At 47.1% G+C, this 60,269-nt stretch overlaps 1 protein-coding gene across 1 annotated transcript; it reads right to left on the bottom strand.

Annotated features, from left to right (window-relative positions):
- Nucleotides 1-14,691: 14,691 nt before the first annotated feature.
- On the bottom strand, nucleotides 14,692-59,907 carry LOC118218890. Its single transcript, XM_035401617.1, has 20 exons — nucleotides 59,878-59,907; nucleotides 51,751-51,968; nucleotides 42,564-42,622; nucleotides 42,179-42,242; nucleotides 41,912-42,066; nucleotides 41,448-41,506; nucleotides 40,453-40,546; nucleotides 38,847-39,113; nucleotides 37,576-37,902; nucleotides 30,609-30,860; nucleotides 29,035-29,382; nucleotides 28,632-28,753; nucleotides 28,016-28,235; nucleotides 23,109-23,246; nucleotides 22,513-22,703; nucleotides 21,056-21,207; nucleotides 20,409-20,666; nucleotides 18,414-18,567; nucleotides 15,644-15,752; nucleotides 14,692-14,826 (listed from the first exon to the last, which is right to left on the bottom strand). Exons 2-20 carry the CDS (start codon nucleotides 51,939-51,941, stop codon nucleotides 14,708-14,710), a joined length of 3,279 nt encoding a protein of 1,092 aa, XP_035257508.1. The 5' UTR covers nucleotides 51,942-51,968; nucleotides 59,878-59,907; the 3' UTR covers nucleotides 14,692-14,707.
- Nucleotides 59,908-60,269: the final 362 nt, after the last annotated feature.

Below are 60,269 nucleotides of genomic sequence, written 5' to 3'. Positions count from 1 at the left end.
ACAATCTTTGGTCCGAAACGTTCAACTGAACCCCAAGACAACAACAAAGGAACTGGTGAAGGAGTTGGAAGCATCAGGTACCAAAGTATCTACATCCACCATTAAGAGAATCCTACATCACCATGGCCTGAAAGGCTGCTGTACAAGGAAGAAGCCCCTACTCCAAGGCCGGCATAAAAAATCCAGAATGAAGTTTGCAGGTGATCTCCAGGATGAAGACGTAGCCTTTTGGAGGAGCGCTCTCTGGTCACATGAAACAAAAGTTGAACTGTTTGGCCATAACAGTCAGCACTATGTATGGAGGAGAAAGGGAGGCTCTTAATCCGAAGAACACCATCCCAACTGTGAAGTATGGGGATGGCAGCATCATGTTGTGCGGGTGTTTTGCTGGAAATGGGACTGGTGCACTTAAGAAAATGAATGGCATCATGAGGAAGGAGGATTATCTAGAAATACTGAAGCAAGACCTCAAGACATCAGCTAGAAAGTTAAAACTAGGTCAGAACTTGGTCTACCAGCAGAACAATGATCCTAAGCATACCTCCAAAGTTGTAACAAAATGGCTTAAAGACAACAAAGTGAAAGTATTAGAGTGGTCATCACAAAGTCACAAAAATGTCTCTTAGCGATTATTTTGAAATGACCTCTTATGGAAATAAAGTAGATACCCTAATTGACTTGTGAAAAATTGAGTTTGAATGTCTTTAGCCGAGGTGCATGTAAACTTTTGGCCTCAACTGTAGCCTACAAGTTAAACTGTATATATAGATGTGGTGGGGGGGGGCGTGGTTTGTGCGTTGGCTGCAGAGAGAGAGTGGGCGGGGCGGCTCTCGGACTCTGCGCCACAGCTGTTAGAGGTTGCTAATCAGCACCGCTCTTTAAATGTTTAATTGTTTAACAGTGTGCTGATTACCTTGACAGTGAGCCTGGGTGTTTTAAAAAGCGTTTGCCGAGGCAGACAGGCTGGCTGGTGACGGAGGAAGTACGGCAGTACAGCGATTGTATTGTAAAAACCCCATGTAACCGGGTGAACTAAAAGCCATGTGTTCGGCTACAAATAAAAAAGAAGTGATAACTTCGAACTCGTCTCTCTCTCTATACGTGAGCGGTGGCACTCACTTTGCCACAGTGGTGGCCCGTACGGGGAGGAGAGTCTGGTGTCGAGAGAAGAATGCAGAAACGGTTCGAAGTAGAGTCTGGGATGGATCCTAACCTGAACCGGAGAGAGGTAGCACAGCCTCTCGTAGCGCTGGCGCGGATGCTAGAGGGGATGGCTCAGATGCAGGAAAGGCAGGCAGCGGCGCACACTGAGCAGATGGAGGCGCTGTGTGCACAAGCCTCCCTCCAGACGCAGGCGCTGCGACAGCTGGCCGCCGCCGGCGAAGCCAGCTCCTGGGACCGCCAGTCCCGTCCCCAACTCCGGATCCAGCTCCACAAAAATGACCGCCGAGGATGATGTCCAGGCGTTCATAGAAAGTTTTGAGGTGGCAGAGGAGGCGTGCCAGTGGCCCTTGGTGGAGTGGGAGGTACGTCTCCTGCCCCTCTCAACTGATGATGCTCAACAGGCGGCGCATGGGCTGCCTCCCGGCGCCCGGGCCGATTACAACTCCGTCAAGAGGGCGGTTCTGGACCGGCTGGGCTGCAGCCCAGAGGATCAGAGGCGCCAGTTCCGGGAGGCAAACTTGAGGGCGGGAGACCGGCCCTTCGCCTACATGCAACGCCTGACCAACATGGCCGGCATTGGCTACAGCCAGAAATCCAGTCCACGGGGGGGGTCATGGAGCAGGTCGTCCTGGAGCGGTTCGTGGAGGGGCTGCCGGAAGGGACGGCCAACTGGGTTCGGTGCCATCGACCAACCAATTTAGACGGGGCAGTCACGCTGGCGGAGGACCACCTGGCGCTTTACCCTGGCTCCCAGCAGCAAGAGCTGCCGGAACCGGCTCCCCGGAGGAGACCCCCTCTTCGTGCTGGCCCTTCTCCTCTTCCCCGTGCCTCGACCCCTCCCCTCCCTCATCCTAATTTCCCCTCCGCTTATTTTCCCTCTACAGACCCAGGCTCAGTGGCAGGGGGCTCCGCCTCACTGAGGGCTCCTCAGGCGCTCGGACCGGGGTGTTGGCGGTGCGGGCAGCCGGGTCATCTGCACCGCGACTGTCCGATCATGGAAGTGGGGCAGCTGGTCCGGGTGATCGGACCGCCCACTTCCGCTCCCGATCCAGAGGGAGCGTACTGCATCCCGGTAAGGGTGCAAGGGAGTGAACACCGGGCGCTGTTGGACTCGGGGGCTGTGCAGTCCATGATACAACAAAGCCTGGTTCGATCCGAGGCATTGGTAAAGGCGTCCTGGGTTTCCGTTCGGTGTGTGCATGGGGATGTGCACGAGTATCCTGTAGTACCCGTGGAAATTCGTTACCAGGGAAAAACGCATATTCTGAAGGCTGCGGTTAGCTCCCGGCTCTCGCACCCCCTAATTTTGGGCACTGATTGGGCGGGGTTTCGAAAGATTTCTGGGAACCTGTTTGGGGTGTGACCACGACTGATAGGCACGTGTGACGTCTGTCCGACACGGCCGAGGGGGGGGCAGACCCAGGTGAGTCTCAGGTTGAGACTCCCCGGGTCCCGGTGTTCCACCCCATGGAGGATTTCCCACTCGAGCAGTCTCGGGACGACACCTTACGCTTTGCCTATGATCAAGTGATGCGCATTGACGGTCAGCAGGGGCGCCCCGACGCAGTACTCTCTCACCCTTATTTTTCTATCATTAGGGACAGGTTGTATGGAGTGTGTCATGACGCTCAGACCGGTAAAGAAACGACCCAATTGTTGGTACCAAAAAGCCGCCGGGAAATGGTTTTCCAGGCGGCTCATTACAACCCCATGGCGGGACACTTAGGGTATGATAAGACACTACACCGTATAATGGCTCGGTTTTATTGGCCGGGCATTTGGGCGGACGTACGCCGGTGGTGTGCGTCCTGTCTTGAATGTCAATTAGTGAACGCCCCAGCCACCCCAAAAGCGCCGTTGCGCCCCCTACCCTTAATAGAGGTCCCATTTGATAGAGTCGCTGTGGACCTCATCGGCCCATTTGAACGGAGCACCCAGGGATACCGTTTCGTATTGGTCTTAGTGGATTATGCGACCCGGTATCCCGAAGCAATGCCGTTGCGCAATATTTCAGCTAAACGTGTTGCACAGGCTCTGTTTCAGATTATCTCCCGCGTCGGAATCCCGAAAGAGGTTCTAACTGACCGGGGCGCTTCATTTATGTCACGCACACTAAACGAGCTGTACGGCTTATTGGGCGTCCGGCCTATCAGAACCAGCGTGTACCATCCCCAAACGGACGGGCTCGTTGAGCGTTTAATAGAACTTTGAAGTCCATGATTCGGAAGTTCGTTCACAACGATAGCCGGAATTGGGATATATGGGTAGTCCCTCTATTATTTGCAGTGCGGGAGGTTCCCCAGGCCTCCACGGGATTTTCTCCCTTTGAGTTATTATTCGGTAGAAAGCCTCGGGGGATATTGGACCTAGTTAAAGAAAGCTGGGAGGACGGTCCAAGCCCCAGTAAAAGTGAGGTACAACACGTTATGGACCTGCAAGCAAAACTCCATACACCCCTAATTTCTCTCTTTACCCTGCAGACTGATGCCTCGGACAGAGGGCTGGAGGCCGTTTTGACCCAGCAGGTGGAGGGAGTCGATTGCCCGGTGCTGTACATCAGCCGGAAATTATCACAGCGGGAGGCGAGGTACAGCACAATTGAAAAGGAGCGCCTCACCATCCGGTGGGCGGTCGGTCACCCATTCACCCTCTGTTCGGACCACGCTCCCCTCCAGTGGCTCCACCGCATGAAGGATGCCAACGAGTGAATCACCCGTTGGTATCTGGCTCTGCAGCCCTTTAATTTCAAGGTGGTTCGTAGGCCGGGAGCACAGATGGTGGTGGCGAACTTCCTTTCTCGGGGGGGGGGGGGGGGGGGGGGGGTCGGTCATCGGCCAGATGGCTCCCCGGCCTAAGTCGGGCGGTGGGGGTATGTGGTAGGGGGGGGCGTGGTTTGTGCGTTGGCTGCAGAGAGAGAGTGGGCGGGGCGGCTCTCGGACTCTGCGCCACAGCTGTTAGAGGTTGCTAATCAGCACCGCTCTTTAAATGTTTAATTGTTTAACGATGTGCTGATTACCTTGACAGCGAGGCTGGGTGTTTTAAAAGGCGTTCGCCGAGGCAGACAGGCTGGCTGGTGACGGAGGAAGTACGGCAGTACGGCGATTGTATTGTAAAAACCCCATGTAACCGGGTGAACGAAAAGCCGTGTGTTCGGCTACAAATAAAAAAAGAAGTGATTACTTCGAACTCGTCTCTCTCTCTATACGCGAGCGGTGGTACTCACCTTGCCACAGTACAACGGATAGTTGGAGTTTGGGTTGCTTGCAGCAGTAGCTTAGGTGGTTGAATTTCATGATGGGAGACGACAAAGACAGTGATAACGTTGTCGTAAATATTGTCTCCCCCCAGTATTACCCCATAACGCGGCAGTTTTTCTTTGGAATCCTGTAGAGTAGTAATCCTTCCTCGACTCAGTGCACACACTGACGCTGCAAACAAATAAGGTTCCCTTTCTTAAATTATTTGTACATGTCCGGTTTGTGGTCCCGGCCAGACAATTGAATGAGTAATTGATTGAATAAATTTGTAGTTTGTAATGAATTTGCTTGTCTGCTACTCTCTGATCTGACATCGGTTTCAAGGGGGTTTCCTGGAGTTGTTGGCGGTTTCCAGGGGATTCTCCCTGGCTAAGGTGGATGACAGACAACAGGAGCAGAGTTAACACCATCCTACAGCCATCCTGCTTGTCTCTTAGGAGTGATGATTCATATTGGCGTGTAAGCACACACACATTACAGCGTTCCTGCTCTGAACATGGACTCAGGCTGGTTGATCTGAATGTACAGAGTAAACAGGCACATGCTGACTTGTGCATCACATCTCATGTAGAAAAACTATGCTCAAATTGGTTTAAGGCCACGTCTGAAGGGTTTATCTATGCTTCCTGTACTTATGGGGGGCACTCGGTGCTGTGTGGTCTTCACTCATAAACCGGTTGGATTTTATTCATATTTTAATAATCTGACTTTTTATCCTACGAGCAGGCATATCATAAGCTCCCCAGAAACCTGATGCTAAAGGCATTGTTCAGTTCTGTTGTGCAGAGTGACCGCACATGACTATTGTAGCACCCACAATTATAATATGGAGCTTATTTTCATATACACAATTTCTAGATCTTATTCAGATTCCTTCTCACATACAGCAAGTAATCTAGCAGACTTGCAAAGTGAGACACGCTGATCATGGAGGAAAATCATGAAACTCCACAACAGAGCCCATAACAATGCCTCTACATGCACAAGATGTCTTCCAGTGTGGAGAGTATGTATAATGTTCTTCAAATGTTTTCAGAAATCGCATGGCACTTTCTAAAATGGCCTTAACTTGATGCACTTAAAACTAGTTTTTCCTATACATATAAAGGTTATAGATAAATACTTGTGACCTTTGTGAGAGAAATTACTTGCACGTGGAAAATACAGTGGATTTCATATAAGCCGTCTCTACTGAACTTGACTTGACTTTATTGTCCCTGTAGAGAAATGTGGATTGCAGCACTATGTTATGTTAAAGGGCATCACAGACGCAGACAATAGAAAGTTATAAACATTGCAAATGTCACGGTAGTAGTAGCACAGGAGTATACAATATGCAGGGATGCTACACAGGCAGCCCAGTGTGACACAGACAGCTGGAGCAGCCAGATCAGCTGGTATTAGGCATGGCTGGTGCCTGATGGCTCTCTGGTGTCTGAGTGAGTTCCAGTTTTATTTTTGGAAGTAGAAATATATAACTTGACATAACTGTGAGACAATATTTTACAGTAAGATAAGATTGCTATTAAGCTACTTGAACCAATTCATATGCAGATGAAGACACTTTATTGCAAAAGCAACTGTCAAACTGAGAAACATTAGCCATAATCTGAATGCTGACTTCAGTGACTATTGAGCATGTGGCTCCATCTAGTGGTGGTTTCTTTAATAGGTTTTATAAAAGGTCAAGTTTTGAATGCCTTCACATTATGGTAGGCCTACCATCAAATGTATATCACGTTAAATGTCATTAAATTTTTTTAAAGATTATTACTATTATTATTATTATTAGTAGTATCAATCAAATTCAATCAAATTTTATTTGTATAGCGTATTTTACAACAGTTGTCACAATACACTTTACAGAAAACCCGTAGCCTAAACCCCCACAGGAGCAAGCCTAAGGCAACAGTGGCAAGGAAAAACTCCTTGTGGCAGATGGGGAGAAACCTTGGAAGGAACCAGGCTCAAGGGGGAAACCCATCCTCCTCTGGTCGGCTCAGGGTGCCGACTGGTGACCAGCATGTCAGCCAGTTTATGCACAAGATATGATATGTGATGTGGCTCAGGTGATGGGTGGGGCCGGGTGGCGGTGATGGGGAACAGCAGGTAGCGGCAGATGTGGGCAGGGTGGAGGCAATGACGAAGGAGGGGCAGGACCGCAGAGGTGGGGGAGACCAGACGACTCTCAAAGCACTCTCGAGGGTTGGGGCAAGAGCCCCGCCGGCAGCGTGGGGAAGAGGGTGGAAACGGCAATTAGGGAATTTGCAATATAGCAGACAGTGAGTAAAGTGGCAGTGGTATGTATTGGGGGGGACCCCGCCAGGAGTAGAATATGGCTGCATATCTACTAGGACAGGGATGGAGAGCCCATGCAGTCATGAGGGGTAGACAACCATACCCGCCTATCAAGAGCCAGCCCATGTAAAGTCGGGTCACAGCTGATTGACAGGTGACAGTAAGGAAAGGATTGCCACCTACAAAGCTCTATGACTACAGGCTTCTCGCACCCTGTCTCCAGACTACAACTGATTGTAAGCCTGAGCATAGAGGTACGTTTTTAATCTAGAATCTAGTAGTAGTATTAGTAGTAGTAGTAATAACATAAGAAAAAAGTTGAATTGAGTCTATATTTTCCAGAAAAAATGAGCTCAATTAGATTACACACAACTCAAATGGGTGCCACCCATAGATCGTGTAACAAGACCAGGTTAAAACCTAGTGGACCGAACCGGCCAACGTCACAGACATGTACGGTGTAACTTTATCACTCAGTCAGTCACAGACATTCGCCTTTGTAGGATTGGCCCCGCTGTTGTGGTCCAGCCAACAAGACCAGGTTAAAACCAAGTATATGGCCGGACCGAACCGTCCGACGTCACAGACAAGGGCGGTGTAACTTCTTCATTCACTCAGTCAGTCAGTCACAGACATTCGTGTTTGTAAAAAATAGGTCAGTTCTAAAGGCACCCCGAGAAGGCCGTGAGTCTCTGTAATTGTTGGTAGTGAGATCCAATCAAATCCCCGTTCACTACCAAGAATCTTCCAATGAATTGTAGGGTATAGCCAATCAGAGCGCGTATGTCTACCAAGACCAATCGCTTGCTCGAGTCTCTCGGGCTGAGAGACGCGCAAATATTGAATGAGGTAAATCGCTGTTTTATTTTCCTGCGTCGGTAGGTAAAGATAACCGCAAATCTAACTGAATCATAACTGGGAAAAAGTTACGACAAGCTATGGATAAGTATGGTAACGTTACCAAATGTGAAGAAATATTAATTTTTGCAGTGTTACCTTAGTCACGTGACTTCTTCCTCTTTTTACGTCAAAAGGCTCAAAGTAGTCTAGTCCAACATTGCTGAATGGTGGAAGATCAGCTCTTAGTCTCTCCTCGGGAAGATCTGCCATCTTTTGCTCCCCCATCTTGCCTCTTATGCGTCTGCACACAACACATCTGGATATTACCCTACGAGCAGCGGAGTTGGCATTAACAATCCAGTACTTTTGACGGAGTTGTGAGAGGATGTGATTTCTGCCGCCGTGCCCAAGGTGTTCATGTATATGACGAAGCACAAGAGTGGAAATGTGATGATCCTTTAGCAGAATCATTGGTCGCTTGGCCTCATCAGGCATTGCTGACTTGTTCAATCTCCCTCCTACTCATAAAACTCCATCCTCTAGCACTGGATCAAGCTTGTAGATGCTACTTTGTCTGTTGAAGGCCTTTCCAGTAGAGGATGTTTTCTCTAACTTTTCCATTTCATCTGAATATCTCTGTCTTTGGCAGAACACAATGATGGCCCTTTCTGCTTTCAACAGATCATCCAAACTTATTGACTGTCTTCCAAGTGTAGTCTTAAAAGCTTGTATTTGGTCACACATCATTTTGCTCTGGGCTCTTGTTTGAGACTTTGTGTCATGACTAGACTTGATTTCTTTTCTTTTCACTCTGAGAGTGACTGAAGAATGTCTTCTAATTTTAAATACCATGCCACTGCTCTCTTTAATTTGTGCCAACTAGAAAAGTGTTCCAGTAGCTTGTTTGTTGGGTTTTCCTTTTCTTTGTCTTTGATGACAACACTGAACACAGCGGTGCTCCTTTTCACCTCTGGATCATCCTGAGAGAGTGAGAGGGACTCCATGGGGATTTGAGGCCATTCCTCTTCTGTCCTCCACAGAAACTCTGGTCCCTGGATCCATTCCTTGCACTTGACCAATGTGCTTGCACTCACACATCTTGATGCCATGTCAGCTGGATTCAGTTTGGTTCTGATGTACCTCCATTGTGATACATCTGTGTTGTCCCTTATGAGAGAGATTCTGTTGGCCACAAAAGTGTGAAATTTTGTTTGCTCATTTGCTATGTACTTCAAAACAGATTGCCCGTCGGTCCAAAAGTTTGACTGACTGAGCTTTAACTCCACCTCCTTTCTCAGCATCTTGTCATCTTTAACAGCCAGCACTGCTGCTGCCAGTTCCATGTGAGGGATGGTCATCTGTTTTAGAGGAGCCACTCTTGCTTTACCAAGCATGAAGGATACATGTACCATATGATTGTCTGCAGTCAATCTGAGGTAACTTACTGTGCCGTACTCATGATCGCTGGCATCGGAAAAGTGATGTAGCTCAGTTTGTCTGAGTGGTCTAAATCCAGATGGTTTCACGCAACGAGCCACTTGGATGATCAAGATCAAGATGATCGATCCATCTTCTCCATTTGTCAGATGCAGCTTGAGGTATTCTGCTGTCCCAGTCGTGTTTGCTCCTGCAGAGCTCCTGAAGAAGCAACTTTACAGGTAGAGTGAGAGGGCACAAGAAACCAAGTGGGTCATATATTGATCTCACTATGGATAGCATGTTTCTTCGAGTGTGAGGTTTATCTTTCACAATGATGTTGAACATGTCATCCTCAACACTCCATAATAATCCAAGTGCTCTTTCTATTGACAGTTTGTCTCTGTCTAGGCCCCCTCATGGGCTCTGTCCTCCTTTGGAATATGCGCAAGTACAGTTCGGCTGTTGCTCATCCATTTGGTCAGACGGAATCCTCCTTTTTGGCAGAGAGATGTAAGCTCTTTGACCAGCTCCACTGCTTCCTGTTCAGATGGGAGGGACTTCAAGCAATCATCAACATAAAAATTGTTCTCAATAGTGCTTATTACCTTGGGATGAAACATGCTCTTGTTGTCTCTAGCTGTCTGCATTAATGCAAAGTTTGCACAACTTGGAGACGATACCGCTCCAAAAATGTGCACCAACATGCGGTGCTCAGCTGGAGGCTTACTGACATCATCACTAAGTCACCACAGAAATCTTAAGAAGTCAACATCAGATTTTGACACTCTGACCTGATGAAACATTGTCTGAATATCTGTCATCACTGCAACAGGCTCTTGTCGGAATATCGTAAGAACACCAAAAAGAGAGCTTGTCAGATCTGGACCTTGCAAGAGTTCAGAATTTAAAGATGTGCCACGAAAAGTTGCACCACAATCAAAGACAACCCTTATGGTACATTTCTTGGGGTGGTATACACCGTGGTGTGGGATGTAGCAGACTTTACCATCAGATCTTTTCAATTCATCCTGTGGCACCACCTCTGCATGTCCTTTGTTGATGACTTCTGTGAGGAATTCTGTGTATTCAGTTTTGATTCATTCATTCTTTTGGAACTTCTTTTTTAGACTAGAAAGACGCTGCTCTGCCACCTGGTGGTTATCTGGCATAACTAAGTCTTTTCTCCTAAAGGGTAAGTTCAAAGTATAATGTCCATCTAGCAAATTGACTGAGTTTTCTGCTATAGTCATGAATCTCTTGTCCTCCAGGGACATTTCAACTTTGTCCTGTGAGCATTCATGGTTATACTGCTGCAACAACAGCTCTTCCAGGTTTGTAACAGAAGTTCTGTTTGCCGTGACTTTAGGACAGCTATTCAGGCAATTTCCATTTAGAGGACCATTGACAACCCAGCCCAATATGGTTTTAACTGCGTATGGCCCATCTCTTTGACTGTTGACTACTTCCCATGGTTCTAGAGCCTTTGGAACATTGCTGCCAATCAACAACTCCACGTCGGCTTTGATTCTAAGAATGTTCACCTCACTAAGGTAAGGAAATCTAGAGAGATCATCATTGGTGGGAATGCTATATGTGTCTACTGGCATGCTTCTCTGAGTGTATACCTCTGGTAATGCAATGAAGTTGTTTTCATCTACAGCAGAGACCTCTAACCCTGTGATGACGTCTGAGCTCACAGGCTTCTCCTGGGACATAGTTCAGAACAAGATGTTGGTTTTTCTCCCTGTGATGTTCAATTTACTAATGAGGCTCTTTGTGCAGAAGGTTGCAGAACTACCAGGGTCAAGAAATGCATACGTATGTATTACTTTGCTTCCTTTTGAGTGTTTTACCTGAACTGGCACAATGGAAAGCATGCACTCTGTGCTACTCTCTTTGTCACCAGCCCCAGAATGCTCTCCAGCTCTGAGCAACACCTGCGCACTACTCACATGGGCTTTCACTGACTGTTCTGCCTTGATATGTAGTACACTAGGATGGTTTTTCTTGCATATAGAGATGCCCCGTGCAGTCTTTGCTCACATGCCCAGCCTTCATTAAACATCCAAAACAGACTCCATTCTGTCTTAGGAATGTGATCTTTTCCCTGTGTACTTTATTTCCAGATTCAGAGCATGATTTCAGTTCATGGTCCCCTTTGCAGAACAGGCATGAGATATTTGGGCCTCTAGGTTCCTGGTTTGATTTCACATTAACATTGGTGGCAAAGGTTCCTTTTGATTTGGGCCTCACTGTTGTTTACTTTGCGTCCTCAGATTTGATAGTAGGCCAACCAAGGGCTTTCTCCATATAGACACAAGAAATTCTGTATTCATTTCCAAAGTGCTCCTTCAATAATGTCTTTGCTTTATGATAACCTCTGTTTGGATTCATATGTTGACAGCTTCTAGCAAGCTCCTGACCATGTCCTCTGGTGTATTGAATAAGAAAATGTAACTGGTCTTGGTTATCATCTGTTTTTCTTTCAATCATGTGTTCAAAACAATGGATGAAAGATTTATACTGCAGAATGTCTCCATCAAAAACTGAGAGGTTTCCTTTTGGTAAAGTAGAAGGAATCTGTTGTTTTACAAGAATGTTTGTCAATTCATTCTGCTTTTTAAGTATGCTAGAAAGATTTACAGACTCCTGATGGGGGCTTATTAGAAGAGTGCTTTTCTGCTTTTGTCCCTTGCCTGAGATGCATGTTCAGTGGCCAGTGTGAAAGTACTCTGGAGAGTGCTATGCTGAGACTGTGGTTGGGCAGTGCTGCTAGTATGAGCAGAAGGCTTAGAGGTATCTGCACTAAGCAAGACAGGAAACTGTACTTGAACACCCTGTTTAGGCCGTATATCTGGTCCACTTATGCCAACCAACGGTGATGGTTTCTCCAGTGTTGCATCATAATATGCATTCATTACATCTGATTGTATTTCATTTGCTGTACAAGTCCCATCAACAGAAGTTTCGGCATTTTTGAGGTAGTTAATTTTCGCTGTGTTGGCTGCCAATTTAGTTTGAATCTCTAGCGTCTCTCTTCTTTTCCCAATTTCTTCCTTTTGCAGATCAAGTTGCTCTTGCTGTTTTTCTAGAGCGTGCTTCTCTTGCAACGTAGCAGTCTTGGCCAACAGAGCTGCAGACAACAACAGTTGTCTGACGCGGGTTGTAATGAAATTAAAAATGCATTATTGTTGTTGTTCTTGTTGAATTTATTTACAAAATAAATGAACATAAAACTACAATAATAAACTTGAAATTAAAGTCCATTTAAAGTTTTCCAGATTCCACAGGTCCACTTTGGTTGTGCAAAACACGGTCAAATTCCATTATAAATTTATAATTGATAAATTGCATTATAATTTCAATTTAAATGTAGAACAGAATGAATAAACTTCATAATATCTTTTTGGGGTTCTTATTATAAACCAACATAAATTAATGGCTCCTGCAATTATTATTATTATTATTAGTAGTAGTAGTAGTAGTAGTAGTAATAATAAAAAATTCAGAAAAAAGTTGAATTGTCCAGAAAAAATGAGCTCAATTAGATTACACATAACCACCCATAGACCGTGTAACAAGACCGGTTAAAACCTAGTGGACCGAACCGGCCGACGTCACAGACATGCGCAGTGTAACTTTATCACTCAGTCAGTCAGTCACAGACATTCGTGTTTGTAGGGCTGGCCCCGTTGTTGCGGTCCGGCCAAAAATAGGTCAGTTCTAAAGGCACTCCGAGAAAGCCGTGAGTCTCTGTAATTGTTGGTAGTGAGATCCAATCTAATCCCCGTTCGCTACCAAGAATCTACCAATGAATTGAAGGGGATAGCCAATCAGAGCGCGTATGTCTACCAAGACCAATCGCTTGCTCGAGTCTCTCTGAGAGACGCGCAAATATTGAATGAGGTAAATCGCTGTTTTATTTTCCTGCGTCGGTAGGTAAAGATAACCGCAAATCTAACTGAATCATAACTGGGAAAAAGTTACGACAAGCTATGGATAAGTATGGTAACGTTACCAAATGTAAAGAAATATTAATTTTTACAGTGTTACCTTAGTTAAATCAGCTTCAAACAAGATAGCCAACTAACGTTCACCGGTTCAAATTACGGTAGACGATCTGGTAAATGGACTGCATTTATATAGCGCTTTTATCCAAAGCGCTTTACAATTGATGCCTCTCATTCGCCAGAGCAGTTAGGGGTTAGGGGTTAGGTGTCTTGCTCAAGGACACTTCGACATGCCCAGGGCGGGGTTTGAACCAGCAACCCTCCGACTGCCAGACAATCGGTTTTACCTCCTGAGCTATGTCGCTATGATCTAATCTGAGGAACTGTTCTTAATTTACATCAGACGCAACAAGGTAAATATATTTTTAACCTTTAAGTGGATTTTCTCTGGCATTATAAATAGCTTGTTTTATATGAGTTTAATATATTAATTCAGCAGTTTTTATGCCTTTCATTTATCTGAATGATCCTTTGTAACTAGCTATCTGGATTGAACTCTGGCCATTTATAGCTAATCAAATAACCTTGCTCACACTGTAAGAAAAAGAAAATGTCCTAGAAATAACCTATAGCTAGCTACATTTTTATTTTTCTTTCTTCATTGGGATGGCAAGTATGCCATCCTGCCACGTTACACCTTGGCGGGGCGGCATGCCCCATACCTATACAGCACCGACAGTTTGGCACTTTTCAGGGTTCCCCACAAAAATAGCCACAACAGCCATAGACACTCAACCCTTAAAAACATTAATTTCTGTACATTCTGACCCCATTTCAACAGACGGAATTCATAAACAACTTCAAACGTCCACACAATAAAGCCCCAAACTAAGGGGATTTGTGTTTTCTCCTTCTTCTCCTCCTCCTTCCTGCCGGCTAGCCCACAAAATGTCTCCCCATTGGACATTTTACCAACACCAGCCAATCCTTCACCTACACGATCCAATCAAAATCTCAAATACACACGCAAAATAGAAAATGTTTTAGAGTAAAAATATGTCTGTCTATCTCAACAGCTAGTTCCTTTATGGCTGAGTGGTCAATGTCATGGTCTATAGAGGGCAGGATCCCTGGTTCAAGCCCCACTAAAAGCAAGTTTCTGAACTGTGCTTTTTTTTCTCACTAATATTTGTCTATTACTTATCAACAATTGCTTTTGCACCAAATCTACCTGGCATTCACCAAACGTATACACTGCATTATGATGTACCATCTGCACATTCACATTCACTGGCTACAATATCTTCTGTAAAACCACGGACAAGTTTGACCAAAAAATTTCACGCATTGAACAGCTATGTCATGGCGACACACTGCCAAAGTTACAGAGTATAAAGGTTGGAACACAAACAGAGAGTCAGAGGGGAGGACACCAAAATCAGATGCCCTCCTTATCTCTAGATTGCAGTGTTTGAAACAGTGCCTGTTTGTACACAGTTACAGAGAGAGAATAATGACTCAGTGCTGTTTGTACAGTTACACAGAGAGAATAAGAACACAGGGCTGTCTGTACACAGTAGCACAGAGAGAATACGGACACAGTGCTGCCTGTACACAGTTACACAGGGAGAATAAGGACACAGCTGTCTGTACACAGTTACACAGGGAGAATAAGGACACAAAGCTGTCTATACACAGTTACATAGGGAGAATAAGGACACAGTGCTGTTTGTACAGTAGCACAGAGAGGACGGACTAAACAGTGCAGGTATACACACTTTATTGATGTCTGGGGTTGCGCTGTGTTATAGCGTGTGCTGCACGCACACCCAGTGCTGTTAGAAAAAAGAGGCCAATCAATCCTCCGGCCACTGATAGCATGATCTGGGCTCCAGGCCCTGCAAGGAGTGAGAAAAGCAACCAATCACACAACACATTCTAATTCATTCTACTACAACCACACAACACATTCTAATTAATTCTACTACAACCACACAACACATTCTAATTCGTTCTACTACAATCACACAACACATTCTAATTCAGCCTGGAACAGAGTAAACAACAATCAGTCACACAACACATTCTAATTCGTTCTACTACAATCACACAACACATTCTAATTCAGCCTGGAACAGAGTAAACAACAATCAGTCACACAACACATTCTAATTCAGTCTAGAACAGTCTAAACAACAATCAGTCACACAACACATTCCAATTCAGTCTAGCTCAGTCTAAACAACAATCAATCACAACACAGAATCTACCAGCTCACACATTCACACACACGCTCACAGTCAATCATTAACTCACACAATCACGCATTAACGCACACACTGACGCACACACACACGTACACTCACGCACACACACACTCACACACACACATACATTCTCACAAACATACACTCACAAACACACACACACATTCTCACAAACACACACACACACACTCTCTCTCATACACACATTCACACACACACTAACACTCACACTCTCTCTCACACACACACACATTCACACTCTCTCTCTCACACACACACTCACACTCTCTCTCACACACACAGACGCACACACACACTAACACACACTCTCTCACATACACACACACTCTCTCACACACACACTCCCACTCACACTCTCTCTCTCTCACACACACACACACACACACACACAGCAGTATACTCCATTTGTCAATAGCATTCCACTTACAGTTTGTCAGTTTCCTCTTTGCTGCAGAGATGGGTCCTGCTGAAAGAATAGCTGTGAGTTTGTCCGGTAGATCTCTTCTCACCTTTTGGTTTTGCCTGGGAGAGCAGTTCTATACAGATACATACAGGGGGAATGTCTAACCAGCATGCAAACAAACGTGTAGGATGATTGCTGAAATATTCTCCACATTCTCTAACATTCAAGATCTGTAAACCTTGTGCTAACTGAATATTTAATATTTAAATTATGCAACACGCAGAAAGTAGAAGTGGAAGAACTAGTGTGAGGTGGGTTTGTTCCCATTCTCCAGAAAAGAGCCTATGAGAACTCACTGAGAAAACTAAATAAAGTGAAAGGACTGAATTGTGTGCATCAGAAAAACAGTGAGCAATATAAATATCTAGATAATAAAAATAAATATTGAACTGAGAAGAATGACTGAAAAATACCTGTTATTTGGTCACCACATATTGTACACTCAAAACGAGTTGGCTTATGCAATGATGGTGGTTTTAGTGAGAACATGTATTATACGGTCTTTTTAAATTGAGGTCTATCCATTCATGTATTGACTGTTTATCAATGATCGTAACATTACATGACATTACATTTATTTGGCAGATGCTTTTATCCAAAGCAACGTTCAATAAGTGCATACCCAAGGTTTTATTAATATTGTGTAATGTAAACACATGCATGGTCAGTAAAGGGGTGTGTCCTGACAGATTGGGGCTCAGATGAGGCCTGTCACATCCCTGGCAGTGAACACAGGAAGCTCTCAGGCCAGGCTGCTGGCTGACCTGTCTCAAATACACCCATCGTTATCAGCCCTCTTACTCAAAACCCAGCCTGAGGAGGAGGTGGCTGGGTCCCTCTTACTCAAAGCCCAGCCTGAGGATGAGGCGGCTCAGTCCCTCTTATTCAAAGCCCAGCCTGAGGATGAGGCGGCTGGGTCCCTCTTACTCAAAGCCCAGCCTGAGGATGAGGCGGCTGGGTCCCTCTTACTCAAAGCCCAGCATGGCTTCCCGGGAATTTACCATGGTGCAGTTTGTGGCAGCAGGGAGTTACCATTGTGTACACTCCTGGGGGGAAAAAATGGGGCCAAGCCCAAAATGGCAACATATTAAGCTTTTAATGGTCTTAACAACAAAACATTGGTCAGAAAATTAGCAAGAATTAAACAAATGCACTCCTGAGACCTCCTGTGCCACCATTTGCTTGTTTACTTTTGCTGCAGTGAACTGTTTGGGGAAAAGCTAGAAACAGGGAAATTCACTTATATATTCTTCTTGTACGCAAAAATCATGATAATGATTCAAATGTTTGATGTAAAATTCAAACTAACACATGTCTGCGTGTACAAAAGTTTCCAAAAATATCTACTGGGATGTTTTTTTTTTTCCTCTTAAAAGATTAGTCATTATTTGGTTATCTGCCACACCTGATGCAGCCCATCAAGGGCCTGATAACAAGCTCATAAATGGAACCAGGATTGATAGTGCAGGGAGAGATCTACAGTATGCAGTGTTGTGAGTCCCACAGTAAAGGGGCGAGAACATCTGCTCCAAAAAAAGCAAAATATCACGCAGGGGTTGCTGTCAGGGCAACTGTAGCTATTCTGAAATTTACAAGACCCTAAAGGCAGAGGAAATCCCTATTTCTCTATCAGCTATTAAGAGAATAGGTCAACGCTTTGAAACAACAGGTAATGTTGCCAGAAAGAAAGGATCTGGAAGGCCCAAAGCCTCATCATGCAGGGATGACCACCTGCTGAAATTTACAGTTCTCAAAGACAGGAATAAAAGCCTACAAAAACTGTCATCAGAATTCAAGACCTCAGAAAACAAGACTCTTTCGAGAAGAACAATAACCAGAAGGTTATCTAATGCAGGTTGTGTGTCTAGAAGATGTGTTAAAAAGCCATTGCTGTCTCAGAAAAACATCAAAGACAGAATTAAGTTTTTGGCAGAATATGGAAAGTTTGATTTAGAATGGTTCAGCAGAGTTGTGTGGAGTGATGAATCATGTTTTGAGTTGCATGGTGATGCTCCAGAGAGGTGTCTTCAAAGATCTGGTGAGAAATACAATAGTGAATGCATCTCTACCACAGTTAAGCATGGAGGAAGAGGTGTCATGGTGTTCGGGAGCCTTTTCAGCTGCTGGTACTGGTGAGCTGCTTCACTGTGAAAAGTCAATTAACGCTTTGGAATACAGGAGAATATTGCAGAAAGGCTTGCTTCCCTCAATTGAAAAGTTGTTTTCTAAAGAGGAACGATCAGATGTTATTTTTCAATAAGACAATGCTCCTGCCCACACTGCAAAGACCACCAAAAAGTGGCTTGAGAACAAGTCCATCAGGCTCATGTTTTGGCCTGGTCAGAGTCCAAATTTGAACCCTATAGAGAATATTTGGTCTCACATTAAAACACAAACTAACCGGGAAACAGTTTTCCACTACACATCAACTGTTTGAAGCCCTCAACATTGAATGGAACAACATTGACTCTTCTTTCTGTAAAAAGCTGTCTGCAAGTTTACCCACAAGGCTTAAACATTTAAAGAAATCAAAGGGAAAAGCTATCTTATAATAAGTTACTTTATCCATTTGTTTCATTCTTGCTAATTTCCTGACCAATGATTTGTTGTTAAGACCATTAAAAGATTACTATTTTGCCATTTTGGGCTTGGCCCATTTGTTTTGCCCAGGAGTGTACAGATCGCAGTGGTGGGGAGTTACCATTGTGTACAGTTTGCAGTGGTGGGGAGTTACCATTGTGCAGTTCTCATCTTGGCTGCATATTCTGCTCAGGCAGTGAAGGTAGATGTGGGAGTGGTCAGACATGGTGAACATCTGAACGGAGAACCTCTTCCTTTGAGGGGAACTGCTCCGGAGGTACCAGCGGAAGGTTCTGTCGTTTGGGCAGCTGAAAGGATAATGGGCTGTGTGCCTAATTAAAGCCTTTCACACACATCCAAGCGTCCTGTATTACTGTCATTTACCTCCACCCCCTTTTGAACAAAATCCCCCATCACACTCATTGAAATTTATTAGGAGCACAATGCACATACTCTAATGAAAATATAGCGTCAAAAAACAATTAACGGGCCAAGAGCCAGTAGCCTAATGAAAGTCTTTCTCTCAGTCTTTCTACATATGACGACAAAATATTTAGAATATGGCCCAATGTGTGAATACCAGCCAAAACGTGAGGCTATCATGCTCATTAGCACTCTGGCACCACTTTCGGAATCTGGGGTTGAAACACTATTGTTTGTGAATCAGAATTTCATTTTGAGGATTGTATCAGTTACAGTGCACCTATGAGACAAATTTACGTAGTCTTCTGTATATTGTGTCTCGGATCATAGGTTCATGTTTCATGAATACAGGCCTAGTGTCTGGGTGGTATTAAAATGCAATAAGAGCAATACTACTAATGTAATTAGTGTTTCCCATACGACCTTCAGTTTAATACTTCGTGTAGGATTATGCATACCACATTTTGCTCTGAAGTGTATCTTTTATCGTTTCATATTTGGAGCATTCTAGCATGACCATATATTTGGATTGGGCCAACTCTGGTTCAGGGCTAGAATCATGATGTAGGTGCCAATGTAAATTCTGTGTTTCATCACAGAAAGTCACACCATTTGGCAAGTTCATACCATCCCATGGCTTTTTTTCCCCCCCACACACAGCAAGTTTATACATTTTTTATACAAGTTATTCAAGACCATATGCACAACATGTTGTATACCAAACCTTCAATATGGAATATGTGCGGACCCAAATGGCAAGTTTGTTCTTTTTGAGGAGTGGGATCTATGGGCAATGGTCTCGTGCCTCTAGGTCAAACAGGACAGGATTGTTTAACACTTTGATTGTTTAGTGTTTATTTATGGGGCGACATAGCTCAGTAGGTAAGAGCGTTTGTCTGGCAGTCGGAAGGTTTCTGGTTCGATCCCCTGCCCTGGGCTTGTCGAAGTGTCCCTGAGCAAGACACCTAACCCCTAATTGCTCCCAACGAGCAAGTCGGAGCAAGTCAGATAATAAGCCATAGCCATCGCCCTAATAAGCCATCTACCACTGCGAAAAGTTTATTAAAATGCAAAATTTCCCAAACACAGAAAGAGAATAAGAAAACCAGATATTGCTACCAAAATATAATATGAAGAATAAAAATGACAATTAAAAAAAAAAAAAAATTATTATTATTTTTTTAATCCATTAAATTACCCAGGTTCATGTTAGTGGTATAAAGAGTGCAATCCTAATGTTATCTGTAATAGGGCTATTCAACTGGCAGCCTGGGCATCAAATGCAACCTACCACTGATGCACTCTTGGGCCTCCAAAATAAAGCCTTTTTATAAGGCATCTACTTGTTATCACACATGTACAATACAATCTTATTCATACACTGTTTTAAAAGTACATGTTAATGAGACAAATACTACACATGTACATGTCAGCAGAGCTTGAGGCACTGGAAATGAATTAATTATGATAACAATGAGGCAGCATCAAGCTAACAATCAAATCACAGACAAAACGTAAAGGAAAAGAGAGAGAACACACCGCCTCACCCCCCTCTCAGGAGCAGAGAACTCATCACCCTGAGGAACAGAGGACTCACCCCCAAGGGAGCAGAGAACTCACCACCCTGAGGAACAGATAAATAATCCCCACCCCCTCAAGAACACAGAACTCAACCCCACCTCCACACCCCCCCCCCCTCCTCCGCCCTCAATATGAGAGAACTCACCCCCCCTTCAGGAAAAAAGCCTTCTTCTCCTCTTGTGGGTCTGCGGTCTGTGTGGCCCAGCAGGACTCCAGCTGTAGGCTCATCTTGTAGGCCAGGCTGTTCTCACAGTGCAGGGTCACCTGGATGTACAGCTGCTCTGCAGAAGGGAGCTCCACAGGGCCAGTGTAGTTGTATGCGTAAGATGAGTCACTGTACAAGGCCATGCTGATCTCCAGGAGGCGGGATGAATTCACCTGCACCACACTGTGAGAGCTAACCCTGCAGAGGAGCAGAGCAGAACACACAGCAAACACATCATCAATGTCCACATCCACTAGATTTCCTAGAAAAGCACATTTGTTTTTTTTAAATAGCAATGTGCTAAAAAATAAACCACAGTACCAGCACATGAAATGTATGACCAACAATGTGTGATGGAATAACAGGCAAACAAACAGGCTGGATTACGACACACCAATAAAGAACCGCACATGCCATTAGATTAGCCTTAGTGCTAACAAAGACTAAGGCATTTTCATTGAGCTCAGGCTCTGTTACAGCTGTACATGCATAACTACTGAAAATGCTAGTTTGAGGCTTAATGTCCTTCATGCTACTGCCGTGGGTGCTGATTGGATGGCTGAATGAGAGAGGGATGTGTTTCTCACCAGTCCAGACCAGGCTTCATGCGGGCTGTGCTGGTCTGGAGCAGCGGGTAGGCACAGGTCCACAGCACCTTCAGGTCCCTCCGTGTGATGGATCTCCTGCTGCTGAGCGTCACAGTCAGCGCGTTCCTCAACTCCACATGCGTCCTGTTAATCTAAATGAGCAGAAAGCGTGTTACACACCCAAGGCATTACACACTCATAATACCCAGTGTGATGTGTTACACACACAAGGCATTACACTCATAATACCCAGTGTAATATGTTACACACACAAGGCATTACACACTCATAATACCCAATGTGATGTGTTACACACTGCTAAGCAGGAACTTAGTGAGGACCTTGGGACAGGTAGAGGTAGTGAGGGGTGCTGAATGGAAAGATGGGACAGGTAGAGGTAGTGAGGGGTGCTGAATGGAAAGATGGGACAGGTAGAGGTAGTGAGGGGTGCAGAATGGAGAGATGGAACAGGTAGAGGTAGTGAGGGGTGCTGAATGGAGAGATGGGACAGGTAGAGGTAGTGAGGGGTGCAGAATGGAGAGATGGGACAGGTAGAGGTAGTGAGGGGTGCTGAATGGAGAGATGGGACAGGTAGAGGTAGGGAGGGGGTACTAAATTGAGAGATGGGACAGGTAGAGGTAGTGAGGGGTGCTGAATGGAGAGATGGGACAGGTAGAGGTAGTGAGGGGTGCTGAATGGAGAGATGGGACAGGTAGAGGTAGTGAGGGGTGCTGAATGAGAGATGGGACAGGTAGAGGTAGTGAGGAGTGCTGAATGAAGAGATGGGACAGGTAGAGATAGTGAGGGGTGCTGAATGGAGAGATGGGACAGGTAGAGGTAGTGAGGGGTGCTGAATGGAGAGATGGGACAGGTAGAGGTAGTGAGGGGTGCTGAATGGAGAGATGGGACAGGTAGAGGTAGTGAGGGGTGCTGAATGGAGAGATGGGACAGGTAGAGGTAGTGAGGGGTGCTGAATGAGAGATGGGACAGGTAGAGGTAGTGAGGCGGTGCTAAATGGAGAGATGGGACAGGTAGAGGTAGTGAGGGGTGCTGAATGAGAGATGGGACAGGTAGAGGTAGTGAGGCGGTGCTAAATGAGAGATGGGACAGGTAGAGGTAGTGAGGGGTGCTGAATGAGAGATGGGACAGGTAGAGGTAGTGAGGGGTGCTGAATGAGAGATGGGACATGTAGAGGTAGTGAGGGGTGCTGAATGGAGAGATGGGACAGGTAGAGGTAGTGAGGGGTGCTGAATGAGAGATGGGACAGGTAGAGGTAGTGAGGGGTGCTGAATGGAGAGGTCTGCTAGAGTAAAGGGTGTTATCATTGTCTGAAGGGAGGAAGAAGCAGTAGCACTTGCAGCTTGCTATGCCAGGTTTAGTGAATCAGTTTTGTGATGGTGTGCATTCCCAGAATGCACCAGCTGTGTACATGACCTGGATCTTGTGCCGGTACTCACAAGCGTTTGGCCTCCACACTGGGAGGGGGCGCCAGTTATCCTGTAATAATAAAACTTGTCCGTCTCGTTGATGGAGCAGCGACCATCATTGAGGACAACAGTCACATTCCCGCCAAAGTAGTGGATGAGGAAAGGCTTGGAGATGCCCCCAGATACATGGTCCTTCAGGCATAGCGTGAACATCCCCTTCTCTGTTAAGACATGATGTTCTTTAGTCACATTATGTAGACGTAGTTTTGATTAGCCTTTGGTTCATTACTTACAAAAGTGCATGAAATGCTAGGCTATGCCAACGCTGCCATTTTACAAGTAATACAGAAACAGACACAGCAAACTGCAGCAAACCACACAGAGTGTGTGTATGTGTGTAAGAGCAGCAGGTGTGTGAGTGTGTGTGTGTGTGAGTTTGTGTGTGTGTGTATGTGTGTGTATGTAAGAGCAGCATTATACTCTGTATGAGAGTATAATGTGTGTGTGTATGTGTGTGAGTGCGAGTGTGTGTGTGTGTGTGTGTGTGAGTGAGTGTGAGTTTGTGTGTGTGTGTATGTGTGAGTGTGTGTGTGCGTGCCTGTGTGAGTGTGTGTGTGCGTGTATACCGTGGCAGGCAGGGCTGAGGATGGGGCTCAGGCTGTAGTACCCCGGCTCACACACGCAGGTGAATGAGTCCAGGGTGTTGATGCAGACGGAGTTGGAGCTGCACTTGTTCAGAGCAGGGGAGTCACACTCATCTGGGTCTGTGGTTTACACAGTATACTGTCAGTCACACAGAGAACACAAGTACACAAGTACGCAGTATACTGCTGCTCCACTCAGTCACACAGAGAACACAGTATGTGAATGCTGGGCGTTGCTATAGCCTCTGGGCACCAGACTCACTGTCATGAGGTGAGAGAAGACCTCGTCTCCCACAGTTTACTGAGCCTGGGATACCCTGCTTTCCCCTCAATGTGGCAATGACTCCCTCCTCAGGAGAAACCAGTTGAGCCTCCTCAGCATGACTGGATTGTTATATGGCAGCAGTGTTTAGGAGTTTGTCACCATTATATAGAAGATGATATACTTTATTGAACCCCATGGGGTAATTTTTCCTCTGCATTTGACCCATCCTTAGTTACTTGGGATCAGTGGGCAGCTGCCTCTCTGTGCTGCACCTGGGGACTAACTCCAGTTCTGATGCCTTGGTCAAGGGCACCTGCAGGAGCGCACCTAACATGCATGTCTTTGAGTGTGGGAGGAAACCGGAGTACCCGGAGTAAACCCACGCGAACACGAGGAGAACATGCAAACTCCGCACAGAAAGACCCCAACCCGAGATTCAAACCCACGACCTTCCTGCTGTGAGGCGACAGCGCTAACCACTTGCTGTGAGGCGACAGCGCTAACCACTTGCTGTGAGGCGCCAGTGCTAACCACTATGCCACCGTGCCCGCCCTACCACAATGTTGCATCGCATGAGCTGTCTGTCTATCTGTCCATCTGTCTCTCATTTACATTTCAGGCATTTCACAGACACTCTACAACCTTGAACCAACAGCCTTGGAGCAAAATGTTATACTGCACTGCCATCAACACTTACACACACACATGCACAAACACACACAAATGCATGTATGCATGAACACGCACACGCACTTATGGCAGTCCATCGATGACAATGATGACGTTGCTCCAAATTAATTTGTTGGGGGTTTATTGGGGTGTATTACGCCTGTGCATAGCCATGTGGCTGTGCAGGCTAATGCGTGATCCGCAAGTCTTGCCACATGAGGGGCGGGGGTATACGGCACAGGAAAGGGGGGACCCTGCAGCACGTTGATGCCTCTGTGCACACCAGTGCATTCTCCTCTCTGTAGCCTGCTCCTGAAGGAGAGTGATTCCCTGGTGGCAGGTGGAGCTCCAGGTGTGGCGATCAGCAGCCGAGGACTCTAGTACTGGTGGTTTGATGTTGCACTTCTTCAGGGGTTTTTAGGTGATCTTTGTAGCGATTTTTTTGGCCCCCAGCAGACCTATGACCATCCAAGAGCTGGTCATAGAGGATCTGTCTAGGTAGCCGGTGGGCAGGCATGCGGATCACATGCCTGACCCAACACAGATGTCTTTGCGCAAGGAACACGGCGATGCTGGGTGTATGAGTCCGGGCATGGATTGCCACATAGGGCACCCTGTCTTCCCAGGACACACCCAGGATCCTTTGGAGGCAGCGGATGTGGAAGGCCTCTAGAGTTCGTAGGTGCCTCTGGTAGGGGGTCCAGGGTTCCGAACCATAAAGCAGTGTGGAGAGGCAAACTGCCTTGTACACAGCTGCTTTGGTGGAGATGGTTAGGTTCCTGTTCTGGAAGACCCTGGACTTGAGCCTGCCGAAGGCAGCAGAGGCAGACCAATACGAACCTGGGTGTCGTCGTCGATGTTGCAGGAGGGGGACAGAATGCTACCGAGGTAGGTGAAATGTAGGACGATGGCAAGAGGATGACTATCAAGGGTTAAGGTAGGCGCATGTGGTTGGGGGATGGACTCTTGCACGACTATCTGTGTTTTCCTGATGTTGATCTGGAGACTAATGGCGCTGTATATGGAAGCAACCACATTTAATGCACGCTGTAGGGATTCTGGTGAGTGGGCGAGGAGAGCACAGTCATCAGCGTACTGTAGCTCCAGGATGTGTTGGGTGGTGGTTTTGGTGAAGACTTGAAGTCGCCGGATATTAAAAAGATTTCCATCCAGTCTGTACTGTATCTGTACCCCATCTGTGGGATCCAGGGATTTGTGAGACAGCAGGGTGATGGTGGAGAGGAACATGTTGAAAATAGTTGGGGCTAGAGCACACCCTTGCTTGACCCCCACATCCACAGGGGATTGGGGATTGCTGACCACCGATGCTCACACAGGTTTGCATCCCATCATGGAGCTGCCATACGATGTTCCTGAACTTTGGTGGAACCCCCAGCTTCCCAAGTACTTCCCACAGCAATTCCCAGTTTACAGTGTTGAAGGCCTTGGACAGATCAATGAACGCTAGTTACAAGTCTTTGCGGTGTTCTCTGAATTTTTCCTGTACCTGTCTAGCAACAAAGATCATGTCCGCAGTGCTTCGATCATGCCTAAAGCCACGCTGGGATTCGGGTAGATGTCTTCAGTTACATGGGTTGCTAGGCAGAGTAGCATGATCCGTGCTAGCACCTTCCCGGCCACTGATAGGAGGGAGATAGCTCTGCTGTTACCACAGTCTGCTTTGTCACCCTTGTTCATAAAGATTGTGATGATGTTAGCATCCTTCCAATCTTGCAGGATGACTTCAGATGACCAGATGGCAGTGATCAGTTGGTGTATTCTACAGGTCAGGAGGTATCCCCCATGTTTTAGTATTTATGCCGGGATTCCGTCAAGGCCCAGGCTCTTGTGTTTCCTGAGGCTCATAGTGGCTTTGTGTACCTCTGAGAAACTGGGGGGGGGGGGGGGGTCCAAATGGTTGACAGGGGGCAGGCAGGGGAGGTCGTACAGTAGTACGTAGGGTGCTCCAGGTAGAGCTGATGTTGGGATCTGCTGGTGTTTCGGGGATCCTAGATCCTAGTTGGTTTGCAATCTGTTCCCTGAGCTGGTTGATTTAGTGCGTGGACTTCAGTGCATCACAGTTGAGCTTCCTGCATGGTGGTGTTTTCCTCGGTTGAGGGCGGATTTCCAGGTTGAGTTTGGCTCTGATCAAGCGATGGTCTGTCCAACAGTTGGCTCCACGCATGGCCCTGGTGACTCGCATCTCCTTCCTGTCAGCTTGGTGGACAATGATGTAGTCCAGGAGATGCCAGTGTTTAGAGCGGGGGTGTTGCCAGGAGGTCTTGAATTTGTTCTTGAGTTGGAACAAGGTGTTTGTAATGACTAGTTGATGCTCAGAGCAGAGAGTAAGGAGGCGAAGATCGTTGTCATTAAGCCAACACCGTGCTGTCCGAGCACATCCTTCCATAATCCACTGTCAGAGCCCACTCTTGCGTTCAAATCGCCTAGGAGAATGAGCTTGTCAGTGGATGCTGTTTTATTTATGGCGGAGTGCAGGGAGGCGTAGAAGAGTTCCTTGCACTCAGGGTCAGCAACCAGTGTTGGGGCGTATGTGCTGATGAGGGTGGCATAGCGATTGTTTATGAGGGGAATCCGCCAGTCTTTCACTGATGCCAACTGGGGATTCTGGGATCTTCTGAAGTAGGCTTGTCCTCGCAGCAAAACCTACACTATGGAGGCGACAGGAGCCTTCCGGAAGCCCCTTCCAGAAGATAGTGCAGCCTTCTCCCATCTCTGTTATAGAGTCCTCGCCATGGAAGCGGGTTTCGCTGAGGGCCACAATGTCGATGTTGTACCTCTTCAGCTCGTGCGCAGCCAGCACTGTTCTTCTTCGGGGACAACAGGAATCATCACGTACATCCAGGAGAGTTCGGTTATTCCAGGTCGCAATTGTGATTTTTATGTGCGTTCTTTTTTTTTGTGTTAATTTTCGACCGGATGAGGGCTCACCCGGTAGCTGCAGTAGGCTGCCCGGGTTGAAGAGGAACAGACCTTTTATAGGCCACATTTTCTAAGCCCTTCCCTCTCAGGGTGAGCAGGGCGGGGCTGCTCAGTCACATGAGCTGCCGGAGAGGCATGCTGTTCCATCCCGAGCCTCGGCGACCATCTTTCCCATGCCGCCTGCGTGCAGGGTTAGACTAGATACTCCCAGTCACATCCTGACCTGTATCCACTGCCCTTCCCCATCGCCGCAGGACTTAGGGGGTGGGGGTTGGGGTGGGAATGGGGTAGGGTATTTGGAGCAGGCTTGCGCAATTAATAGATTAGAGTGAAGGTAGTTGTGCGCAGTCTCTACCCTCACTGTCTTGGATCCACCCTATGTTTTCCAGTGGCATGAAGAGCTCATGACGACCTTCTGTAGAGGGGAGTTGCAGAAGACTGCCAGAACACCGGTCTGTTGGTGACTGCCTAATGCAGGTTTTCTCCACAGATTTATCATTAGGGGTTTACTCCCGTAGCCACAGCATGTGCAAGTGCACCCATTGGGCATTGGGGCAGTGGATGGTGGCAGTCAGGACATGTCCACACGCCGGTGGGCCTGTGCTGCCTACCTCTGGGGTCCACTGCAGCTCTGAGGCCCCCTACTGTCTGGCCCGAGGCTGCAAAGCACGCGGTTACCATGGACTGTCAACGAGGAGGCACAGTAGAGGTCTGGGTGATGGAGAGGCTATGTACTGACAAGGAAAGACTTCCGCACTCTGCTTTTCCAAAACTCAGTTGAGTTAGTCAGCGGCAGTGCCTGGGAGCAAGAAGCAAGCAAGCAGACAAGCATGCAGCTACGCTAGCTCAGGGGGGCTGCACTAGGCGCATCACACCACCCCTGTGGACCACGTCCACCAGTCCGCACACGCGCACGCACAGTCTCAAGGGTTTTATTTCACTGGGAACAGAACAGCTAATATTCCTCTGTCAGCTACCTATCACACACAGATCCCCCAGCATGTCTCGCACCTACCGTCCCAGTAGATGCTGTCGTCTGTGAGGGTGATGTGGGCGTGGCCGAGAGAGATAATATGCTGCAGCTGCTCCTCAGGGCGGAGGATCACTACCCCATCCTGGCTGGAAACATCAAAGCTTTCAAAAGTGATCTTGGTTTTTGTTTTCCTCTCGCTGTCTTCAAACGAGATCAGCTGCACCTCCGCTTTTGGCCAGAACTTACTCAGTAAGTTCTGCAGCTGGTAAAAAGGAAATGGAAACCAAAAAAAAAAAAAATTGTAAAGCTGGTCCATCGTGCAGTTGGCACAGGCTGACTGCAGGTGCCCAGGTGACTAACAGAGGCCTGTCCCAAGTGAAGAAGTGAGAGGAGGATAGTCTCGCTTGTACAAACCACAGCAGGGGTGCACAAGGGCCCGTCCATTTCAGGATTTTTGGCAAACTTTAACCTGATCAAATCTTAATCTGAGATTTGTAAAAACACCAGCAGTGATTATCAAAAGTGATTGTTTTCAATTTTGTTGAAGGTGATAAAAGTTCAACTAAAATAATGCTATGAAAACATGTACTACACAACGCTATAAACAGAACGGTGGGATAAGCGGCAATGACTGCTAGGACCCGGGAACAGGACCCACCTTGCTTTTAATAATGCCCTCCAGCAGGACTCGAGCTTCTGCCCTCGGATCCTCCAGTGATGGCGGCATTGTCCATGGCACAACAAGGAACATTTCATGGCTGGGGAGATGAACCTGCAGTCCTACAGTTGGGGGGTTAGGGGCACAAAAACTGATGTAAAAATGTGTCTGAATGAAAGCTTTCTGCAACCAGCCCATGATACCAGCCTTCAGGACACAGACCTACCGTGGGCCTGACCAGAGTCCATGGTTATGAATAAATGTCAAATTTTTGCACCTGTGTATGCAACCACATATGCAAGCCTTTAATAATTCAGGCCAACTTCAAAACAAAGAGGCGGTCTGTCAGTACCAGACTGCATCAACACTGACCGAGTCAGTACCAGCCTGCTTTAACACTGACCGAGGCGATCTGTTGTTTGGTCTGCAGAGTCAACGACTCTGGGTAGCAGGATGTCTCCAGGGGCATCGTTGGGGGCACTGCCGGGGACTTCCCCTGGGATGAAGTAGAGCACAGCTGGAGCTCCACGCTCGCCACCCTCACACTCTGGCACCACCTCCAGGTTATACGGGGAGCCAGGCCTCAGGCCCGGCAGAGGCAGGGGGGGGCCTGCCTGCCTCCCCTTCCGGACGCTCAGGCCGCCCCTCTCAGAGAGGCGGTACAAGAAGGCCACGCCCACCCCAGACCTGCCGCTCCACAGGGCTATCGAGTCCTTCTGCCTAAATCGGAGATCCAACACTTCACCAGGGCCTGTGGGCAGAGCAAACCAGGAAACATTCATCAGGGCCTCCCCAACACTTCCCCAGAGCTCCTTCCTAAATGACTTTGGGCTTATCCTGGCCTAATGCAAGCTTGGAGTTGGTTGCTAAAGGGCGCAGAACGGTGTGGGGTGGAATTTGATGGTGCCTCACCGAAGACAAAGGGCATGTGGAAAGACCAAAATATTTTTCCAACCTGCAGTTTACCAACAACAAAATCTGGAGAAATGGAGAAAAAAATGCAAGTTCAACAAAATGTTCAGTTTTCATCTAGAACAGTTCATGAGCAATAAACATTTTACATTATTTAAACATACATTGCGCCAAATTCCAAAAATATTTGAGACAAGCATTAATGAGTTTGAAATAGACAATTCTTCTGTTCTTCTGTGAGACTGACAATTTGACATCTCTCTCCAATAAGAGTCAACAAGTGTTTGATCAATAGATAATTAAGGCCACCATAGAAGTGCATTCACCCACAAGTGTAGGTTTTCCACCCATTCAACCTACTGATGTGGTGTGGCTATCTGTCACACCACTATCTGTCATTTGCACCTCTGAACTGGTAAAGCAGAGGAAGTCAGCTGGACCATAATTATCACCTGTCAAATCACTGGATTCCGATGCCCATCAGATCTCTATTATCACCTGTCGAATCACTGGATTCCGATGTCCATCAACCACTATTATCACCTGTCAAATCACTGGATTCAGATGTCCATCAGACCCCTATTATCACCTGTCAAATCACTGGATTCAGATGATCATCCTCTACATAAAGTTGACTGTTTGTAGCCCATTTTTTAACAGACCTCTCCCCCTCACAGCCAGGTCCCTCCCCCACACAGCCAGGCCTCTCCCCCACACAGCCCGACCCCTCCCCAAAACAGCAAGGCCACTCCCCCAAACAATCAGTCCCCTCCTCCACACAGCCAAGCCCCTCCCCCACACATGCAGGCCCCTCCCCCACACAGCCAGACCCCTCCCCCACACAGTCAATCCCCTCCCCCACACAGTCAATCCCCTCTGCAAAACAGCCAGGCCCCTCCCCCACACAGCCAGGCCTCTCCCCCAAACAGCCAGGCCCCTTCCCCACACAGCCAGGCCCCTCCCCCACACAGCCAGGCCTCTCTCCCACACAGCCAGGCCCCTTCCCCACACAGCCAGGCCCCTCCCCAATACAGACAGCCTCGCCCCCCAACGCTATTGGCCCACCTGTTTTTGTCTGGATGGTGCCAACGCTCATGACCGTGCTGTCCCCACACAGGGCTTCCACCCTGCAGCTGTACTGGTGGCAGGGAAGCAGGCCTGCCACTGTGTGCCAGGTGAGGAGCGTGGAGCTCTGGAGCTCCCCCTGGTGGTACACCTTAAAGCTGGAGATGGAGGAGATGTTCTGCACAGACCAGCTCACCGTATAGTTGTGGGAGCCAAAGGAGGACTGGTGTAGGTTTATGATTTCAGAGTTTGCTAGGGGACAAAAAAATAAACAAAACTCTTTCATCAGGCAAAGCTTTCAAACAGTAATATCCAAGACAATATTAGCATTCCCCTGTTAGATGTGTTGGAAGTGATGAAGTCGATTCACTGTTCAAAATTAGAGGAGAGATTGACACACAAACTTTTAATTCAGCACATTCCATCATGTGCCAGGTCATGTGCCAGGGACACACTTAAAAACTCTCTTCTGGCTGGACTACCGGCATCTGCCACCAGACCCCTGCAACTCATTCAGAATGCTGCGGCTCGTCTGGTCTTCAACCTCCCCAGACACTCCCACGTCACTCCCCTGCTCACTACCCTCCACTGGCTGCCTGTTATAGCTCGCATCAAATTTAAAACATTGGTTCTAGCATACCAGGCAGTCAAGGGATCAGCCCCAGCATACCTCCACAAGATATTCAAACCCTACATGCCAGCTAGATCCCTCCGTTCTGCTACCTCAGGACGCCTAGCACCTTCCCCTCTTCGCACCTGCACTTCCAGAACACGTCTCCTGTCTGTTCTGGCCCCACGATGGTGGAATGACCTCCCTGTGGAGGTCAGAACAGCTGAGACACTGACCCATTTCAAACGACTGAAGACTCACCTCTTCAGGCTGCACCTCTCCCCATCCCTCCCTACCCCCCTGTAAATGACTGTAAGCTTAGGGTTGTAACTAGGCAGCTGTTTCGTAGGTGACTTAGGTGCATTAACTGTCTTAATGACTACTTGTATTTTTTCCATAGACTGCGTTGTTGTCGTTCTCGTTGTTAGTGTTAATCAGTTTAACCTTCAGGGTCCAAGTTGAACTATGCGGTTGTTCCCTGCACTTGGACCGGTACTTCTCTCTAGGGGTTTCGTCATACTTGTTCCTGGTTATGGTTATACACTTTGTTGTACGTCGCTCTGGATAAGAGCGTCTGCCAAATGCCTGTAATGTAATGTAATGTAATGTAAAAACAAAATCACATGATTTCCTTTGGCAGGAGCTTGGTAATCCTGCACTGACAGCAACATCTAGTGAAAAATCCAAGAAACCTACAAGTACATTAATTAAGCTGACAGGAAAACCATAGAGGTTTTTTCCACTAGCCTCTGCCTTGGGGCTATATAAAAGAATGCATCAATGTAGGACTGCACCATACATCTAACTGCAGTTTTTAAAGCGTATTAAGACTAACTGCGGGATTGTAGTGTATAGGTCTCTTTTTCTTTATTCTGTTCGCTCCGGCATTATTTACTCAGCAAGTGCTGAATGTGCTGTGGCATCTGCAGCTTCCCATGCCGGGGTACCCGGTCTCTGGACCGGACATTTAAGCATTCTATAGGTAGATATATAATGTATATATTCTATAGGCATATGTGGCAGCCTTGCCGTGTGGAGATAGGCTTGCTTCCTTGCTTAGCAATGTCCGTGAGTAAGTCAAACCTATGCTGATTTGGAATCAGGAGATGAATCATCAAAATGTGTGTATTTAAAATATGTTGCAAACCACCACTCCAATCCCGCACAGTTCAGTTAAGCTGTGCCATTGTTGTGAATGATGGACTTGTGTGTTATCTTTCTTTCTTTTCCAGGGGAGCAACAGAGAGATTTTACTTTAGTGAACGGGGATCACTGGTATTGTATGATCTTCTTCGGTTTAATTTTGTTTAATAAAACATGATACTGTTGTCATAATTTATCAGTTGTAGCATAGATCATTTAAGCTAGCCAGCTACAGGTTTAATAGGAAATTAAAACTGGCCAATAATGTAGCTGCACCACACCCACTGATAGTATATTCAGTATAACCCGCTGTGTTGGCAGGTGTGTTATGCACTTTACGCTGTGCACTGCTCGTCTCTGGTCCCGAAAATACCAACAGTTATAAGCCGCACCCGGTGCACCATGTCATATCATAATAGCAAACTAAAACTGCACCACAACTACAGGAAAGGTCAATGCAACAAGAGAGACACCAGTTTTTCCAGTGTGAAACAGTGGCTATGATCTGCTGGCCTAAAATGTTGTGTATCTGCAAAAAAAAGCTTTTGCTGCACACTATTAACAAGAAAAGACTCCAGTGGGCCAAGCACCATCAATACTGGACCAAGAAAGTTTGGTAAAAGGCATGCATATATATATATATATATATATATACACAGTATATACAGCATATTTACTTGGCTCTGCAAATCTAAGCCTAACTTGCTCCTCCTTTGCCATATTTCTTACAACTTTAGTGCCAAATTCACTTACACTACAAGCCAAATGGTATTAGGCTACCTGTGGTTTAAAAAAAACGCATCGATAAGATTTCAGTCAATTTAACAATTTTACTCCTCTGCCTCCAAAAAGATTAGATAGACCTCCAATAATTTCTTTAACGGTAATTAAAGCCAAAGGAGGTTATTTTGAGAAAAGTTGTGTTTTAAAAGTTGTTTTAAGTAAAACTCATTGTTGTGCATCTGATTGTGTCGTCGCTTCTGCCGTCCCCCGCGATTCAGATAAGCGTATCATAACTTAATTTGTTTCTGCTGTTGCTAGTTAGCGAACATAGTTGTGTGTAATTTAGGTAGCCTAATCTTTTTAAAACTTGTCTCAACTGTTGCTAGTCAGCAAGCTTAGTTGGGCGTTAGCTGAGAATATCTGTAGTTGACTTGCTGTTGTTAGTTAGTTAAAGGCGTTAGTGAAACTGTGTGTGGGGATTGGTGTTTAACTGCCCCGTATTGTTGAGCTAATTTCGAGGAGCTTCACCTGGTGCTTATCTGCTCTAATGAAGCTAATGCAAACACGTAATTGTCACCCAGTATTTATAGCTCCAGTGGAGGTTGCCATAGGCAGCCTCGTCATCAGTTTATCATGTTTTTAAACCCCATTCCCTTGTGCGTGCTGCCTCGCCCCAAATGGTCTGTTCACCGCAGGCGTAATTTAACCAACTTGATCTACCCACCCTTATCCACACCTCAGGAATTCACTGTCACAGGTGGATTATGGAACTGCCAGTCAGCCGTCCAGAAAGCTGACTTCATTACTGCCTTTGCCAAGACGAAGTCTCTTGACTTCCTGGCTCTCACGGAAACCTGGATCACTCCCGATAACACCGCCACCCCAGCTGCACTGTCTGCGGGATACTCCTTCTCGCACACCCCCAGGGCCTCTGGCCGAGGCGGGGGTACCGGTCTACTCATTTCCTTGTCCTGGAAGTTCTGTGTCCTCCCCAGTCCTAACCCTACTTTCTCCTCCTTTGAATTTCACGCGATTACTGTTACTCATCCCTCTACATTTCACGTTATTGTTCTGTACCGCCCTCCAGGTCCACTCGGCTCATTTCTGGACGAGCTGGACACTCTCCTGAGCTCTCTCCCTGAGGATGGCACTCCTGCTATTCTACTGGGAGACTTCAACCTCCCACCAGAAACCTCCCAACTGTCCAGGGTTGCCTCACTCCTGCAGTCTTTCGCCCTATCCCTGTCCTCCTCCCCCCCCACACACAAGGCTGGTAACCAATTAGACCTTGTATTCACCAGAGGCTGCTCCATTCCCCAACTTGCAGTGACTCCCCTCCATGTCTCAGACCACTTCTTTCTTTCTTTCTCCCTCTCCTATTTACTCCCCCTCAATTCATCCAATAGCTCACCCACAGTAACTTTCAGGAGAAATCTCCCTACTCTGTCACAATCCTCCCTCGTCTCCACTGCTCTGTCCACACTTCCCCCTCCTGCGTCTTTCTCTAACCTGCCAGTTGACCTTGCCACCTCCACCCTCAACTCCTGCCTCTCTCAGTCCCTCGACTCACTTTGTCCTCTTGTCTCCAAACCAGCACGCTCCTCACCCCCCTGCCCATGGCTGACCGAGTCACTACGCTCCAGCAGAACATCACTGCGGGCTGCAGAGAGAAAGTGGAGAAAATCCCGATCCTCTGATGACCTGACTGCATACCATACCCTGCTGGCGACTTTTACATCTGCCCTCACGTCTGCAAAAGCCTCTTTTTTCCAATCCAAGATCAGCGCATGTGTCTCTAATCCACGTAAACTATTCTCCACCTTCTCTTCCCTCCTCATTCCTCCTCCACCCCCACCTCGCTCTTCCCTCTCCGCAGATGACTTTCTGGCCGCCTTTGAAGGAAAGGTGGCTACAATCCGGAACTCCTTCACCCATCCAGTGAGCCCCCCAACCCCCCAGGACAACCCCACAGCCACACTGACCTCCTTTGAAATGTTGGAGGACTCCGATGTATTACAACTGATCACCTCTCATCGCGCAACCACCTGTCCACTTGACCCCATCCCATCTAAAGTTCTCCAATCTATCTCCAGCGAGCTCCTTCCCTATCTGTCTTCCATTATTAATTCCTCTCTCTCCTCTGGTCATGTTCCCTCTGTTTTTAAGACGGCTCGTGTTACCCCACTACTCAAAAAACCCACCTTAGACCCCTCCGATGTAGCAAATTATCGACCCGTATCCCTTCTACCCTTTCTGTCCAAAACCCTCGAACGAGCAGTTCTTAAACAATTAACCTCTTTTCTCCATCAGAACAACCTGCTAGACCCTCTCCAGTCTGGCTTCCGATCTGGGCACTCAACAGAGACTGCACTCCTAGCTGTGACGGAGGCACTTGCCACTGCAAGAGCCTCACGCCTTTCCTCTGTCCTGATCCTTCTTGACCTGTCTGCAGCTTTTGACACGGTCAACCATAAAATACTCCTCTCCACCTTGGCTGGGATGGGAATTGCCGGGACTGCCCTGTCTTGGTTCGCTTCCTATCTTGCAGATAGGACCTACCAGGTCACCTGGAAGGGGTCTGCCTCTGCTTCTCATCCACTTGTTACGGGAGTGCCGCAGGGATCTGTACTGGGTCCTCTGCTGTTCTCCTTATACACCAGATCTCTTGGTTCAGTCATTAATTCACATGGTTTTTCCTATCATTGTTATGCAGATGACACACAACTCTTCTTTTCTTTCCCCCCCTCGGCCACACTGGTCAATGATAAGATCTCTTCCTGCCTGGCTGACATCTCCACCTGGATGGCCAGCCACCATCTGAAGCTCAACCTCAACAAAACTGAGCTGCTCTTCTTCCCGCACAAGACCTCCTTGCTTCGTGAACTCTCAATCACGGTTGATGGCACCACAGTGACTGCCTCTCACTCTGCCAAGAGCTTGGGGGTGGTCCTGGATGACCAACTGGACCTCAAGGAGCACATCAAGGCAACATCAAGGTCCTGCAGATTCCTCCTATACAACATCAGGAGGATTCGACCATACCTGACGACGCACTCCACCCAGCTGCTCGTCCAGGCTACGGTGACCTCTCGCCTTGATTACTGCAACTCTCTCCTTGCAAACCTGCCAGCTTGCGCCATACAGCCACTACAGATGATCCAGAATGCCGCTGCCCGGCTCATCTACAACCTCCCCAAATTCTCCCACGTCACTCCTCTGCTGCGATCACTTCACTGGCTACTGGTCGCTGCCAGGATCCGATTCAAAGCCCTGACCCTTGCCTACACTGCCGCCAACAGGACAGCCCCCATCTACTTGCAGGACATGACTCAATTCTATGTGCCTGCTCGACCACTCCGCTCTGCAGCAGCAGGGCGTCTTGTAACCCCTCCCACCCGCCCAAAGGGATCACAGAGCTTCTCCACCCTAGCTCCCCAGTGGTGGAACGAACTCCCCGTCCCTCTCCGAACCTCCCCCTCACTATCCATCTTCCGCCGTGGCCTGAAGACTCATCTCTTCAGACTATACCTAGAATAACCACCACCAAGCTGTGTATATATATTAAAAAAAAAAAAAAAAAAAAAACCTTTTTTCCTTGTCACTTGTTATATGTTGCCCCATCCCTGCACTTCTTGGTAAATTGTATTTGTCCTAATACTCTAGCTTAATCTTCTGCCTAGTTTGGCTTTGCAGATGTTAGACCAGGATAGTGTTCATTGTTCTCAGCTAGAAATAGCTGTACAAAATAAGTAATTGTACCTTACTGAACCCGTGTTCAGCAGTTGTCTACGATCATGAAAATGCACTTCTTGTACGTCGCTTTGGATAAAAGCGTCTGCCAAATGAATGTAATGTAATGTAATGTAATGTGTTATTGTAGGTAGAAATTGAAAAATGTCTGTACTTTGGTTCGTTATTCAATAAATGTCCATAAATTAACTGAATTCCGCCCTACCTAAAGTTTTTTCTAAAAATTATTATTATTATTTTTTAAACCTGCAGATGGCCTAATACTTTTGGCCTGAACTGTATTGTACACCACACAACCAATACATGGCCAAAAGTATGTGGACACCTGACATTCAACATTTTATCCAAAATAATTTATGTTAATATGGAGTTGGCCCACCCTTTGTTGCTATAACAACTTCCACTCTTCTGGGAAGGCCCTATTCAAGATATCGGAGCACTGCTGCAGGGATTTGCACTGATTGGGCCATTAGGTCTGGCTCACAGTTGGCTTTCCAATCCCAAAGGTGTTGGATGGACTTGCAGTCAGGTTTATGTGCAGGCCAGTCAAGTTCATCCACACCATTCTCAAACCGTTGGGAAAGCATAGAATCATCCAGAATGTGATTGTATGCTGTAGCATTAAGATTTGCCATCACTGGGCCTAGCCCAAACCATGAAGAACAGTCACAGAACAAGGGGTGTCCAGATACTTTTGGTCATATGGTGTGGGTGCCAGACACAGGCGCTCTGTAGCTATACCAGAGTTTCCATCGCTGAGGACCATCCTGCTGAGGCGGGACTGGCCCGTAGACTGGCCCACAGACTGGCCCGTAGACTGGCACACCACCTGAAGCCCCAGCTGCACCCTGCTACAGGGAGGCAAGCTGCCCACGGTGAACACCGGGCTGCCCAGTGTGTGTCTGAAGCTCCTCTCCTCCAGGACGTGGCCAGAGCCGTCCACGTGGAAGACCGTGAGCAGGAAGGCGGTGAGGCCCGAGGCGGGGTCGCTCGGGGGGCAGTCCCATCCCACGGTCACGCTGTTGCTGTCCCAAGCGGTCACCCTGAAGTTCCTGGGCACGTCGGGATCTGGGCATTCACACAGGGAACTTAACACGGCACTCTGAGCACGCACCAGCACAGCCAAGCTTTACAATGTGATCATTCACACAAACAGGCTAACCCATGAGCCTATGCATGTTCAGCTACAGTAATTGCACAATGCTAATGAACCTGCTGGTGCTCAAATGGCAATAGGGCAGTTCACAGAAGTGAGCTACTTATCAGACCTCAAGGGAGTCAGCAAATTAGATAGATACAGTGCTCAGTAGAAAAATATCCTACTGGATCAGCATTATGTGACCCTTAGGTTCTCCATAATACAATGTGATCAAGTTTTGTATCGTTACAGTAGAAACCTGATAACATGGGAAACAAGTTGGTGTCTTTGGTGGTGGAGTGCCGACTAAAGATCTTGATACAAACGGGTCAGTGGCCAGCCAGATACCAAGGCTAACCCGGTGTGATAAGCTTACAGAGATAGCACAAGCAGGATCATTGATCTGTACTGTTTGGTCTGGATTGTGTCTTTATTTCATGACTTGGTGTTTTGCTTTGATCTTTTTGTATATATGGGGAAAGGTGCAATGGTTCAGGGAGACTCGTCTAAACTCGTCTCCTGCGCATATGCAAATGTGTATAGCCATTTCACCACTCACATTTTGCACCATTGTATATCGTTATTATTACTGGACACACTGAACAATAAACTGCATTCATTTTAACCTGCCATTCTTCGTTGACTCTTACCACTGTACACCTAGCAGTTTAAGGCCCTAACATACACATAGAACTGAGGAAACTCTTACCGGTCAGCGCGGTGACCGTGAGGCACAGGACTGTGGGGGGGGGGGGCAGACGCACTCTTACCGGTCAGCGCGGTGAGGCACAGGACTGGGGGAGGGGGCAGACGCACTCTTACCGGTGAGCACGGTGAGGCACAGGACTGTGGGGGGGGGCAGACGCACTCTTACCGGTCAGTGCGGTGAGGCACAGGACCGCGGGGCCGAGCGCCATCTCCACACACGCCACGTAGCTCCGGCAGCCGTCCAGGCCAGCGAATCGGTAGTGCCACCTGCGCGTGGTCTCATTGCACAGGACCGCCAGGCCGTCCAGGTCCGGCCGGTACAGCGCCACTCTGTGCAGGGGGTCGGGGGGGACATGGTGGCTCCCTCGCCAGGAGACCAATAGCGTGGAGGCACCCCGAGACTCCGCCCTCAGTGGAAAGCGGTGGGTGTGGCCTGGGGAGAGCAGGGTGTGCTTGAGAAACTGGCATTGTAACCCAGGAGGTCATTTATGCCAAGCTGCACTGTTGATGGAGCCTTCAAAGACACCAGTTTCCATAGATAAGCTACTGTTAATGGAGAACAGTAAGCCAACATCTAATCTATTAAGCCATAAAAAGATTGTGTTAGTAAAAAGCTAGAATTCTGGAAACCTGAAATGAGGCAATGTTCATTTTTCAGGCGTCATACACAGCTAACAAACTATTCATCAAATATACAAAAGCATTCTGATATTATATTTAATATGTAGAGTGATACAGGGACACTGTTGTGTTGCACATAAAGTCACGGATTAAAGCCAAATTTACAGTTACTTAAACTTTACACAGAAAAACTGCCCACACCAACAACTAATAATTATCAATATACCTATAGTAATAGGTTTCATTAGGTCATATTTAAACATGACCTAATGGAACCTATCACTCCATCTATTACACATCTAAACAGCAACCTGAATCTAAGCTATTAAGTTAAATGTTGAATTAACGTCGAATTCATTAATATTTATCATAGCAATATTGGTTTTCTGATACAGTATAACACCTGTTAAACTGCATTCAAACAAAAGATATACACATTCCGATAACTGTTAAACTTGTAAATAAATAAAAAGAAACTCTTAATTTGTATAGTGATCATTTCAATTATCCATATGGAAACAATTTAATTATCAGTATGTATGTAGTTATCCAATTAAACTGCTTTATACACTGATGTGGACCATTTAACAAACTGATTCTAAGCTTTGAAGTTATGTGCAAAAAGCCCCATGAATTTGGCATAGAAATTAATTTAATACCCTGAAATTATATTCTTAGTAAAAATAGAAATATGCTGGTAAATTACATATTCAATGGAAATAAAAGTTCTGGGCCTGATGCATAGAGTTTGCGTGGATTTAATTAAATTGTGCATACACATTTTGTGCAATTTGCTTAGAAATAAATAAAGTTTTAAATCACACATACAGATTATATTTATAAATCACAAATATTCCTAAAAGTGTGAGCTCGTGAAGGAGCTTTATGACTCTACCAAGTGAACATCCTCAATTTCCTTATATGGGGGCATCATTTCACCATTTAAATCTCTTGGAAATAGCAGTAAAACTGCTAAAATGTAATTGTAGTAAAACACAGAGGAACATACTAGCAGAAAAGTGAATTTAAAAAAGAATTTTCAGAATGTTAGATTTAAATGCTGTTGCACTGCAAACAATTTGGAATGTGTTAAAATTCAGATCTTTGAAAACCTTATCTGGTCAAGTTCAAGAGTAAAGAGGGAGGCATACCAAGGGCAATGATAAAGTCCTCCTTTTGGTAGAGATAATGAGTGTCGTTTTCACAGGGAAACACTTCATTTGGCTGGAATGTCTTGAGAGCTTCCTGTTATGAAAGAGAAATTGAAGATTCCCAATTAGCCATTCTAATGGAGAATTTATGGGTCTGATTAACCACATTATCAACTCGCTTCTGTTAGACTGCAAAAGGGAGAACAGGCACTCGAGGAAAGTGACGACAGCACTAAACTTTTCAGTTTTACTTTTCAATAGTTTCCATGTTCATTCAAACATCTTGAGATGAGAAATTTGAAATGGCTCCAATTCAAAAGCACAAACCATGAGAGGGTCCACAGTGCTAAACATTCTGGTTTCCCCTGTGTCAAAATAAAGCCCCACATTCACCAGCTGAGATCTGGTGACTGCAAAGGCCATACCATATGATTCACATCATTTTCATACTCATCAAACCGTTCAGTGACCCCTCGAGCTCGGTGGATGGGGACACTGTCATCCTTGAAGAGACCACTCCCATCAGGACAGAAATGTTTCATCATAGGATAAAGGTGATCACTCAAAATAACTTTGTATTGATTTGCAGTGATCGTTCCCTCTTAGGGGACAAGCGGACCCAGACCATACCATGAAATTGCGCCCCACAGCATAACAGAGCCACTGGACGCCCTCATTGTAGGGGTCATGCATACAGGCCTGTACTGTTTTCTTGGCATACCTCACACATGCACACGCCCACTTGTGGAGAATATAACAAGGCAGCAGCACCCTACCTAGGAATTTAACCAGTAACCTTTGGGTTGCAAGTCCAGTTCCCATCTTTATAGAAGTAGTTGTTCAAATTATGTGGCCTGCAGCATAATTTAAGAGAGCCATCAATCTGCCACAAGACCGAGGCAATGGACCATATTTTGGCAAACATATGTCTAGCAGTTTCTATTATTGACCATGACAACAGTCATCAGCTAGATTGAAAGGTCAGTAACACTCACCTCACTTCTGCTGGGGGGGAGATACGCAGTTCTGTTCGCACTGCTCACATTGATGGAATCTGATGAGAAAAGCATGTTCAGCATTGGATCCATCTACATCCCCCCCGTCAGCAACAATGTGGCAGACATTGTCGGAGCTAGACGTCGGACTCGGCGGAGGAAGTTTGTAAGCAGGAATTGGTGGACTGCAGTGTCAACCATACATTTGTAAACGGTCAATTAGCTTCGAATTACAATTAATGACCATGTCCGTTTCTGTAATTATATGTTTAACAAAAAATTATGTTCTTGAAACGGAAAGAGATTGGCCAAAAAGTACACGGATCGTACATGGACCTAAAAGCATCGCCAAAACAGCGATACACTTATAAATCCAATTTACAATTATGGATTTCCGTTTTCTTCTCCAATTCAGCTTCAAAGTCAAAGTCACAAACGTGTGAACAACTGAATTTCACACTTACCGGAAACAACTGAAAAGTTCCACACATGGGAGATTCCGTCATATTCCGCGCGTAATGTATGCACATCCAGTGTCGTTACCATCAACGACACCATTTTGCCTTTACTTCCTATGGGTGTAAGTTCATTGCTGTCCAGCCATATCTTGGTATCTGGTCTGGTAAGTATTGAGAACAATGTCACCGTACAAACAACGAGGTGCGTAGGTTTCAAGTAAATGTGCTTTGAGAAGTTATGAACCGAAGGTTCTGATATTCTGAACTTCATACCTCTTCACGGAGGCGCTGACGTTTAGAACCCAACAGACAGAGAAGACAGGACTGCTGCAGCTTCCTGAAAATGGCAACGTTGGACGTATTCTTGTGACTATACATTCAGGTCTATAGGCCTAACTGAATGGACACACCCATTAATGAATTTTAAAAACAAAAGGTAAACGTTACCTATAGGCTACACATGCATAAGGCCATTCAAGCCACAGCAATTTAAAGCCGAAATGACATTTCCCTTACGCGTTACCAACGCCAGCTGATTCACTCCACTACAGCTGTAAATTAAAATATAATTCTAATTGTACCTCCACTGTGATTAACTGAAACTGGTTCATGTAAACGAGTCATACAAAAGTAAATAAATAAATAAACATTTACTCACCCAAAGAAGAAGAAAGCTGCAGTGCTATCAGTAATGAGAGAATAAACGCGGAGGCAAACCTGCAAATGTACAGATGTAGATTGCATTAGTGGAGCGCGTATTACGAGGACGTATTTATTTAATATATAAACCCACAGAAAATTAGCATATGTACATTTTCAGAGAATAGTTTAACTACTGTCCCTCTGAGAAAGCGATATGAGCGAAACGAAACAAAACATTCAGCTGTCGATATCATTTCGCAACACATTAGACCTACTAATACTGATATTGGGCGTATGCTCTGCAAACCCTCTGATTCTAAAATCAGACCGAGTAATTAGACAATTAGCTACACCTTTCAATTAAAATATTGACCACCCTTTTCACTCGGTTAAAAAAGTAAAATGAGTGAAATGACAATTCGTCAGAATCTCTGTGTTAGGTTAAAAAAAAAACATTCGAACAAACAGGACATTTTCCCATGGTAGTGCATGCTGAATGTTTCTTTCTATTGCCAGGAATAACTTAATCATATATCCTTCTCTCGTTTTTCACGCAGGCTTTGTTGGTTTTTGTGGACATTAAACGCGGCAATACATTTAGGTTATAACCCATATTGTTTGCAAGCATCCTGTTGTGTTGAAGATAGGCTAACTAGTAGGACAACACAGAATGCACGTGTCAGGTAAATATAAAAGCAAAATAATTACAAATTATATATTGAGTCCTTTCATGTGCCGTAAATATGGCGATGTGTTTAATTGAATCGTAGGGCATGTCGCCAAGCAGAATTCTTACAGATCCTTCTAACCCAAATGCGATACTTTGTGGTCAAAAGCTGAATTTTGCACTTATCTGACCGTAACATTATAGGTACCAAATGTTATTTGGCAACTCAAGGCTTATGTTTTTATTGCCCTAATTAGAAGATAATTTCTGGCAATCCTTCCCAGAAGGCTGTTGATATTGAGATCGCGGCTCATGTTAGATTTGAAGACTTTTGATCAATCCACATTCGTTATAGCTTCAACAAAAAGGGCACACTTCTTTCAGAAATTCTGTTTGGTGAGTTAATTTTAGTGATCATGGAATTTACCAACCTGAAAAAATATGTAGATTTTGATGGATTAAAAATTATAGGGGTGTGAATAATAGTGATATATATATAATTATTATTTTGAAGAAAATACCCCCCCCCCCCCCCTTTTTAAACATGTTATACATATAGCTCATTGCTTGCTTATTTATAGCCTTTTTTGTTTTTGTTTCACTTTTATTAAGTATAAAAATAATTCTGGAAGGCAGTATATATGTAAAAATGTAGGTCGTGTGTTGAAGTTGCTCTGGACAAGTTTCTGCTAAATGTCTACATTCTAGCAATCCCTCACTGAGTCAGCATAACCAATCCCTCAGAAACGCACGCTTACACGCATACATGCACACGCACAAACGCACGCTTACATGCATACACGCGCGTTCTCAATTCTATGTGCCTGCTCGACCACTCCGCTCTGCGGCAGCAGGGCGCCTTGTAACCCCTCCCACCCGCCCAAAGGGATCACAGAGCTTCTCCACGCTAGCTCCCCAGTGGTGGAACGAACTCCCCGTCCCTCTCCGAACCACCCCCTCACTACCCATCTTCCGCCGTGGCCTGAAGACTCATCTCTTCAGACTATACCTAGACTAACCACCACCACGCTGTATAAATTTTTTTTTTTAAATACCCTTTTTCCTGTCACTTGTTACATGTTGCCCCATCCCTGCACTTCTTGGTAATTTGTATTTGTCCTAATACTGTAGCTTAATCTTCTGCCTAGTTTGGCTTTGCAGATGTTAGACCAGGATAGTGTTCATTGTTCTCAGCTAGAAATAGCTGTACAAAATAAGTAATTGTACCTTACTGAACCCGTGTTCAGCAGTTGTCTACGATCATGAAAATGCACTTTTGTACGTCGCTTTGGATAAAAGCGTCTGCCAAATGAATGTAATGTAATGTACACACAGATGCGCATGCGTGCGCGCACAAAAAATGCACAGAAATGCGCACAAACAAGTTTCAAGTTTAATTGTCATTTCCACATACATACTATACGGGAACGAAATGTCGTTCCTCACGGTCCAAGGTGCTAACACAAAATACAACACAGTCTCGAAACATAAAAACAGAATAAAAGCACAATAAAAACAGTGATAAATATAAATAATGCAGTATGTGTAATTATAAGAACTATAAGAATATAGGTAATATCAATACTGCCTAACCAGTGGCCTCAGTGGTGATTATACATAGTATAAATAGGAGGCACAGCGGTGATGATGGCCCGGAATAAAGGGTCGGTACAGGGTAGTCATAAAATGTCCATTACAGGGGCAGAGAGGTGTAGTCCAGGTGTGCATCTGCGCACACACACAGATGTGCCCACACACACACGCACGAACCCACACACACACACATACTCTCTCTTGCACTTCTATGAAGATGTGGGATGGGGCAGAAAAACTGTCTAAAGTGGGTGTATTTTATTTGGATTTCAGAAATAATTGTTTCCCGCAAAGACATAACCGATGCAAAAGCAATTGCTTAAATGTTTGCTTTTTAGTTAGCTAGCAAGCCAGTTTAGAGTTATAGGTTTGCTTGAGTCTGAGGGGGGATTTGAACCTGGGTTTGTCACTCGTCCATAATGTTCCATTGGCAAACGTGCTACCCAGTGAACTATGAGGAAAACATTACATTACATTACATTACATTATAGGTTCTTAGCAGACGCTCTTATCCAGAGCGACTTACAACAAGTGCATTACAAAACTCAGAGACAAGCGCTTTACAATATTCCTGCAAGAGAGCTACAATAGGTATAACTAGAGGTTTAATGGATGTTAGAGGGTAGTGGGGGGTGATGAGGTGAGATGTAGCTTGAAGAGGTGAGTCTTCAGTCTACGTTTGAAGACGGCCAGGGTCTCTGCTGTTCTGACTTGCACAGGAAGGTCATTCCACCACCGTGGGGCTAGAACAGACAGGAGGCGTGACCGGGTGCTGGTGCGAGCCGGGGCAGGGACCAGGCGACATGTGGCAGCAGAACGGAGAGGTCTAGCTGGGGTGTAGGGTCTGATGAGTTGACGTAGATAGGGAGGGGCTGACCCCCTGGCTGCTTTGAAGGCAAGCACTAATGTTTTAAATTTGATGCGAGCCATCACGGGGAGCCAGTGGAGGGTGGTGAGCAGGGGGGTAACGTGGGAATGTCTGGGGAGGTTGAAGACCAGACGCGCTGCTGCGTTCTGGATGAGTTGCAGGGGTCTGATAGATGATGCTGGGAGGCCAGCAAGCAGGGAGTTACAGTAGTCCAGGCGGGACAGGACCACTGCCTGGACGAGGAGTTGGGTCGAGTAAGTTGTGAGGAAGGGGCGGATCCTCCGGATGTTATACAGGAAGAACCTGCATGAACGTGTCACTGCTGAAATGTGCTCGGTGAGGGACAGTCTGTTGTCCATCACCACGCCAAGGTTTCTAGTTGAGGGTGATGGTGTGAGGATGGTATTACCTAGGGAGATAGAGAGATCAGAGAGAGGGGAGTTAAGAGCCGGAATATAAATGAGCTCTGTCTTACCTGGATTGAGCTTGAGATGGTGGCGGACCATCCAGCTCTGAATATCACTCAGGCAGGCAGTGATGCGGGCTGAGACCTGTGTGTCAGAGGGTGGGAAGGAGAGAAACAGTTGTGTGTCATCAGCATAGCAATGGTAAGACATACCATGAGCTGTGATGACAGGGCCAAGGGACTGGGTGTAGAGAGAGAAGAGGAGAGGACCAAGGACCGAGCCCTGTGGGACTCCGGTGGTGAGGGGGTGTGGCGCAGATACTTTACCAGCCCAGGCTACCTGGAAGGAGCGATCTGAGAGGTAAGACTCAATCCAATTGAGGACTGTGCCACAGATCCCCATTGCAGATAGGGAGGACAGGAGGGTGGGGTGGTCGACTGTGTCGAAGGCTGCCGATAGGTCCAGAAGTAATAAGACGGAGGAGAGGGAGGCTGCTCGGGCTGCGTGGAGAGCTTCGTTGACAGAGAGGAGTGCGGTCTCTGTCGAGTGGCCTGGTCTGAATCCAGACTGATGGGGATCGAGGAGCTCATTCTGTGAAAGAAACACAGAGAGTTGATTTGATGCAGCACGTTCAATGGTTTTTGACAGAAATGGAAGGAGAGATACCGGTCTGTAGTTCCCAATGATGGAGGGGTCTAGTGTAGTCTTTTTCAGGAGGGGGGAGATGAGGGCCTTCTTGAAGGTTGACGGGAAGCAGCCGGATGTCAGGGAGGAGTTAACCAGGGAGGTGATGAATGGGAGAATCTCGGGTGAGATTGCCTGGAGGAGTGGTGAGGGAATGGGGTCAAGGGCACAGGTTGTGGGGCGATGGGAAAGTAGGAGTTGTGAAACCTCAGAATCGGTGAGGGGAGAGAAGTCGGAGAAACAAGGGGAAATGGTGAGGGAGGGGGAGAGTACAGGTTGAGGGGTGGGGAGTTGGGAGCCAGTGACCGTAAGCAGAGGAGTGGAGAGACAAGGGGAGGGGAGCATAGGGTGAGGTGGAGTGCAGAAGGAGTTGCGGATGACTGCAATCTTCTCGTCAAAGAAGGTTGCAAAGTCGTCAGCAGTGAGCGAGGACTGAGGGCGTGCAGATGGCTGGCTGAGGAGAGAGGAAAAAACAGAAAACAGTTGCCGAGGGTTAGAGCGGTAGTTATGGATTTTGGTTTGATAGTAGTTTACCTTGGCAGCAGTCACCGTGGAGGAGAACGCTGCAAGGAGGGATTGGTAGGCAGAGAGGTCTGAAGCATCTCTGGATGTCCTCCACTTCCTCTCTGCTGCACGGAGTCCAACCCTGGAGGTGCGTATGGCATTGGACATCCACGGGCGGGGAGGAGATGGACGTGTTGGCCTAGAGACAGTGGGGCAGAGGGAGTCAAGAGCAGATGTAAGGGAGGAAAGTAGGGAGGTGGATGCAGAATCAGTGGGGAGGGTAGTGAAGGATTCGAGAGGAGGGAGGGCAGCAGTGACAGATGAAGCAAGAGAGGAGGTTGAGAGGGAGCAGAGATTGCGGCGGACAGATACAGTGGGTGTGGGGGGAGAAGGTGGGTGAGAGGGAGCATGGGGGAGGGAGAAGGAAACGAAGTGGTGGTCAGAGGTGTGCAGAGGGGTTACAGTGATATCGGTGCAAGGGCTATTCCTCAGAAAAACCAGGTCGAGGAGGTTGCCCGCCTTGTGGGTAGGGGGAGATGACTGTAGGGAGAGGTCAAAGGAGTGGAGGAGATGTAGGACAGCTGAAGACTGAGATGTTTCCAGGTGGAGGTTGAAATCTCCAAGCAGGATCAGTGGGGTGCCGTCCTCAGGGAAAGAGCTGAGTAGGATATCCAGCTCATCGATGAAGTTTCCCAGTGGACCTGGGGGGCGATAAATGACAACAATGTATAGATTAGTTGGACAGGTGATTGAAACAGAATGGTATTCAAAACTGAATCGGGGTAGGTCAGAGAGAGGTAGGGCTGAGTATTTCCAGGAGGGAGAGATTAGAAGACCAGTGCCACCACCACGGCCTGATGGTCGGGGAGTGTGGGAGAATGAAAAGAAAGAGGAGAGGGCAGCAGGGGTTGCAGTGTTCTCTGGGGTGATCCATGTCTCAGTGAGGGCAAGGAAATCAAGGGAGAGCAGGGAGGCATAGGCTGAGATGAAATCAGCCTTCTTTGAAGCAGACTGGCAGTTCCAAAGTCCTCCAGCAACTGTGCAGTTATTGCAGGGAGACAGCTGGGGGTAGGAGAGGTTAGCTGGGTTCCGTCGCTTAGGGGGGCCACGTCTTTGGAACCGGGTGCTGTAGGGCAGAGAGCAGACAGAGATGGGAAGAGCTTGCATAAAACTGACGAGGAGCGACGCTAGCGTCGCTCAGAAACACTATTTGAAGTGCCGCGTAATTACTCAATAATGTAGCGATAAGCGGCTCTAAACGGATCAAATACAAGCAATTTACAATACCTTGAACCAAAACAGCTGCGCAGATAAAACGGGGATGAAACAAAGTTACCGATCAAAGACTTACGCGATACTAATTACTACCAATATTGCACAGCTGACAATCAATCAAGACTAGGAGTTTAACCGGTAAAAACAGCTGGCTACAAATCACTAATATGACGACGCAACAAGCAAAGACGACTAATTTAAAGAAACTAAGGCAAATTAAGGCCACAAGACACAACTAACAAGCAAAACAATACTTAGACTAGCTACTCAGAGGGACGGAAGTGAAGCTCTAGTCACGCCGAGGAGAATGCACTTTCAAAACAGATATCGGGGCTGCATATTCTTGGTCTTTTAAACGTATGCACCTGTATGTATGTCCAATGAGGCAACCTATTCTGGTGCATGTGATGATGTAATCAGGCAGGAAGAAGAAAATGCAAAATCCACTAAGGTTGGGGCTTTATTGTGTGGATGTGTGAGGTCAGAAGGTACAGAAATGAATGTTTTTAAGGGTTGAGTCTGTGGTCATTGTGGTTATTTCTGCAAGGAAACCCTGAAAAGTGCCAAACTCTCGGTGCTGTATATATTTGGGGCATGCCACCCCACCAACGCGTAACTTTGCAGGATGGCATACCTGCCACCCCAATTTCACATACTTAAGGTATGAAGATACTATCACATGGGAGGACCTGGAACTTGTATAAATACATACAGCCATTCAAATTTGTGCATAATGAATAACAGGATTGACAGAACATTTCTACTCTGCTGCCTCCTCTTCCTCCTCCTGGCTGTGTTCTGCCTGGCTGCGGATGTGGGTGTGAAGGATGAGGTCCACGGACAGCAGGCTTGACGCAGTGTGCAGGACGGAGAGGAGGAGCTGGTATTTACAGGCCAGGGACTCCAGCCCCCGAACCCTCCAGCTGGGGGGGGCGGCCCCAGAGGCCCTGAGGAAGTGTGACTGGGCATCCAGGAAGCGTGGGCCGGGGTACAGCCGCATGGGCACGCTCAGTACGGCCCCCGCCACCAGCCGGCAGGCCGCGCGCAGGTCGGGGCAGCGCCGCTGGGAGGCCTGCTGCAGGAGGCAGTGGTGCAGTACGAACTCAAACGCGCCCCCTGCTGGTAGCACGCTGCCTGCCTCTATTAGGACACCTGAAGAGGCGGGGCCTGTTTCTCGGGTACGGGTCCCCAATGCTCCTTCTTTCCCTTCCCCAAAATGGACGCCGGGCCGCTCTCCTGATGCCTTGCCATTTCGTAGCCAGTCCAGAATTGGATGTTCAGGTTCTGCTTCGGGCTCTGTGCTGTCAGGATTTTGGCTTTGGCCTGCACATAGTGGCCCCTCACCCTTGTTTGGGTCCCTAATAAGGGCCTGTGTCCCCTCACCCCTGTTTGGGTCGCTAATGAGGACCTGTGGCCCCTCACCCCTGTTTGGGTCCCCAATAATGGCCTGTGGCCCTCCAGCCTCTGTGCTGTCAGTGCTCAGGTGGGCATTGTCCCTCATGCTGGCGGGTGCTCTATCTAACCTTGTACCATTGTGTAGGCCGGGTTGTTTGACCATGTAATGAGCTACGTTCTCACTGTCCTCCTCCCTGCCCTGCGGGTGATGCGATTGGACAGGACCGTGTGCGTGACGCGACAGGACAGGCTCGTACACGCGCTGAAGCATCCGGAACAGTCCGCAGAAGGCCCTGCTGCACTGCTCCGCCAGGCCGGGACTGGGCCCGCACAGAACCAGGCAGTGCGGTGCCAAGCCCCGCCCCTCTGGGAAGCCCACGTGGGCCAACCTGTCGGGACCCAGCACCACGGGCTTGCAGAATGTCACCGTGGCAACGTGCTCCTCTCCAATCTGGCTCCAGTCACCGGGGTCGGCAAAGAGCTCCGCCCCCGCCAGCCGACAGAACAGCGCCAGCTCGTCACTGTCCACGCACTCCACCACGGACAGGCCGGCCCGCCGAGCGAGGTCCAGCGCCAGCTCCGACTGCTTCGCTGCCGAGAGCAGCAGCCCCACCCTCAGCCTGCGCAGGCAGGCCACGCCCCGCTCTGCCCTCCCGCCCACCCCGCCGCAGCACCTCTGCGCCTGCGCCGTGCTCGCCAGGTTCAGAGAGACGCCAGGGGGCGCCAGAGGGGACTGGAGCGGCACGCTTGTGGCCAGCGCTCGGAGCGGCCCGTCGCCAGGGCAACGCACCGCAAAGTCTCTGTGGATCACCAGGCCCTGGAGGACCCGGGACCGGCTCACGGTCAGGCCTGGTACGGGCGTGTGGAGCGCCGCGAAGTGGCGGGAGATCAGGGTCACGCCGGTGAAGTCCTGCTCACACCGCCACCTGCGGTAGAACTCGCAGGCCGTCTGGCTCAGGACCCCCCAGTGGGAGCTCGCCGTCTTTCCCCGGAAGTAGGCGTCCGTGAGCGGGCGCAGGTGGGCGGGGTCCTGGAGAAGGGACAGGGCGCGAGGGGCAAGGCCCTGCCCAATCACGCCATCCAAAACGAGCGTCTAGAAGGACAGCAGAATGTGAGCCACGCGGCGGGCCTGAATGCCGTGGAGATGGTCGCCGTGGATACCCCGCAGAAGCGCCCCCAGCAGGAGAAGGAAGGACTTGGCTCCATCACCCGTGATCTTACAGTGTGCTGATACACATCCCACCAGGACTCTGTCACAGGCACAACACAACACCATTATCAGCACACACATCTCTATCCATAGTCTTTTACTCACTATTACTCATACAGTATGATTTACACAGTTACTCATACACATTGGTAATCACACAGTATGAATTACACACTGTAACTCACAATACGATTTGCGCACTGCTACTCACAGTATGATTTACACACAGTTACTCACACAGTATGATTTGCACACTGTTATGCATGCAGTATGATTTACACACTGTTACTCACACAGTATGATTCACACACTGTTATGCATGCAGTATGATTTACACACTGTTACTCACACAGTATGATTCACACACTGTTATGCACGCAGTATGATTTACACACTGTTACTCAAACAGCTTTTTCCACTTGTATACTTTCGTTTCTCATTTATAGTGCAAACGTCACATCCCCAACATCGAACTGTGCATATTGCATTAAGACGTAGTGGTGAAAAACCGTTTTCTGAGCTGGATGAATGGAAGAAGCCCCAGGTTGTTGGCTGTGCTGTATGTCAGTAAGAGGGAGAACAGGTTCTGGGGCCTGTTACCTGGCAACGGGATGGTCAAGCCGAAGGGAGGTAAGGATCCTCCGGCCATCCCTGGTGATGAGGACCTCTCCAGAGTCGCGGGTGAAGAGGACCTGGCCCCCAGATGGACCGAAGCACGGGCCCACCACCGCCTCCAAGGCCTGGGTGACCTGCAGCAGGGTCCCCAACTCCACCCTCTGCACCCCCTTCATCTCCACACTGCCTTTAACAGGGGCCTGCTGTACACACAGGGCGCAATCACTGAGCTGCATTTCCAACACAGACACAGCGTACTCAATCTGAAATGCACACGGTGCATTTCCCACACAGACACAGCGTACTCAATCTGAAATGCACACAGTGCATTACCAACAAAGACACAGCATACTCAATCTGAAATGCACATGGTCCATTTCAAACACAGGCATAGCGTACTCAATCTGAAATGCACACGGTACATTTCAAACACAGACACAGCGTACTCAAACTGAAATGCAGGACTCCAACCCTGTAGGGTAACCTGTTCAGCAAACAAACAAACAATCCTGCCAAGTACAAAACTAGCACTGAAATCACATTTGCCTAATCAGAATCAGACAAAACAATCCTGCCAAATACAAAACTAACTCGCATTAGCCTAACTAGGTACATTGAGCTAAACTAGAGGCTAGGGAGGGGTGGGGAGAGGTGCAGCCTGAAGAGATGAGTGTTTAGTCTGCGCTTGAAGGTAATCAGATTCTCTGCTGTTCTGACCACCACGGGAAGGTCATTCCACCAGCGAGGGGCCAGGACAGACAGCAGTGGTGTGGTGTCTTGCTCAGGGGCACTTCGACACGCCCAGGGCGGGGGATCAAACTGGTAACCGTCCGGCTGCCAGACAACCACTCTTAGCTCCTGAGCTATGTGGCCCCACACTGCACTGCCTTACGCCTGGTCTAGACCGCTTACCTCGCCTGCGCGTGACGGCTACCTCGCCGAACTGCTGCGGCTCGCATGCATGTGTGTGTCCACACCGCCAGCGCTGCTGCTGCGGCGCTGCTACTGCCAGCCCTATCTGTCTACATTGAGTTTGCCTTTGATAATGGCCATCAATAATAGAATGTTTCATTTCATTTCATAAATTTAATTTATATTTAGTTTAGACAGAAAAAGGTTAAGAAGTGTGTGCTCAATTGTAAAAAAAAAAAAAAAAAAAAAAAAAAAAAAAAATTAGGGCCTTGTTTCAGATCTTTACAAAAAATGTTATATTAGACAGAGGGAACTGGAGTAAGCAGTCAACGATTTAGAAACTCCCAACTTCAGTCTTGAGTATCACCCTCTGGAGTCCCTTGTAGTAGCGTCACAAGACCACCGGATGGCGGAAAGCATCCACTTTGTGTTTCCAGTATTCCAGTACAGCCAACAGTCCTGATAGCAAAAGTAAATACTCTGGCACACAATGGTTTTATTAAATTACATTTAGCATGAGGATGGGGGTGTAATTTCAAAGAAACACTGCACTGGTTGATGCACTGAAGATGCTCATTTTTATTGTACACACAGAGCACGTACACAGCGCATTACAGTACATTACAGGCATTTAGCAGACTCTCTTATCCAGAGCGACTTACACAACTTTTTACATAGCATTTTTCACATTGTATCCATTTATACAGCTGGATATATACTGAAGCAATGCAGGTTAAGTACCTTGCTCAAGGGTACAACGGCAGTGCCCTTCCTGGGAATCGAACCTGCGACCTTTCGGTTACAAGCCCAGTTCCTTACCCACTGTGCTACACTCCGTCCTACATCAATACACACAGACGCACGCACATGCATAACATGCACACACACGCACACAAACACACATACACCATGTTCACCTGATCATATAGATAGATGGTTTGATACTGTGGTCTGTGTCTTTGGAGGCCCTACTAGACTGAAGGCCCTTTTCTTTCTGGGGAGGCTATGCTTCTTTGGTGTGTGTAGCAGGATGCTGGCCATGTGCTACCAGATCATTGTGGCCGGTGTCCTGTTCTACACCTGTGTGTGCTGGGCTGGGAGCCTCTACTCCAGGGACACAAAGAGGCTCAAATTGATCCAGAAGGCCAGCTGCCACCCTCTGCTGTTGTTCTGGGTGCAGTGGGTATTTGCCGACTCTCCCCCCCCTCTCTGCGCCAGCCCCCCTTCTCTGCTTCCTCGGCCAGCCCTATAGCTGCCCTCCTCAGTCTTGCCCCTGCCATGCCCGTGTTCTCCAGAAGGTAGAGCACTGACTGGCGGGTGAACCCCCAGCGTCCCACCTCCACTGGATATACTGTCGCTCTCTAACCGACCTCCTTACACTCCTTACACTCTCACACTCCGCTGCCAGGTCGGAGTACTTCAGGCGTTTCCGCTCATAGGCTGCTTCTGCCCCCTCCTCCCATGGGAGGGTGAGCTCCATAAGGAGCACCACCTTCACCCGAGAGGACCACATCTCCATATAAGGAGCACCACCTTCGCCCGAGTAGAACACGTTTCCATATAAGGAGCACCACCTTCGCCTGAGTGGACCACGTCTCCATATAAGGAGCACCATCTTCACCCGAGAGGACCACGTCTCCATATAAGGAGCACCATCTTCGCCCAAGTAGACCATGTCTCCATATAAGGAGCACCACCTTTGCCCGAGTAGACCATGTCTCCATATAAGGAGCACCACCTTCGCCCGAGTGGACCATGTCTCCATGTTAGGCCACAGGAACGCTGTGCTGATTTCATTTGGGAAATGGAGCTGTGGATTGAGATCTACACGCATGCTCCACCCTCTGCCTGGAACCAGGGCTCTACTCCCACCTTTGTGTCCTACGGTCTCCTCCTCCTCTGCTTGCCTCACAAAGTGGGTTTGATGCTCTTTCACAGGAGAAGCGTCTCTGTTTGCCTCCTGTCTGCTGGTCTCCAGTAATTCCAGAAGCTTCCGCAGCAGCTGGTCATACCTCCATCTGTAGCACCCCTGTGCTGGAGCCGTCTCACAGCCTGACAGAACGTCCTGGAGGCCTGCTCTGTGTCCCTGTGCTGGAGGCCTGCTGTGTGTCCCTGTGCTGCAGGCCTGCTCTGTGTCCCTGTACTGGAGCCGTCTCACAGCCTGATAGAATGTGCCGGAGGCCTGCTCTGTGTCCCTGTGCTGGAGGTCTGCTCTGCGTCCCTGTGCTGGAGCCGTCTCACAGCCTGACAGACCTACTCAGTGTCCCTGTGCCGGAGGCCTCCTCTGTGTCCCAGTGCTGGAGGCCTGCTGTGTGTCCCTGTGCTGGAGCCCTGCTCTGTGTCCATGTGCTGGAGCCGTCTCACAGCCTGACAGAACGTGCCGGAGGCCTCGTTTGGGTGCAGCACAGAGCGGACGGTCTCATCCGCACCAAACCATTAGTGCACGTTCTGAGGAGAAGGCAGGGTGTCATAATTGGCCCTGATCAGGAAGCTAAGCCTGGCTTGTGGTATCTTCCACCAGTCTGACCCACTGAGCGATCGGTCCTCCATACTTTCCCACGCTGTCCATCCTCCCAGACCACCATAGCAAACTGCTAAAACCTGCTACCTCTCCTGCGCTGTCCATGGTGGGATGACCCAGAGTCTTTTGTGCCTCTCTGTTTCCCTGCTGGGGGGGGTTGTGACCCTCTGTTTCCATGCTGGGGGGGTTTTGCCCCTCTGCTTCCCTGCTGGGGGGGGGGGGGTTTGTCCCTCTGTTTCCATGCTGGGGGGGTTTTGCCCCTCTGTTTCCCTGCTGGGGGGGTTGTACTCCTCTGTTTCCCTGCTGGGGGGTTGTGCCCCTTTGTTTTTCTGGTGGGGGGGTTGTGCCCCTCTGTTTCCCTGCTGGGGGGAAGCAGTCAGGTAGAAGCAAACTGCAAACATGGAACGCATATCAGGCCACTGCTTTATGTACCACAATTAAACCATCAGTGAAAGCCCAGGATATACTGGTATATTTATAAATCAATGACAAAGTATGTTCTACAGCATATCCAGCAATTTACCCACCCAGATATCATTTCTGATTCACAATGTTGTACATTTTCAGCTTTCATAAAACGCCAGTAGTACAGATTCTGATGTAGTCAGCTGAAAGGAACTTCTTAGCTTACAAAGGAGATGGTACAGTAGAATGGGCACATCCAAATTGTTCAGGTGCAGGGCATAAACAATATGTAGAGTTAAAAAAATGTCTGATGTTTGAACAGACTAGGCAGAATTTGTGTCATTTCAAACAGGTTAGAATATGGGTTTAACATCAGCATGCCTTTGGAGCTGAGTGAGTACATTTAACATGGTCAGTGAAAATAGCGGTGATATGTGTTATTCAACCAATCATTTAAACAGAAACATTTACACTCTAGACATTTGACATGTAAACAGTAAAAATAACACATACAAATACAACACTACAAACTTGCACCAGCAGGCCTTATCTGATAGAAGAAAAATCACATTATCAGAACAGACAGAACAGACATTGCCACAGGAATACCAATCGTGCTGCAATGCAACTCACCTGGGCAATGTTGCTGGAAGTGATGAGACAGAATTGCAAACATCTTGACTTCATTTCACAATCTGCATGTCTAGCAATAAGCACTGGAACATTGTACTAATATGAGATGACTGTATTGTGAAAACTGAGGGTGATTTAGAGTTGTGCACTTTGTGGGTAGGTACTGCAATTAGTGTCTTAGGGTAAGAATTTTGCCAGTCAGTTTGGCAAATTGAGTTTTCCACACTGAGCCAAAGCAATCATAACATACTGTAATGCATTTGTAATGTGTGACTGCAGATATCAGAAATGCATCTGAAAAAATGTAGGGTCTCAGGAACATCTCAGAGACTGGATGTCATGCAATCCACACTTCTACCCTGGTTTTGGCTTAGTGGTCTAATCCATTCAACTGATGTGCAGCAGATCCAGGTTCAAACCTACAGGAAAACCATTTCTTTGAGAGGTAACAAACATACCAGCTCAATACACAAGCAGTGACTTTTCAAAATGTATTGAGTTGTGGTTACAATACAGCAACAGAAGCAAGCATTCATCAGACACTACACAACTTCTCGCATAATGGATTTTATTTCCACTACTGTAGATGAATGTCACTGCTTTAACTGCAGATTTTAGCCCCATGCTGATCTACTCATATTGAGCCCAAACATAATCCAATATAGAATATGAAATAAGTACTACTGTGTCACAGGAGTTCAATACATCACACAATAATAAATCACAACAGCAAAACATTTGATATTTTAATAATTCAGGTTTAATCATTGCATATTATTGTCTGAAAATACAGAAAATTAAAGCAAAAAAAAAAAAAAAAAAAAAAACCTAAAAGAATTAATAAGGAAACTCAATCCATCATTGTTTACAGTAATGAAAGAAAATAAGTACACTGCAGTGATCATTCTGCATTCTCCCTATCAGCTGCATTTGCCCACAGAAATTTGCACATTGGAACTCTTGTGAAAATGAATGAAAGCAACTGTAAAAACTAGTAAAATGCACATTTAAGTGGAGGAGTTTGCCACTGGATTCTTTTAAAAAAAGATGCAGATACAGGAGACAGAATTATTACTTCAAAAACATTTTACCCTGCCATCTTTTGCCATTATTACTCTCAATGTTATATTAATGTTTTAATAATCAAAAGTACATAAACACACCTTGAACATTTTCAATATAAATGTATTAAAATGTAAAAAAATATCACATTTAGACAGCAAGTGCTTAACTTGAACTGCTAAAAGATAATACTCTTACGTACAGGGGTTAGGCTGTACTGAGGTTATATATATATATATATATATATAATATTGGGCACAGCTGAAATTGCACTGGTAAGGCATTGGTCAAGGAAGGTTGCAAGTGTGTCGATGTGTGTGTGTGTGTGTGTGCGTATGGGAAGAGAATGTGTGTGTTTATACATGTGTGTGCGTGCGTATGGGAATGAGAGTGTGTGAGTGTTTACACGTTTGTGTTTGTGCGTGATTGCATAAATGTGTGTGTGTGTGTGTGTGTGCGTTTGCGAATGTGTGTGTCTGTATACTGTATGTGAGTGTGTGAGTGAGAGAAAAGGTGTGTGTGTATGAGCGCGTGTATGTGTGCATGCGTGTGTGTGTGTGTGTGCGTGAGATTGTGTGTGTCCGTGTGTAGGTGTGTGTGAGTGACTGGGTGTGAGAGAGTGTGCCTGCATAGGTCTGTGAGTGCGTGTGCATGAGTAAACATGAGTGCATGTATTTGTGAGTGCATGTGCATGACTGACAGAGAAAGGGTGTGTGTGAGAGTATGTGTGTGTGTGATGGAGTGTATGTGAGAGAGAGAGGGTGTGTGTGACTGGTTGTGCGAGAGTGTGTGTAGATGTGTGAGTGCATGTGTGTGAGTCTAGGTGCATACGAGTGTGTATATATATATATGTGTGAGTGTGTGATTGAGTGTGTGTATCTGTACATGAGAGTGTGTGTATATATATGTCTGTGTGTGTGTGTGTGCATGCGTTGGAGTGTGTATGCTCACGTATGTGTGTGTGCGCGCGCATGTGTGTGTGTCTACTCCAGTTAGCAGAGGGACACTGAGGAATGTGTGTGTTGACACATGTTTGTGTCTCTGCAGGCATGTGTGTGTGTGTGTGAGTGCATGAGTTTGTGTGTGTGTGCGTGCGTTTGTGTGAATGTGTGTGGATGTGAATGTGTGTGTGTTTGAGAGTATGAAAGAGAGAGAAAGTATGTGTGTGCATACGGTTATGAGCGTGTGTACGTATGTATGCATGTGTGTGTGCGCGTGAGAGTGCACTGGTGAATGTGTTTGTTCGTGTGTGCGAGAGATTGTGTGTGTTCATGTGTGTAGGTGTGTGTGTGCATGTGTGTGATTGGGTGTGTGAGTGATTGGGTGTGAGAGGGTGTGTGTGTGTGTGTAAGAGTGTGAGTGTGTGTGCACGAGCGTGTGCGTGCATAGGTGTGTGAGTGTACATCAGTGTGTGTATTTGTGAGCGCGTGTGCATGAGTGTGAGAAAGCAAGGGTGTGTGTGAGAGTATGTGTGTGTGGATGTGTGTATGTGGGTGTATGTGTCTATGTGTATCTGAGTGTGTGTGTGTATGTGTATATGAGTGTGTGTGGTGTGTGTGTGTGAGTGGGTATATGAATGTGGTGTGTGTGTGTACATGAGTGTATGTATTTGTGTGTGCGTGCATGTGTGCGCGAGTGTGTATGCGCACGTGTGTGTGTGTATGCGTCTGTGTGCACATGCATATTTGTGTGCGCGCACGTGCGTGTGTGTGTGTCTCTACTCCAGTTGGCAGAGGGACACTGAGAAGCTTTTCACTTTAAATCCAGCACAGAGGGGTGTGTGTTGAGTGAAGTGTGTGTGGAATCTGTGCAGGAGGGTCAGTGTGTCAGAGTCAGAGACGCTGTAGAAGGACAGAGTGCCGGTTGGACGGTCCACACACACTCCTACCCTGTACACACACATACATCCTCCAGATTCATGATCACACACTCCTGCTCTGCGGTAGGGGGGGGTGGGGACAAGTATGTCTGTTCGGTTACGATTGTGCGAGACATAGTAACCGACTCTACGAGAGGGACCGGAATCATAAAGCCACCCCAGACTCCAGGAGGTTTTATTCAGTCCAAACCAACAGTCATAACCGTGTCCTTTCCTGCTGACTCCTTTATCTGTCACTGCTATAGAAAACTCTCCCCCCCTCTCAGACCTACTGACCTCAGCCTCCCAGTAACAGCGCTCACACACATTCTCTCTGCACACAACCTGGAACATGTGCTCAAATCTCTCTGGATGATCAGGATATGGCTGCTCCTCTCTCCCCAGTGTGTGTGTCACCCTCCTGTTCCCCTCAGACAGAGACAGCTTTCTGTGCGCTGTGTTTGGATCCAGTGTGAGCTGATAGCCGTCTGCACACCAGAGACATTAATGAGATTAAATATCACTATTAATATTCACCTTATTATGTGTGTGAGAGAGAAAGGACTGTCATAGTACCTCTGTGTGTGTGTTTGTGTACATGTGTGTTTCTGATTGTGTGTTTATGTGTGTAAGAGAGAAGTCTCTCTGTCTCACACACACACACACACACACACACAGAGTGTGTATCTATGCAAAGTGTTCTATGTCAATACAGACTCACATTTCCTGGGTCCTGGTTTGGTCCTGTTCTCTCCTCCATGGTCCACACTGTAAGAACAGCAGAACAGAATTCTGAATTTTAACCATCCTTTATTTCCACTCTCAACACACCAATGACATCACATATATAAAAACAAAGGCACAATAAAACACAAAACCACGATCATATGAAAAAAACACAAATCTGTCAGAAAGGAAACTTATTCCATTCACTCACCCTGTTCCATGTGCAAAAACAGCTCCCCTCCCTCCACTGAAAACACCCTTATAACACACACACTCTGAAACACACTCAGGTTCTCCATTGCTTTGTAATACTGAAACTCCACCATCACTGTGTCCCTGATCAAACCCCTAACTACAACAACCATATTGGGATGGCAGGTATGCCAT

The sequence above is a fragment of the Anguilla anguilla genome, chromosome 19, assembly GCF_013347855.1.
Source record: "Anguilla anguilla isolate fAngAng1 chromosome 19, fAngAng1.pri, whole genome shotgun sequence".
Classification (NCBI taxonomy): Eukaryota; Metazoa; Chordata; class Actinopteri; order Anguilliformes; family Anguillidae; genus Anguilla; species Anguilla anguilla.
The sequence above is the reverse complement of the archived record's forward strand: the minus strand, read 5'-3'. Positions and strand labels throughout refer to the sequence as shown.

Coding starts and splice junctions, on each gene's coding strand:
- LOC118218890 (XM_035401617.1), bottom strand. CDS start 51,941: ATGAAGGGGGTGCAGAGGGTGGAGTTGGGGACCCTGCTGCAGGTCACC. Junction 42,067..42,178: donor GTCAGCGCCTCCGTGAAGAG/GTATGAAGTTCA, acceptor AATACTTACCAG/ACCAGATACCAAGATATGGC. Junction 20,667..21,055: donor ATGAAGCCTGGTCTGGACTG/GTGAGAAACACA, acceptor GCTCCTCTGCAG/GGTTAGCTCTCACAGTGTGG.